Below are 66033 nucleotides of genomic sequence, written 5' to 3'. Positions count from 1 at the left end.
TTATTCCTACATAACTAAGGGAACCAAATCATCCTGGTTTTTTATGTTATAGAAAATTCACTGGCAAAAAATATAACTTCTCATTAAATTTGTGTATGTTGCCTTTTGTGTGCTTTCATGGTGCAATAATTAAGCACAGAAGGGTAGCAATGGACTAGCTGATGAAAGCCTACTCCTTATGAATATATGCTGTGTTCTTTTCTTGATAAACTCTCCTATGTGGACTCTGGATTATGTACAAGTAATCTGTGACCATTCCCTGTCCCCTTACAGTATAGTGGAAAAACAGGGCTTCTGATTCCTGCGGAGCCAGAATTGGATGGGCATTCAAAAACCTACACACCAACCAGATAGACCTCTTTCCTGGCAGTGCTTGAGGCAAGGACTGCTGTAGGGACAGAAGTAGTGGTAGTGACTTCTTACTGTGAGCTGCCCATCTCCCCAAATGAGCCATGAACATAGCACCTCTATTGTGAATATTCATTGGCAATAGACTAGACTAAACCATTACTTTGAGATAGCTGGAAACATCCAGGAACTGGAGTCCCCATAGCAGAATTTGCTGGTAGCCAAGTCCATTGAGGAGAGACTGGCAGGATCCAACCCAGTCATGAATTAGATTAGGAGCTTAGATGCCAGTTTCTGTAAATAGAGGAATAATTTTATCCATTAGCTCTGCAGTATTTGGAAGAGAACTCAATGGGGCAAATGCTTTGTAGCAACTACTTTAAATTTCAACTCACTTTCCATAGGAACTGAGGTTGTATAGAGGAGAGTATGTCTCTGGTGTGAGGGTAGGAGAAAATGTGTGTGTACTTCTCTTCTTGCTTTATTTTCTCAGGAAAATATCCATTTGTAAAACCTAATGCTAATTGGTTAAATAAAACTGGTACAATAATAACAGGCTTAATAAATGATATAGAGAAGATACCAACTATAATTGGTAATTGATATATTAGGAAAAACACATCAAAATGGAGGTTTTAGCCAATAAAATTAGAAAGACACCCCTACTATCCCATCAGAGGAACCCCTAGGATCCTAAAGAGGAGATGTAGCTAGCCAGCTTCGATCTGGGGGATCCAACTTGTCAGTTTGAGTTTGAATGACAAGAAATCCCAGATCTTATAAGAGTTACTTAAAATAGTCATACTCTCTTCTGTGAGTTCTAGACACTTCATTTTCTCAATCAACTAGTGAGTAAGATGAAACTATTTCTCTAAAAAAAACCCCGCAAAATGCCTTTCATGTCTGAGAGAATTTTCAATATATTTTAAATGGTAAGACTAGTACTATTAAGAAAAAAGTTGAAGCCCCAATGTTTCTTTCCTGAGATGACATTTCTTGTCATGAAGAATATTTTCCCTGATGAAGACATTTAATCATTCTTAGCTGTCAGAGAGACAATTTGCATAGTAGAGAGAAACAAATGTACTCTGAAATTAATGACATACAGGAAGACTTTAACATTAAGGTAGATGCCCACATGACTTTACTAAAGGGACTATTACTTATTTACATCTCAAAAGATAAAAAAAAAGAATATGGTCTTGCTTTAGAAACAATAGCAAAATATGATGGAGGAAACAGTCTGAAAGCAAATCTGCCAGTGATGGAATTAGAAAAGTTATAAGAAGGGAAAAATCCCCCAACATTTTATCAACTACAATTTACCTGGACAGAAGCTGACCATATTGATTGAAGAGAAATAACAGGAGTTTCAGATCACCAAGGGAAACAGCTAACATCCATAGAATTTGTTTTTAAACGTAGGTTTCTGTGTTTTGGGGGCAGCTAGGTGTTGCAATAGAGAGAAGACCAGGCCTAGAGTCAGGAAGACTCATCTTCCTGAGTTCAAATCTGCCCTCAGACACTTACTAGCTGTGTGATCCTGGTCAAGTCACCTCATCCTGCTTGCCTCAATTTCCTCATCTGTAAAATGAGCTGGAGAAGGAAATGGCAAACCACTCTAGTACCTTTGCCAAGAAAACCCCAAATGGGGTCATGAAGAATAGGACATGACTGAACAACAACAAAATCTGTGTTTTTGTAAAAGTTAGGGTCAAATTTGACTCCCTGAAGTGCCCAACTATTGGTATTCTTTCCTAAGGTAAGTAATTCCCATTCATTAACTCTAAACCAACTCCACTTTTCACAATGGCCTTTTATCCTTTAAAACTTCATGGAATACACTTTTTAGCCCATTTGCTCACTCCCTGCAATTCCTTTCTTTGTTCAACTTCTTTGTACTTCCCAGTCTGTCATCATGATTTTTCATGATTTCTTTCTGGACCATTCCAAAATGACAGACCCCTGACTGCCAAAGGGTCAAGTTTCAAAGGTGTTATTACTTAAGTGAAATAGATTTATTTTTGCTCATTTTGATCATATATTACTGCTTTATTTAAAATCTTTTCTTACTATGGGTTTAATCATTTGGCACCATATAAATTCAAAAGCTCCATGGTTATCCCATACACAATCATATTTCTCTGCTCACCTTCCACTCCCTTCTGATTTTTACTTCTATTTCACCTTCCTTGGATGTCACCATTGAGTTTGGCCAACAATGTTTGGGTATATTTTTATGTATCCAGTCCTGTCTTCTCAGTTCAGTAGTGCCCCTGCACAGCTCTCTTTCACTCAAATCCAAGTCAACTGCAAGTCATGTCATCGTTCCCTGATGTCATGGTCCTCTTCTACAGCAAAGGACAAATACAACCTGTAAGTAGTCTCCTCTCCCTCTCCCTTTCTTCATCTGAGGGTGCTCTTTCCAAAAGAAGGTACATATTGTTGGCTGAAAGCTCTCTCTTCACCTTGGGGGTTTACTGACTAGATTTCTTTCTCAAACACCAAGCCTTAAACCCAATTCACTCTGGAGCTCGCAGACTAGATAACAATAGGTTCCTGCCCTCCTAGCACAGAGTGAATATAAATATTAAGTAGTAACTGTTTCTCTTTTGGCCAGGAACCCTGAGGGTCTTCCCTCCCCAGTTCGATTTTTTTTTTTTTATTCAAGGGACCATCCCTAGACCCCCTTCTTAAAGAGGCCTATTCACTGAATGAGCATGACCTCACTCAAAGTGCGAACCTGAAGCAAGGACAAACATAGGCCTCTGCCACTAACTACTGCTGTGGTTGGGAGAAAAGTCTGGCTTTCCTGGTCTGATCTTTCTTTGTCCAACAGGTAGTCTATTCCTCAGTCATGTGCCCCTCCTTCCTTCTTTTCCCCTTCTCAGGAAGCCTCCTACATGTGGAAGCTTCTATATGTGGCACATTCCATGTTAGAAACTTCTACTTTCCTAGATGGTAGGTACCTTTCTACCAATGTCCTTGAGGAAGGAAAAAAAATAACCATCTCTGATCCTAAATCAGTCAGGACCCCTGGAGTTGTCTGGGCTGCAGTTTCCCTGAAGCATGGACCCAGGATTCTTAGACTATCATTTCATGGACTCCTTCCTGTTATGGCCTGAAAACTATTATGTACAAGGTTCACTGGTGGTACTCCAAACTGGTTTCTTCCCAGTCTTACTGTGGAGATATTAGTGCAGGGCCTAATATGAAGTGGTTTGATAGGCTACTAGGGGTCGTCTGGAAAGGTTAGTCACACTCCGGTCGTGAGGTGGTTTAGTCTGAAAAATGTTTATTTTGTTTGGAGGAGGGTTTAGGGAGCTTTGGATTCTGTCCAAGGGTAGCACTTGAGGACCTAGAGGGCCATAGGTTCCTCATACCTGTAACCTTTTCTTCTCCCTTTCCACCATCTTACCCCAGTTCAGTCTCTCATCATCTCATGTCTATCCAAATATAACAACTTTTTAGCTGCCCTTGATTTCAGTCTCTACCTCCTTCAATCCAAACTACACACCACTTCCAGACTAATATTCCTTAAATATTGTTTTCATCATATTATTATGCTGCTCAAAACTCTTCACACAGCTAGTATCTGAGGTTGGATTTGAACTCTTATCTTCCTGAGTTTTCTTTTGTACCTGTGTCAAGTTCCCCACCTGCATAAATAGCTTCATGTATTTTTTTTCCTTTGACCTAAAATACTTTCCTTTCACCCAACCAAAAATTCTGCCCATCTCGAGGCCCAGATCAAATTCCATCCCACCTGCCTTGACTACTCCAGTTGTAGAATTTGAAATTTAAGGATGTAAAGGAATTTTAGAGATCCTCTAGTTCAGGAATTTTTAATCTAGGGGTGAGGAAGAAGGGTTATGAATTTTTAATATTTTCATAACTATATTACAATGTAATTGATTTCCCTTATAATCTTAGGTATTTCATTTTTCTACATTTGAAAACATTATTCTGAGAAGGGCTTCCTGGGCATCACCAGAGTGCCAATGGGATCCATGACAAAAAAAAAAAAAAAGGTTAAGAACCCATGCTGAGGGAGGGGGAGAAAATCTAAGACTTATGGAAATGATTGTAGAAAACTGAAAACAAACAAATTAATAATAATAATAAAGAAATTTTTTTAAAAAAAGAACCCATGATGGAATCAAATTCCCTTATTTTGCAAGTATGGAAACAGAGGTCTGGAGAGAGAAAGTCACTTGCCCATGGTTACATAGCTGGTCAGTGCCAGCACCAGAAGTCAAAACTCTCCATTTTCAGTCTACTACTTTCTCTACTATACTAAATTCTTTCACTGATCTTTCTTGCCTCTAAAATCCCATAGTATTAATAGTTTTAATTCTCTGTGGTTTTTCCCAGTTTCTGCCCCAATTTGGACTGCTCTTCGCCTCCTCAAACTACCTTTTATTTTACATCTTGCTCTCAGTAAAATGAAAGCTCTTTTAAGGCAGGGATTGTATTGTTTCTGTTTTTATATCCTTAGTACCCACCACAGGTGGTGGGTGCTTAATATTTCCAATTGGGTTTAACTGAATATAGAGTCTTACCTTGTTCACTGCTGGTTCATGTGTTAAGGATTGGGCTGAATCTAATAAGAAGAAATACAATGGAGATAAATAAGAGTTCTAATAACTTGAAATATATTATATAACTATGCTTTTATAATATTTAGAATATGCTATATAGAATACACATATTTATTTACATATGAATATGTTGTATTTATTACATTTATAATATGTAAATTTATATTATTTATTGTTCATATTCTATAAAATTTATAATATTATGTTTATTATAATATATTATATATTCATATACCATATAAAATATATATTTCGCTTGAGCATAAAAAAATCCGTTTCACAAGTACAAGATGGGTGCGGCATCCTTAGCCATGTGGAAAATATCTGGGGGCTTGAGTGTGCTGAAAGCCCAGTCTGAGAGAACGTGTGATGTGGCAGTCTGTGGAGCTGCAGGGAGCCCGGCTGCACCGAGGGGCCCTTTTCGGGGGTGCTGGCAGGACAGGAGGATGGAACTCCCGGCCTGGAGTCAGCAGGAGCTGACTCCAGATACAGCCTCGGGCACCAGCTGTGAGGCTGCGCGAGTCATTTAGCCTCAGTTTCCCCAGCTACAGAAATGGGGATCATAACACTGCCTTCTCCTCCCAGGGTGGTTGGTGGTGACAATAGGAGCGAGCGTCTGCAAAGCTGGGACCTTAGAGCGGTACATAAACACCAGTCAGGATGAAGAACCTAGAGGATTAAATGCTGAAACTGGGAGAGCTTAGTCTGCAGGGAAAGGACGGCAGGGGAGGGGCAGGAATCACAATGGGGTCCCAGGGCAAATTTTAGCAGGAATGTCACCAGGAGCAGGGATTAGCGGGGCTGGGCTTTGCCAAGGCGCAGGCGGGGCTGCGGGGAAGGAGGAGGGAGGAGACCCTGCAGAAAAAGCAGAGCCAATCACATTCCTCACCCCGCCCCCAGACACGCCCCCTCGGTCTGGCGGAATTACGTGAGCTGGCTTCCGCTCTTTGTCTGGCTGCTCTGCAGTGCGGGTCCCGGCAGGTTGGGCGTTCCTCCCTCTGCAGGCTCCTGGCATCGGGCGCTTCTCGGGCTCCCATTGAACGTGCTGGGCACAGGCAGGGGTAGCTCGAGGTGGCGGCGGCGGTGGTGGCAGCAGCGGGCGGTGGTGTCTCCAGCAGCGGGTGGCAGTGTCGGAGCATTGGCCGGCGGCGGGGGTCTGTGGCGCGGCGGCGGTGGTGGGCGTGCTGTGTGGCGGACTGCAGCGGGCACTGAGACCGCGAGGGTTCCCGCCCCCTCCCTCTCCTCCTCCTCCTCCTCCTCCCCCCTTCCAACCCCGCCCCTCGGGCCTATTTCTACGCTCCAGCCTGAGCCGAACCAGGCCAGCCCCCCTGCAGCAAGCCTGCTGCTTCGGTGAAGGGGCGGAGGGAGCTGCTGCAGCGTGTGGGGCGCACCGACAGCGGCAACCACGGCAGCGGGCGGACCCCGGCGGTGGTGTGTGGCGGCGGCGTTGGCGGTCACGGAGGCGGCTGTGGCCTCCCGTGTCAGGTGGTCCGGCGGGGCGGCAGCGGCCGGTGGGCCGCAGGGGCGGCGGCGCTGTTGGCGGAGGCGGCGGCGGTCGCGGCGGCGGCAGCGCCTGGACGGCCCAGGCGGCGGCTTGTGGCCTTGGTGGTGGCGGTGGCAGCGGCGGCAGCTGCGGCCGTGGCTGGACCTCCCGGGAGGTGGCGGGGTGTGGCAGTGGCGGCGGCGGCGGCCGCGGCGGCAGTGGGCGGACGGCCCCGACGTGTGGCCGTGGAGGAGGCCCGGGCAGCGGCGGTCCCCAGCGGGAGGCGGACCGCAGCAGCGGCGGCAGCGGCAGCGGTCCCCAGCAGCAGGCGGACCCCAGCAGCAGCGGCGGCAGCGGCAGCGGTCCCCAGCGGCAGGCGGACCCCAGCAGCAGCAGCAGGTGAACGGCCAGGCCAGCGGCCCCCAGCGTGGTCGGCCCAGGCAGCGGACCCCTGCCGCACAGGCAGGTGGCGTTAGGCGGCCTGCGGCGGCGGCGAGTCCTCCAGCTAGGGCCAGCCCTCGGGCACCGGCCAGTCCGCGGGCATCCGTCAGTCCCCGGGCATCGGCCAGTCCCCAGGCATCCGCCAGTCCCCAGGCATCCGTCAGTCCCCGGGCATCGGCCAGTCCGCTGCCGGCAGCAGGTCCTCGGGCTGCAGGAAGTCCCCGGCCATCGGCCAGTCCTCGGGCTGCAGGAAGTCCTCGGCCATCGGCCAGTCCTCGGGCCGCAGCGAGTCCTCAACAGGTGGCGAGTCCACGGGCTGCAGCTAGTCCCCGGGCAGGGGCAGTTCCTCGGGGGGCTCCTCGAGCAGCCACAGTTCCTCGGCCGCTTCTTCGGCCAAGCCGGGGGGTTCCTCGGGCAGCTGAAATTCCTCTCCCAGTTCCTTCGCAGGTGGCCAGTTTGCCGGTGGTGAGCTCGAGAACTAGCATGGATAAGAAAGACGATCTTTTCTGGGCCCAGGCGCGCTGCCGTCGTCGGAAGAAGATGCGAGTCCAGGCTCCAACAGTGCAGACACCCCTGGCAAAGACACCTCCTGTGAAGACACCCCCGGGGCAGTCAGTACAGCCCCAGGTGCTACCAGGACCTGAAAGTTCAGCTACAAAGTTAATTAAACAGTCACCGGCTCAGGCCCAGCCAGCATCGTGGGCCCAGTCAGCACCAGGGCTCCAGACAACCTCCCGGCTCCAGCCAGCCTCCCGGCCCCAGCCAGCATCCAGACCTCATTCAGCATCTGGGACCCAGACAGCCTCCCGGGCCCTGGTGATATCCCAGCCCCAGACAGCCTCCCGGGCCCTGGTAATAACCCGGGCCCAGCCAGTGTCAAAGCCCCAGACAGCCCCCAGGGCCCAGTCAGAATCCAGGGCCCAGTCAGAATCCAGAGCCCAGTCAACCTCCCAGACACAGTCCAGGGACACCCAGCTAGAAGAGGCTAGGGGTGGCAGTGTCGTGCCCTGGCGCAGCAAGGCCGAGTGGGACCAGGTGATGGTCTACCTCTTCTGCTCTGACACTAAATTGCAGAAGTATGCGCTAGACAGAGTGACTGCCTGGAAGAGCCGGTGTGGCAATAACCTTCCCCTTGCAGTGGCCTGCACAGCTGATCTGGTGAGGTGCAAGGTTATGGATGAGAACAACACTGTGGGCACCCAAGAACTTGTCTTTCTTTATGGCATGGCATTGGTCAGGTTTGTGAATCTAATAACTGAGCCAAAACAAAAACTCATCAATATCCCTTTGAGACGCCTGGCACATGATTTGCATATCCCAGAGTGGATTGTAAACCTTCGCCATGATTTCACACACAGGAAACTTCCCAGGTTGAATACTTGTCGAAGAGGTTGTGACTTCGTCTTAGATTGGCTTCGCCGTACCTACTGGTGCCGCCAGTTAGGGAATGACCTATCTGAGCCCTGGGATTCAGAGATGGATTTCCAGGAGGCAGGAATGGAGGGGGAAGAGCCAGCAGTATTCCAACCTCAGCTGGAGGATCTGCTTTCTAAAGAGGCCAGGAAAGAAAAAGAACTATATGAGAAAATCCGGAAAGTGCTAGTCTCCTATGAAGAAGAGCAATTTAGGGTGCTTAGAGAACTAAGGCAGCTGCCTAAGGCCCTCAAGACTTGGGCAAACTCTTCCACTGAGGTGGAATGGATGGTGTCAAAAATGAAGAAGTTGACACAGGACAATGGGACCCTTGTGGTAAGCATCTTGCTAAGTGATGGTTTCCTCATTCCTACTGCAGAGCAGCTGGAAGCTTTGCAGATTCAACCAGCAAGAACCATGAATCTGAGCAACCTTGTGTTGCCCCGGTGCTTTTCCCACTTCTGGCAGCCGCTTTTGAAGGGCTTAGAATCCCAGCCATTCACCCAGGCTCTCCTGGAAAAGATGCTCTCAGTGCTTCCAGAATTTGGAGACACAGGGATCCGACCAGCCTACCTCATCAGTTGGATCAGTGAACTGCTAGTGGTCTATGGCCCCCATGGGGAACACTTCACTTCTAGCCAGCGTGCCATCCGGAAAACATGGAAGATTGTATGCCACAACTTCTCCTTGGATTGGTCCCAGCTGCTTGATGTCTGTCTGGATTGTGCCTGCTGGGCCACTCCCCCCATCCTCCAACTCTTGCTCAAGACCATGGAACCACCCTTCCCCCTAGACACCCAAGAGAAGCTTATGTGTCTCTGTACCATCTACACCCAGGGTGGGAACCCAAACTCCAGACCCAGGTCCAGGGAAGGGTCTGTGCCTTTGAGGAGGCCCATTTACACTCTGGAAGACCTGCAGTGGCAGGTGAAGCAGTCTATGTTGATGGATCGGCAGAGGAGTTACAAACCAGGGGATGAGGAGGACACAGAGACTGAGATGGAAGATCTTTCTTCCAAGACAGAGAAAGAGCTGGAGGTTAAGCGGAAGCAGGTACGGAAGGTCCCCATGAGGGAGAGACCTGAGGTTCTAGCCGAAAAGCAGGCTGCTTTGAAGGGCTCTGCATGGCAGCTTTGCACAGATGATATAGACTGGAGTAAATATCCTCTGGGCAGGGTTCCAGGCCAGACAGATGACCCCAATGAACTCATGCTGGACAACTACACTCTGATGTCTGTTGTGGACCAACCTACAATCCAGGAAAATGACAGTTTTCCCCCTGAAGCAACATATGGTTCCACAGGAACCCCCGACAGGGAAGGCTTACTGTGGACCCAGAGTGAACTACATCGCATTAAAAGCAACCTCAAGTTCTTCTAACTTTAGGTTGGGATGGGTGGTCCCTTCTCCATTATGCTGACACTACCCCTTCTTTTCCCATCAGTACTGGAAACCAAGGTCCATTTACCCCCTTTCTGCCCCCTCCAGTGGATTTTGGTATAGCGTCACAGATGCTATCAAGTATTCCTGAGCCTTTCCTACACTGTACCTAGCCTGAGGTCTCCCTTTAGACCTCAAGCAATAGCCAAACACCAACTAGTTTATTCTGGTGACCCCTCACCACCCCAGAGCTCTGCTTGCTGGCACTGTACTATGATTAGTGCCAATCACTTGGATAAAAAACTTAACTTCTGATCCAGAGGAAACACAAAGGAAACTCAGTCATACAAGTGGCAATGACTTTAAAAAAAAAAAAAGGAAGTATTTTAACTCATTTAAACCAAATTTGTCCCTCAAACAAAGAATATTCCAGCCCTCTGGAGCCACTGCTGTATTGTTGACAAGCCACCACCCCTAGCTCCCTTTTTCTCTCTTACTGCTTTTTTAGTAATCCTGGCTTCCTCCTGAAGATACCTCCACTGATGGTAGCTCCTTTTCTAATCTCATCTCCACCCCCCAATAGTCAGCATAGCCTTACTTTCTAATGCCACTTTGATAATCTCCATGTCTTATCACTAAGAATTGATCTCTTTAAAATTCAATCCATCTTTTTTCATATCATTCTGCCCAAATTCTGTTGCTGTCATCTGCTGACCTCCAGGCAGTTGTTGAGCAGCTTTCCAGTTTTTCTCCATTTTCTTTTTTTTTAATTGAATTTTTTTTTCACTTCTGAATTCTCTACCTCCTCCATTACCTGTCCCCAGTCATTGAGAAGGAAAGAAAAACAAAGCCCATTACAAATATGTATAGTCATACAAAATAAATTCCCATGTTAGCCATGTTTAAAAGAAAATATGCTTAAGTTTTCGCCCTGAGTCTATTAGCTCTCCATCTAGAAATGAATAGCATACTTTATCATGAATCCTTTGGAATTGTGGTTGGTTATTGCATTGATCAGAATGCTTGAGTATTTAAAAGTTGTTTGTCATTATAATATTGTTATTGTATCAATTGTTCTTACTATGCTCACTTCATTTTTCATCAGTTCATACAAGTCTTACCAGGTTTTTCTGAAACCATCCCTTTCATCATTTCTCACATCACAGAAGTGTTCCATCACATTTGTATATCATAACATGTTCAGCCATTCCCCAATTGATGAGCATCCCCTCAATTTCTAGTGCTTTTCCACAGAAAGAGCTGCTATACAAATTCTTATACGTATGGGTCCTTTTCCTCTTTCTTTGATATTTTTTCTAATAGAAGAATATCTGGATCAAAGGATATGCACAGTTTAATAGCTTTGAGGGCATAGTTCCAAATTGCTTTCTAGAGTATGTAATTGGACTAGTTCACAGCTCCACCAGCAATGCATTAATGTGCATGTTTTCCTATAGCCTCTCCAGCACATCATTTCCTTTTTTTTTGGTCATCTTAGGTAATCTCATGGGTGTAAAATGGTACCTCAGAGTTGTTTTACTTCACATTTCTCTAATTATTAGTGATTTAGAGTATTTTTTCATATAGCTATTGGTAGCTTAGATTTCTTCCTCTGAAAACTGCCTGTTCATATCTGACTGTCAATTGGGGAATGGCTCCTTGTAAATCTGATTCAGTTCTGTAAATATTTTAGAAATAAGACATTTAGCAGAGAAACTTGCTACAAAGATATTTTTCCTCAGTTTCCTGCTCTTCTAATTTAAATGCACTGGGTTTTTTTGGGCAAAAACCTTAATTTTATGTAATGAAAATTATCCACTTTGCCCCCCATGGGTCATGAACTCTTTCCCTTTCCATAGATCTGACAGGCATTTTTTTCCATGTCCCACTAAGTGCTTATGATATCACTCTTTATATCTAAATCTTAATATCCACTTTGAGTTTATCTTGATATATGATGTGAGATGTTGGTCTGTACCTAGTTTCTGCCATACTGATTTTCAGATTTCCTAACAGTTTCTGTTGAATAGTGAGCCCTTACCCCAATAGCTGTGATCTTTGGGTTTATCCAACACTAGGTTATGCTCATTGTTTCTGTATAAATCTGTTATACTGATCAACTTTCTATTTCTTAATCAGTACCAAATTGTTTTAATAATTACATCTTTGTAGTATAATTTGAGACCTGGTACTTCTAGGCCCCCATCTTTCCCATTTTCTTTGTTTCCCTTGATATTCTTGACTTTTTGCTCTTCAAGATAATAATTTTGTTTTTTTTTTCTAGCTCCATAAAGTAGTTCTTTGGTAGTTTGATTGGTATGGCACTAAATAATTTAGGTTAATTATTATAATTTTTATTATATTGGCTCAGCCTACTCACGAGCAATTAGCATTTCTCCAGTTATTTAGCTCTTGTTGTTATTTGTGTGAAGAACGTTTTGTAATTGTGTTCATATCTTTCTTGTGTGGGTCTTGGCAGATAGACTCTCAAGTATTTATATTGTCATTATTTTAAATAGCTTTTCCCTTTCCTGGATTTTATTGGTAATACATAGAAATGCTGATGAATTGTGTGGGTATATTTTATATCCTTCAACTTTACTCAAATTGTCAATTGTTTCAATTAGTTTTTTAGTTCTCTAGGTAAACCATCAGATCATGCAAAGAGTAATGAATTCTCTTTGTCCACGTGTATTCCATTTCTTTTTCTTGTCTTATTGTAATAGCTAGCATTTCTAGTACAATATTAAATAATAATGGTGAAAATAGACATCTTTATTTCACTCCTAGTCTGTTGGGAAGGTTTATAGCTTAACCCTGCTACAGATAATGCTAGCTCTTGATTTTAGATACTACTTATCATTTTAAGGAAGTATTCATTTATTCCTGTGCTTTTTAGTGTTTTCAGCAGGAATGGGTGTTTTTTGTCATTTTCTGTATCTATTGAAATAAATGTGATTTTTGTTGGTTTTGTTATTAATGTGGTCAGCTATGCCTATAGTTTTCCTAATATTGAACCAGCCTGCATTCCTGGTATAAATCTATACTGGTGATAGTGTATGATCTTTGTGATATATTGCTGTATTCTTGCTGGTATCTTATTTAAAGTTTATGTATCAGTATTCATTAGGTTTGTAAAATTAGTCTGTAGTTTTCTTTATCTGTTTTAACTGTTTGGTTTAAGTATCAAGACCATATTTGTGTCATAGAAGGAATTTTGTAGAACTCCTTCTTTACCTATTTGTTTCAAAAGTATACGTAGTATTGGAAATAATTGTTCTTTAAATGTTTGGTAGAATTTACTTGTAAATCTATCTGGTCCTGGGCTTTTTGTCTCATGGAGTTCATTTAAGGCTTATTTGATATCTTTTTCTAAGATAGGATTATTTTAGTATTATGTTTCCTGTTTTATTAATCTGGGCAATTTATAGTTTTCAGATATTCATCTGTTTCATTTACTTGGCTTCTGCTTGGGCAAAATAGCTCCTAGTAATTGCTTTTAAATTCACCTGTTTCATTTTTGATGCTGACAATTTGGTTTTCTTTTTAAAATCAAATTGGCCAATGGCTTATATATTTTATTATTGTTTTTCAAGAAAACAGGTCCTAGTTCCTTAGTTTCATTTTTAAAAAAATTTTACATTTTGTTAATCCCTCTTTTGATTTTCACAATTTCTGTTTTGTTGTTTAATTAGGAATTTTAAAATTTATGGTTTTCTGATTTGTTTTTAGTTGTATGTCCAAATTCACTGATCTGCTTTTTCTCTCCCTGATGTAAGCATTTGGAGATACAAATTTTCCCCTAAATTCTGCTTTGGCTAAATCCCACAGGTTATTGTACATTATTTCATTGTTGTCATTATCTTTAATGAAATTATTCTATGATTTGTTCTTTGAGCCACCCATTTTTTTTAGGATTTAAGTTACTTAGTTTTCAGTTAATTTTCATCTAACCTTCAAAGCCCTTTTATTAAATGTAATTTTTATTGCATCATGATCAGGAAAAGACACATTTATTATTTCTGTTTTTCTCTTTTTCTTTGTGATATTTTTATGTCCTAATACAGAGTTATCAAATTCCTGGCCTGCGAAACTCCTGAGTATATAGTCCTAGCCAGATTAAAATGTAATTGGAAAGTGTTTAACAAAATAAATAAAAATACAGTAAACACAGATAATGCTGGTTTGTGGTTTTCTATGTCAATATGCCAGTTGGGGTTCTGTTTCTATTTTAGTTTGACACCACTGACCTAATATAGGGTCAATTTTTGTGAAGGTGCTATGTACAACTAAGAAATAGTTATATTCCTTTCTCTAACTTGAAAATTGGGATTCTCCACTCTTATGGTTTTACTGTTTCCTTCTGTGATTCACTTAGCTTTTCCTTTAAGAATCTAGGTGCTGTGATATTTGGTGCATGTATATTCAGGTACAGATAATAATTCTTTGTCTATGATACCTTTTAGCAAAATATAGTTCCTTTCTTTCTCTTAATTTAGCTTATTTTTGTTTCTGTTTTGTCTGAGATCATGATTTCTACCCCTGCCATTTTTACCTCATGTGGAGCATGATAGATTTTGTGCTAGGCCCTTATTTTAACTATATCTATTTTGAATGTTTCTTAAACAACATATTGTTGGATTCTAGTTTCTAATTCATTTTGTTATATTCCTCCATTTTTGAGTTCACACCATTCACATTCACAATTATGTTTGCTAGCTGTTTATTTCCCTCTATTTTTCTTTTTTACTTTGTCCCCTTCTGACTATTACCTCCATTAATCTACCCTCTTATTCCCAACTCTACTCCCACTTTTATCTTAACTTTTTTCACATCTGCCTACCTGTTGGGTAAGGTTAATTTTTGTACCTAACCCTGTGCATGTTTATTCTTCCCTCCCTGAACCAGTTCAGATGAGAGTGAGGTTCAGTTGTCTCCCATTTCTCTGACTGCTCATTTCCCTTGTGTACCCCATTTAGATGAAATAATTTCCCCCATTATTCCTCTCCCTCTCCAGGGCATCCTTCTTTCCCCCAAACCTTCCATTATTTTCAGATCTTCCAGACACAATAGATTCACATCTAAGCCTTCGATGTAATTAGATTCCTTCCAAGACCTCTAGTAATGATAAAGTTTTGAGGGGTATCATTTCCCCATAGAAAAATGGAAACTTTATTTAGTCCCTTACGATTTCTCAGTTGTGATTTTATGCTTCTCTTGAGTCCTGTGTTTAAATGTCAAATTTTCCATTTGGCTCTGGTCTTTTCATCAGGAATACTTGAATGTCCTCTTTCATTAAACACCCATCTTCTCCCTTAAGTATTATACTCAGTTTTATTTGGTAAGTTATTTATAGTTGGCTCCTCGAAGCCTCCCATTCCTTTATATGACAGCTGCTAAGTCTTGTATGATTCTGATTGTGTCTCTGTGATATGTGAATTCTTTCCTTCTGGCAGCTTGCAATATTTTCTCAACTTGGGAACTCTCGATTTTGGCTGATATTCATGGGGGTTCATTTTGAGATTTGGGGACGTGACTGGTAGGTAGATTCTTTCCATTTCTACTTTGCCCTCAGGTTCTGAGACATCTGGGTCATTTTCTTTTACAACTTCCTGAAATAAGATATTTAGGGTTTTTTTGATCATAGCTTTCAGGTATCCCAGTGATACTTATTATTTCTCCTTGATCTGTTTTCCAGGTCAGTAGTTTTATGTTGTTTTTTTTTTCTGAGATATTTTACATTTTCTGTATTTAGTCTTTTGATTTCTTTTTAAATTTCTTGATGTATCAGTGGAGTCATTAGCATCTGTTTGGCCAATTCCAATTTTCAAAGAGTTATTTTTTTCACTGTCTTGCATAATTTGCATTTCCTATTTTTTCTTTTACCACTATTACTTGATTTAAAAAAAAGGTATTTTGTGCTCTTTTTAAAACTATAACTCTTGTAGGAATTTTTGTTGGGCTTGTGTCCAATCTATACTGAAGGCTTTACTTGTAGAGGTTTGAATCCAAATTTCACAGAACAAATCCTTTTATTAAGGGGATTTATTTTGTGAAGTTTGGATTCAGTCAAAGGACTAAACTTGAGGACTTCGAGGGCCACATGTGGCCTCAAGCCTGCAGTTTCCTCACCCCTGTTGCAGCCTGTTTCTTAAATTTGGACTTTATGTTAATGGTGGACTCTAATCACTTCTGGGTGGGACATTTGGCCTGAGCCCCGAGACTTTTCTTTCTGGAACTTTCACAATTCGGTTTGGAAGTTTGTAAGCTTTAGTGATCCCAAAGCCATATGATCTAGGGAAAAGTCTCTTCTCTACCCTCTTGGTCTGAACCTTGCAAGTTCCTGACCCAGGTTGGAGTTTACTAACTTAGGCGTGGTTGAGCTGCAGTGGGCTGATGTGCTTGGTCAGAGGCTAGAACTGAGCTGCCCCTGTATTCATGGTTTCAGAGCCACACAGTGTGCTCGGTGTTCAGCTAGGGTCTCCTTGTCCTGGATCTGTGACCTGGGATTGGGGAATGCGCAGCAGAGACGCCAGACAGCACCTGTTTTGACACCTGGCACTAGTTCAGGGATCCCCTGGGATTTTTTTTTTTTTTTACCCCGGTGCTTTGTCTCAGCTCCTCTTTTCTGGGTGCTCGAATTCCTGCTATTGGGAATTCTAGGGAGAATTTTCTGGGTTGTTGTGGAAGGTGCTGTGTAAACTAGGCAAAATGCTTCCTTTCCACTATTTTGACTTGACCTTCAACTGCCTGTTTTCAAAAAACCTCTTCTCCATCTCAACCCTTGAAGAAGACAAACTTCATGCGCATGTCCCTTTAATTTGGCCACTCGGTTCATCAACCTCCTCTCTAGCCAGCCCTGTTTTCTGATCACAGACCAATAAATGCCTTTCCGTCTCTGACTGCCTCATTCCTTCTAAACCTGCTGGTTCCTCAATTCTTTCCAGTTCTCCCCGCTTCCCAGTCCCTTTCCTTTCAGTTCATTTCAACAGACCAAGGGGTTATGAATTATCTTAGTGGACAGAGCAACTAAAATGATGCCTCTTTGAAATGCTGGATCACGTAATTAAGTTACAGAATAATACAAGTAAAATTTTAATTATGCCCTCAGTGAAGAGAAGGCATCTGAGGAATAGTCCGGTATGACGGAAGGCTTTGGGTCTCACCTAGGTGTCCTGTCAAATCTCCTAATTTTTCTGAGCCTGGTGTCTTCCTACCAGTCAAGAAGCATTGAGCAAGCTCCTGCTGTCACTCCAAGAAGCTAACCTTGTAGAGAGTGAGGAGTCCCGGTGTCCCGAGCCTTGGTGCAGGGCCCTACTTTACCAAGCCCACCCCCAAACCACCCCCCGGCGCGCGGTCAGCTCCCTGAGGCTGCAGGTGCTGAGCGCTTAAACCAGGCGGCCCCGGGCACCCTGCCGGCTCACCGCAGGGGGGCTTGCAGAGTCTTCACAAGTATGGGTGTCGGCATTTAAAATCACCTTTTAAGCTCTTTTACATTTGTAGCACCGATAACAAATAAAGCTTTACACCGCACTACGATTTGGGGAGAGTAAACGCAAAGCAGGCAAAAGCCCGGCGGGGGGAAGGGAGGCCAGAGGCTTCGAGCTGAAGAAGGTGCCCGAGAGCTCGGCCGAGCCCAGGACGGTCGTCATCCCCGGGACCGGCCAGCGGGCGCGCACCTACCGCCGATGGGCCAGAGCGCCAAAACTTCGCCCCCCGAGGCCTCTAAACTTGCCCGAACCCGAAGCTTGCCGGAGCCCTTCCCACACTGCCCCGCGGCGGAAAAAGGCCTGGCTCCCAGAGCCTCGCCTCGCCTGCGCCTGCGCCACCCCGATCTGCGCCTGCGCCACCCCGATCTGCGCCTGCGCTGTGAGAGCCGGGGCGCCGGCAGGGCTCGGGTGGGGAGAGGGCCTAGGCAGCGTCACGGGGGCCGCGGCCCGGCCGGGTGACCAGGCTCGGCCACGCTTCCACGCTCGGAGGTCGGGGCCTAGAATCTCCGCCGCCAGCATGGTGCGCTGCAGCTGCTTGCTCCTGAGGAAGGTACGTGTCTGGGCGGCGGGGCTCGCCTTCCCAACTCCGCCTGCCCCCTGCCCCGCCCCCCATTTCCCGACTCTATCCCCTCCCGGTCCTCATCTCCCTTTCTCTCTCCACTCCCCCCTCCACTCCTCTCTGAACCTTTTCCCTTTCCCCCCGATCTTGGGCGGTCCCCAGGAAGGGGAAGATGTCTTCTAGAGCCCCCTTAACTGTGGGCTTCGGGTTCTGGGGGGGGACCGCGGGCGCCTGCGTCTCTGTGCCCGTGAGCCCCCAGGGCGCCCCCGCAGCCCGGCGCCTGGCGCGGGACCCGATGACCTCGTGTGGATGGAAGGGCGCCGAGATGTTCCTGCCCCCGCCTCCCCCCGACTTTATTCCCGGGGTCCTCCGGGCAGCCCGCAGGCCCCGCGCCCCCGCGTGCCCCGTTCGCGGAGGGAGCCGAATCCCGGAGCGGACTGACCGTGCGGCCCTGCGAGCTCCCGGCCGCTGCGGTCGTGGCCCCGACCGTAGGGTCTGTCCCGAGATGGGGCTGTGGGTGAGGAGCGCCCCAAGTCCCCAACCCGCCCTGCCGCACCCCCGCCGGGGACTGAGCTTGGACTTGGAGCGGACCCCGTCCGTGACAGAGGGAAGGCACCGGAGACCCAGAACCCCGGCTTCTGGCACGGCAAAGCCTGTTCTGCCGTGGGTCCGCTCTCGGGGGGCGCTGCCCAGTTGTGTGGGCCCTCCTCCGTCAGTTCTCCCGGTGGCAGTGCGGACGTGGGGGTGCGCTTCCTCCCACGGACCACGTGCTCTGTCTCGGGGTGTCCCCGGCTCCTTCACGCTTGTCGCCGCCCTTCTGCGACTGTCAGCGGCACTTCTTCGGAGCCCGCCGGTCCGGTCCAGGTCCGGTCTGTGACTCAGGGCCGCGGCAGCACCGGAAGATTCGGGTGTTTAAAGGCTGAGCTGTTGCTTGAGCTGGAAGCTTGCTGTTGGAGAGAAATGGTTTTCCAAAGGGGGGGTGGCTCCGGGTGGACATGCTGTGTATTGGATCTTAAGATGAGGGCATGGAGGAAAGCCTCCGGGATGTTGGACGGACCCTCTCTGGAGGATTTAGGGAAGACATGGCAGCTTCACGGGGACAAAACGTGGGCGCCTTTGGAGAGAGCATCCGCATCAGTGAGATCCCAGATCCATAAAAGGAATAATGAAGAATTGGTGGGGACGTGTGACATCCAAGGAAAGACAGTGATCCAGGGGTTTCGTTGTTTTATCACTTGCTCTGTAAACTGTAAGAAATGTTTCTTTTAAATGTTAGCACAGCTGTTGTGATAGTCTGTTATTAAGCATGATAGTTAACTAGAATTTTTTGCTAACTGCTACCTTCTAATATAACACGTCAGATGACAAAAGATTTCATTGTGTTATAAACTCTGAAACGTTGTTAGGAAGAAACCTCCAACTCCCCTCCAGCCCCTGTACTTTGTTTTGGAATGGAACTGCACCGAGGAACTAGACCAATTTTTCAAATTATTGGGTAATAATTGGGAAGAAAAGAAATCTTAAAATGGAGAGTTTTATCTTTGAATATCCAGTTTAGTTCAGCAAACATTTATGGAGTACCTGGTGTATGCACTTTATTTCATGCAAAAGAGAAGAAATACTCACCTGGTTAGAGCTTACAGATGAGATAAGGAAAGATAACAGGGACTGTACAAACTGCCAGAGAATGGTTTAAAGTGGAGCCTGGAGCTAGGAGGCGTGTTGGAAATAATCTGATATAAAACATCTTGTTTTACAGATAAGAAAACCTAGGCACTGTGCAGATCTGTTCTGGCCCTGAGTCACGCTAGCTTTGTGATCAGCAGAGACCAGCCTTTTTTTCCCCAGTTCTTTTTTTTTTTTTTTACTACACTTATTTTTGTAAATGTATTTTATACGCGGGTTTAGTATCCTAATGAGCAAAGGCCTTTGTATCTGATGAACCCCATTTTTTTTTATAGTATGGAAACTTCATGGACAATCTAAGACTCTTTGTCAAAGGAGGAGCTGGTGGAATGGGTTATCCTCGATTAGGCGGAGAAGGAGGCAAAGGTGGTGATGTCTGGGTTGTAGCCAAAAAACGAATGAGCTTAAAAAAAATTAAAGATAGATATCCCCAGAAACGGTTTGTGGCAGGAGAAGGAGCAAACAGTCGGTAAGTACTTATTGCACGATTTAGACTCTTTTAACATTGGACAGCTGTATTTTTAACAAAAATGAACCTAGCTTTTCCCCCCTGCAAATTATTTGTACTGTATAACAAAAATTTTGTAATGTACGACTTCTGTTTATCTGACTCAGTAGGGCTTATCCCAGCAGAATTGTAGTGTTGGAAATCTGTACCCAACGGTATACCCCTTAACTTCTTTTTCCTTTCTGTGCCGTTTTCCCCTCCAGGGTAGACCCTTCCCTCTTTGGGGGCCTTACTTTCCTCTCTTCCCCATATCTCCTTTCCCCTGAGAATAAAGGGAAAATCCTAATATAACAGTCCTTCACACTCGATGATTTACTGAAAAGATTTTGACCAAAAACTCATTCATCTACAATATTACCGAAGCTAGGTGTTTTACTTTTTACTCCTATAATTGAGTAATGAAAAACTGTTTCCCCAAGTGAAGCTGGAGCCTCTCCTCAGACGCAGAGTCCACCCTGTTCCAGCACAGATCTGCTCCAAGGATGTCTATTTCCACACATCAATAGGAACCCAGAATTTGTAGAGCTGTAAAGGACATTAGGGATTATCTTGACTCTTTTTGTGTCATGGGCCCCTTTGGCAGTCTGGTGAAACCTAGGAGCCTCTTCTCAGAATAATTTTTTAAATACAGAAAATACAGCACTTAGGATAATAAGAAAACCAAAAGTTAGTGAAAATAAAGATAGTTTTTCCCATCCAAGTTCATAGATCCTCTGAAGTCTCTCCATGTATCCCGTGGGGATTTGTAGACCTTAGATTAAGAACCCCTGCTGATATAATAACTGTCTCATTATGAATGAAGCTAATGAACCTAAAGAGTTTAAATGATTAACCCTGGTCACACATGTAATGACCATCAGAGGTTCTCTAAGTTTGGGGTTCTTTTCCACTGTACCAAACTTCTCTTTCCTTTACTCCTTTCACAAGTTGGATTAATCCACTACATTGGATAAGATGATCTCTGAATTCTTTTAAAAAAAGTTTTTTGACATATTCATTAACAATATTAAACTAAAGATGCTTGAGAGCCTCTTCGGTGAAGATCTAGGCTATCTCCATTCAGATTTGAGGGAACGTGGTTTGACTTGCCTCCTGTTGCACTGATCCTGCTTCATAGAGGCTAGCTTGCCTAGACTGGTCAGACTTGAACTAAGGGCTTCTTGGCTCAAAAGTCTGGTGCTTTTTTCCTATTATATTACAGTGCTTTCTCTGAACATATGTTCTCTTTTCTCTTCCCCTTTTCTTTCAGTGCCTGGGGAAATTTTCTAGTCCTCCCTAAAATTTTAGATTAAAAAATGGCAATCATTGAGATTTTACTAGAAACTTTTACATTCCTGAAAGAAGCCACTATTATCAATTCCACAGTCCTTGAAAATATCGATGCCTTCAACTCCTTCATCTTCTCTAATTAAAATAAGTTTTTCTCAAGTGCCAGCATTCAAGCTAAATTAAGAAGCTATTTTATTCAGTTTTCCCATTTTGTTTAATTTCTTGAATTGCAAGAATAAGAGTGTGTATAAGTGTGTCTCATTGTGTACTATATTTCAACTGTATACTTTAGCATGATAATCAAATCACTATCACTTTTTTTTTAATCAGTTCGACAACTTGAGCATTTATTGGCTGCAAATAACTGCTCTGAGAGTTAAGGGGCATACAAAGATGAGTAAGGCTTGTGTTGCTTTCGTGGGGCTTACGACTGGCACAGTGTCTATAGCTCAAGTGTAAAAACTCTTGTTTTTGTCTTTTTATCTGTTACTGTCACAAAATAGGTGGTTTAGATGAACGACTGTATATACTGAAGTTAACTAAGACACCAAATAGAATCAATGTCTAAGAGAGAAACAAATTCTGTGAGCTCAGAAAAGAGAACTTTTAGCTTAGGGGAACAGAAATCCAGAAAAAAGCTGTTTTCTGTGAGGAAATATATTCAGTTCAAACAATAGACTTAAAGACACAGCCCTAGGTAAGTGATTATTATCCTAGCAAATGCAAACAACACTTTCAAAATGTCTTATATTAAAAATTAGCCTGAACAGATATGCCCTGTCCAGCCTTGTTTGTAAACCAGAACACCACTTGAAGTATAGACAGTTTAGTTTACTTGATCTGCTTTCATTTTTTTAAAATTTTGGGCATTAAAAACTTTGTTTTTGCCTTTCAGAATCAGTGCATTAAAGGGAGAGAAAGGCCTGGATTATGAAATATCTGTGCCTGTGGGCATTACAGTAACTGATGAGAGAGGCCAAATTATAGGTGAATAAATTGGTTTAATTTTTTGTAAATATTTAATTTTTTTTTGTATTGAGAAATGTGAACATTTTGAAAAATGATTTTTTATTGTTTTTTTTTCTCACTTGTAATCTCTGCTTTATCCCTGGGGGAAAAGAATCTAAAACCTTAGATTAAATTCACCTTTATTCCCACTAAAAGTCACCCAAACTAACAGACACAAATATTCTTACTAAGGCTTTTTCCATTTCTAACAGTACCCACATAGTCTCAATTTCCTTGCCTTTTAAAACTAATTTTAAACTTAAATACTAAAGTTAAATATAAATAATAAAAGAAAAAGAAACATTATAAACTTAAATACAGAATAAAAAAAGAAAAACCATTGCCATGTGCACAGAAGGATGTAAAGGAAGATTCAAAGTATACAGCAGTAAATTTCCATTTCAAGAAAGTCAGTGTCATAAATGTTGCACTTTGCATTCAGACCTTCCCATCTGTTCTTTGCTTCCTTGTAAGTTTTGTTCCCTGCTGTGTCCTTTTACTCTGTTCTTTTCTCCCCCTTCTTACCACTCCCCCCATCCCCCCAGGAAGGACACAGCTAAGTGCAGGTACACACACGCGCACACACACGCATAGATATCTATAATCATATTCATATATAAACATATGCTTTTATATGCATGTTTGTAAAGACCGTACTACACTTGTTTGTCCTCTGTTTTTCTGAGGGTGGATAACAGCTTCATAAGTCCAAGTTTTTCCATGTTTTTCTAACTCATCATTTCCTATACCACAACAATATTCCAACTTCATGCTGTCTAGTTATTTAAATAGTCTAAAACAGTATCAATATGGTTGACATAATAGTGCATGATTACTACCCCTCCTTTTTCCTAATAAATTCTACTACTCTTCTTTTATGTTTGTATGTATCTCTTATTTCCTATCCCTCGTGACTCCTCTACTTTACTTCTACCCGCTACCTTATCCTATTACATAACCTACCCCCTGAATATCCCTCCTTCATCCTCACCCCTGCCCTTTCCCAGTACTCTTGTTTCTGAGACTTTTATAGCCTTCAAAATGTTTGTTATTCACTCTTTATCCCATTCCCATTCATCTAGACACTCTTATATACTCCTTCCCTTATGCTATTCCCTCACCCTCTTATTTCTTTATAAATTTAGATTTTTATTCCCTTCCAGATGTATATATTGTTTTTTCTTTTCTTTCTCTTGTCCCTCATTTGTATAAGATAGCTATTCATTCTAAGGGTATCATTGGCCTTCTAGTTAACACACCCAGTAGCCTTTACCCAGTCTTCATTCTTGACCTCTCTGCTGTTTTGGAGATTATTAATTGTGCCCACCTTTAAATTCTACTTTTAGTATCCATGCCACTACCATCTCTTGGTTCTCCTACCTCTATCTTTTCCCCCCTATATTTTTATTCCTGCACAGTTCTCAACTCTCATTATAATCCCTTAATGGTCTGTACTTTGCATGTGTCATTCATTTCTGGCTTTGACTTTCACCTTTGTGGCAGATAGTTTGCAAATCTGCAGCCAAGGCCCTACTCTGCTCATTTCAACCACCTGATGGATTGCTATAACTTAAAAATCTACCTAGGAGCCATTCTTCTAGTATTATGTCTCTACATTTGCCTGTACACTCAGTCTGTCACAGTATTCGTGCTAGAAGACTGTCTAACCTTGTTTTCCACTGGTATAGCCTTCAGTAACCCGGGTTCACTTCAACAAACTATTTGGCATTGGAGTAGAATTTTACAGAGATTTTGTTGAATAAATGCTTAAAATTATGTGTATTCAATTTAGGTTACTTAATTCTTTTAATTACAGCAGTTTCAGGTGTCATGTGTTCCAGATACCAGAAGAATTTCTTATGAATTTAATCAAAGACTTATTGAACTTTACTTCTGATGATGATGATTTCACTTAATTTTCTTAGTCTAGGCATATAACTAATATGTTAATATGTGGTCATGGTGTACATCAACTTTTTTTTTTGGTTTCCAAACTCTTTCTAGGAAACATTTTTTTCTTGTTCTTGTTCAGTCATTTCAGTCATGTCTGACTCTCTCTGATTTCATTTGGGGTTTTCTTGGCAAAGATGTTGGAGTGATTTGCCATTTCCTTTTCCTGCTCATTTTACAGATGAGGAAACAGCCAAATGGGGTTAAGTGACTTGCCAAGGGTTACACAGCTAGTAAATGTCTGAGATTGGATTTGACCTCAAAAAAATATGAGTCTTTCTGACTGTGGGTCCAGCACCCTATCCACTCTGCCACCTAGCTGCCAAGGAAACATATGCTGATAATAATTCCTTTAGTTCTGGGGATTGAGATTTATAGTTGTAGATTTATGGTAAATGAAAATGTGTCATATCATTAGCAAAGCCTACATACTGATACTAACTGTAATTTTTTTTTTTTTTAGGAGAACTCAATAAAGAGGATGATAGAATTTTAATAGCAAAAGGTGGACTAGGGGGTAATTTGCTTTCAAATTTCTTGCCATCCAAGGGCCAAAAAAGAATAATTCACCTTGATCTAAAGCTTATAGCTGACATAGGCCTTGTAGGGTGAGTAATGCTTCTATATTAAAATATGAATCTCAGGGAAAATTGTGGGAATGAAAAATAAATGGGTATTTTTAGATAAAATTGATGCATTTAGGAGTTACTTATGGCACAGATTAGAATCTTACAAGGCATGTTCTTTTATTGGAGAAGATAACATCTGGAATTGGAAGGTCCTCAGTAGTGCAATCCTAGTTCAGGTGAACAGGGGCAAATCCTACTTTAGAACATAGACTAATCTACTACAAATTGTGGATTAGTTTTGATAAGTAAATCCAGAATTTAAGAGTCAAGAGGCAAGAAGCATAATCAGACCAGACCGCCATAGTCAGCCATAACAGTGAAGGAAGGGAAAAGAGGAGGGAGGGAAACAGGTGCTTATTAAGTGTAGGTCCTGTACTGAACGCTGAGCATTGTACATGTATTATCTTATCATACCCATTTTGTTGTTGAGTCCTTTCAGTCATGTCTAACTCTATTGACCGCATTTGGGGTTTTCTTGGCAAAGATACTAGAGTGGTTTGCCATTTCCTTCTCCGATTCATTTTGCAGATAAGTAATAGTGGCAAACAGGGTTATGTGATTTGCCCAGGGTAACATAGCTAGTAAGTATCTGAGACCAGGTCTTCCTGACTCCAAGACCAGTGCTCTGTCCACTGTGCCACCTGGGGATACTGTACAGATTTACAGTTTACTTGAGGGAAATGTGTGATGCAGATGCAGTGTGAAAGATAGAAAGATGTTTAGGAACATTTGCATTTTGGGAGGGATACAGCTTTCATTTGGGGGAATTGAGGAAGGTAACAGAGCTCCTGGAGTGAACCCTTAAAGTCAGAGGTAAAGGAAAAGTCTATTTCAGATGTGAGGGATAGTACTGAAGGGGGAAGAGTATTGGATAAGATCAGGGGATAGCTAATAATTCAGTTTGTAGAGAACATAAATTGCTTGAAAAGGAATAAATAATAAATAAAGTTACAAAGGTAGATCAGACCAGATTGTCGAGTGTTTTAAATATCTAGCTAAGGAGTTTGTATTTTATTCTACAAGAATTATTAAAGGGATGAGTAGTGAATATTGAGGAAAGGAAATGGAATCCCACCCCCCAAAAAAAGGCATTTTAACAAGACCATGTCTTATTAGATTAATTTCATTGACTTTTTAGACAGGATTACTAAATTAATAAATCGAGGAAATGTCTTGGATGCAGATTACTTCAGTTTTTGACAAAGTCCCTTGTACTTTTGGAGAAATGTGAACTAAGCACTAGTGTCCCATTCAACTGACTGCACCCCAAGAGGAGTCAGAGGTATCCAGAGAAGTGTCTTGGGTCTATGGCTAAAGGTGCAGAAGACCCATACATCAGATTTTCAGATGACACAAAGTCAGAAGATTTTGACATACTAGAATATTAGACTAAGTTGAATAAATTGGAATTTAACAGATATAAACATAGAATCTTACACTTGGGTTCCAAAAGTCGTAAGTACTGATACAGGATGGGGGAAATGTGAAAAAGTTGAAAAAGATCCAAGATCTTGAGATTTTAGTGTACTGTAAATTCAGTATGACATAACATATAACAGGAGTGTTACGAGATAGATGGCCAAGAAAGGTCATGCAACTTGGGGCTGCATTATGAGAAAGAGGCTTAGGAAGGTCATAGCCCTTCTGTCCTCTGCCCTGGGCAGACCCCAAGCAGTGAATTTTAGAAAGGACATGGATAAGCTGGAGGGTCTTGGGAGGGGAATGAAAATATGAAAGGCTTCTGTTGCCTGCCATTTGAAGATTGGTTGAAGGGAGTGGATGTGTTTAGCCCACAGAAAAGAAGTCTGGAGTTAGGGGAGATGTGATAGTTAAATTCAAATATTTGATTGTGTATCATAGAAAAGAGAGATTAGACCTCTTCTTGGGCCCAAAGGGCGTAACTAGCAGCAGTGGGTGAGTTTCCAAGGCACATTTAAGTTTAACATGATAATAGTCATGAATAGATGACGGTTGTTTAAAGTTGGTAAGGTACTTTATATGTATTATTTGAGCCCCAAGGTCGTTCCAAAATGACATCACCATGAGAAAGTCAAGTTTCTATGTGTCCGACTGTGGCTGATCAGACCAATACGAACTCAGAATGCTCTATCACAGATTGGGCACAGATAGTCCATGTGCACATTTGGGGTGGTTACTCCAAATTTGCGCATCCTGCGTTTACTTTGTGCTATCTCAGTTGTGCTTTGCCCAGAGAACAGCACTCTTTCTGATGTGGGTACGCCATGCTGAGCAGCTCTGTGTCAGTGTCTCCCATGTTACACAGTCAGATCCAGAGTTCTTGAGACAGACCTTGAGAGTGTCCTTGTATCGCTTCTTCTGACCACCATGTGATCGCCTGCCCCATGTGAGTTCTCCACAAAATAGTCTTTTTGGCAGTTGTACATTTTTCATCCAAACAACATGGCTAGCCCATCGGAGTTGCGCTCTCAGAAGCATAGTCTGAATGCTTGGCAGTTCAACTCAAGCAAGAACTTCAGTGTCTGGTACCTTATCCTGTCAGGTGATATTCATCTTGAGCCTCATAACAGCTCTATGAAAGGAAGTGCTGCAGATATTAATATCCCCATTTTACCGATAAGGAAAACCTTCCAGAGCAAGTAAAGCTAACCCAAAACAGAATGGACATTCTGGGGCTATAGGGACCCCCTCACCAGTACTCTTCTGGCAGTGGTCACAAGTCAGTTTGGTTTGGTTGAAAGGACCTGCAAGGGCCCTTCCTGTTCCGATTCTGCTTTGATGATAGTAGGGCGTCACTGAAGAGGTTTGAGCTTAGAGGTAACATGGTCAGACTTGTGCCTTAGGAAGAGTACTTTGCCAGCTGTTTGATAGGGAGACAGTCAAGAGGTAATGAGTCTGAATTAAAGCTATGTGAGTAAAGATGAAGAACAGGATGATGTGAGGGGGGACAAAGAAGAGCATGGTGCCCTCACTAGAGATAGGGAAGGGCCTGAGAGTAGAGATGACTTTTTGGGGGATGTATGGAGTGTGTTGTGCCAGCATGACTTTTGGGGAAGGTGGCTGCAGGGGTGGAAAGGAAAGAAAAACTCAGGGTAGTCGGTTGTTTCTGGGACTTGTCTGCACCACAGCAGCTGGTGGTACAGGGAACAGAGTGGCCCCTGAGCCTGGAGTCAGGAGGACTTGAGTTCAAATCCCACCTCTGACACTGCCTGGCTGCATGACCGTGAGCAGGTCACTTAAACCTCTGCCTCAGTTTCCTCATCTGTAAAATGAGAATAATAGGAATAATGCACCACAGGGCTGTGTTGTGGCGTTTGTGAGTTAACATTTGTAAAGCTACATAAATGTTAGCTGCTGTTGTTACTTGTTATGTGGGAACACAAGGCAGATTACAGCGGGTTGGGGGAGCTGGAATGGTGCCAGAAAATGTAGACTATTGTACCTACTGTTGTATCTAAGTTTAATAACGAAAGGGAGAAGAAATAGTAATAGAATGCAAACATATGTCACGGGGTCTATGGAGGTTTTTTTTTTTTTTCCCAAAAGGAGGGGAGACCTAGCTGTCCTAAAAATGGACTATACCCTGGGATAAGGGAGACCCACTGTATTGAGAGCAGTATAGGAAGGAGTCTGTTATCAGAGGAGAAATTGAAGATTAAAAGAGATAGTACAGGGGTGGGATCAAGGGCACAGTTGGATCAGGAAAGTGGGGCTGTGTTGTTCTTTGATATTGGAGGGGAGGGAGGCATCAGACGTGAGAGGTGAAGCAACCTAGATGGACTCCACGATTTCTAAGGTTTCAAAAAACAGAGACTAGGTAAATTACAAGGATAGGTTTCAGAGAGATGAGTGAATAAAGCATTTTTTAAGTACTTACTATTTGCATAGCCTTGTGTTAAGTGCTGGGGAGCATCCCTGCTCTCAAGGAGCTTATGTTCTACTTGGGGAGACAACTCGTGGAAGGTTTCAGCTGCCAGTCAGATGGAAAAGTCCCCTGGCCCCTAGGAGGCAGTAGCAATGCAGATATTAATACTGCTGCTTTAATGCCATTATTTAGTATCACCATTCCCACCATTCTTTCGGTTCAAGGCTCTTCTTGTGTGTCTTAGGGAAGATAGTAGTCAGTGATGGTGATAGTTTAACTCCTGTGGGTACCTGCTGCGTTAGCCAGACTGGCTGACTTGCCTTGTGATTGGCAGTTGGTTTGCAGATGGTAGTGATGGTTGACCACTTCTGTGAGGACAGATGCTGGGGGAGTGCTCCCACTTCCAGAATTATTGGGCCGTCTATCTGTTGGTGGCAGTTGATCAGCAGTTGTTGGTGATGCTGATGAAGAGGATCCTCCTTCTCCAGAGTAGTTTCTGTATTCAATGATGGCTGGGGGAACTGGGCAGAAAGCAGGTTGGGTGGTTTGTGAGGAATTCCTTTTCTTCTGGCTCTGGGCTGCCTCCAAAGACATGTTAAATTTGAGGTGCCATTAGAATTTTAGGTGATGATTTAGAAGGTGGTTGGAAATGTGGACCTTGGTGAGAGAAGTTGTTATTTAATTCCAATATGTGTAACTCTCCATTTGGTGCTGAGTATAGAAAGACACCAAACAGTCCCTGCTGTCTGGAAGCTTTCCTTCCATTGGGAGGATACAAGATGGATACAAATAAGTGCAGTATGGTAGACAGTGCTAACAACTAGGGAGACCCAGGAATGCTTTATGAAAGAGGCAGCCCCGGAACGGAGTCTTAAAAGAAAACTGGAATTGTGAGAAACCGGAGGAAAGCATGTGTCCCAGCTGTGGGTGAACGTTTGTAGTGATACACAAAGACCAGAACATCTTGTCCTGAATATAACACATTGGCCAGTTTGTCTGTAACAGTAAATGCATTAAGAGAAATGGTCTGAAAGAAGGCTGGGACAGCAGGTGGGAGCTTGTAAGAGGCCTCAAATGATGAGCTGTGACCTTTACTTTGGAAAAAGCAGTCTAGCAGGTGTATGAAAGCCAGGGGACCTATTAGGAGGTGATTAAAGCAGTCTAGGCAAGAGGCAATGGGAGAAACAGCTGCATGAGGAGAAAGAGCAGGACAGAAGAGAGATGCATCCTGCAGACAGGGGCATATGTGGGCTTCCCGGGGCTCAGCAATGCCCATCTTAGTGACAGGGACGTGCACTTTCACGTCCTTACCTTAGCCTCCTTTTCCAGGCTCATTGGGCTTCCCTCCCCTTCATGCTCTCTGTGGTCTGGCCAACCAGCCTATGGCTGGTCTTCACTTCACTTCTTAGAATCCCTCATTTCCTTTAAAGCTCATCTTAAAGTTTACCTCTTGTTTAAGATCTTCACTGATTCTTCCTCCCCACCAACTGCTTCCCCTACAGAATCACCTCATATTTATTTTGGGCACAGGCAGCAAAATGTAGTGGAGAGCAACCTTGAAATGAGGATCTGTGACCAGTATATGTGACTAACGTGCATTGGTAGAATTCCCTGTACCAATAAAACCCCATGTTTAGCCCTAATTCTTACTTATTTTCACCTATTTATGTGTATCCAGGTTCCTTGAAGGCAAGGATTGTTAGCACTTTGTTGCATCCCCTACACCAAAGTGTTGAATCAGCCTTTGATTTGACCCAGCAGAGGTACAGATTTGCTGCTGATCTGGATATTTGAAATGTGGAAATGAAATAGTCTTTGGAGGAGGACAGTAAGAGAGAAGAAAGGGAAGGAAAGACATGAGCCTTGAGATTAATTTTAGGAGACAAAGTGACAGGAGAGTAAGGCAAGATAGGAGTATGTCAAAAAGGAGGTGGTGCTGTAGTATTGTTTGCTACTGAGAGGTTTAGGAGGGGAGGACTGGGAGAAAGACACATTATATTTGCAATTTGGAGATAATTAAATTCTGAGAGAGCTGTGTCAGTGGAAATAGTGGAAACAAGTCAAGTTTCAAAGGACTGAAAAATTGACTAACCAGTAAGTAAGGTAAAATAAAAACTCTTTCTCAGTCAATGAGCATTTATTATATGCCTGTTTGTCTATCACTGTACTAAGCACTGGGGTACAAACAAAAATGAAATCATCTCTGCCTTGTAAGACTTAATGTTCCATTTGTGGAGACCAAAACCCCAAAGTCTATTCAGGGTAAACACAAGCTAATTTAAATGGAATCAGGAAGGGCCTGGAGAGAGAACACATCTGTGGTGGGGTAGAACTACCATCATGAATACTAACAAAACTGCCCATCCTTATAGGAGGATAGAAGTATTAGAGAGTTAACAGAGTCTTGTAATTCTTTATGAAAGCTGATCTGCTCTTAGGTTATATGTCAGCTTCTAGTGCTTTAAACTGGCTAGCTTTCCAATAATTTCTTTCAGTTGTCTACTTCTAAAAAAAATTTCTGAATTCTTCCCTCTGGTTAGTTAATCGACAAATTAATCTATATTTTGGTCTTTATGGAGACTATTAGTTTTGCTTTCCCCTGTGTATGACTCGATTATTATACAAGAAAAATGTAATGTTTTTAAAGCCAAAAAATTTTAGTAAGAACTAAATAAGCAAAAGTTGTTTCGTGATTTAAGTTTTATATGTGTGTATGTAAAATAAAAAGTCATTTATTGTATGTGTAAGAAAAGTTGTGATTTGATATTCAAAGATCATTGAGAGCCTATATATGACAATGGAACAAAATAATACGTTTACTGGAGGGGGAAAAGGTGACTTTGAGAACTGTTTTGAATGCCTTATTATGCTTTCAACAGAAAAAATTTCTTCAGGATTGCAAAAAAGCTGTGAGATAGCTAAACATTTCCTAAAACCCATAATTTGATATTTACTACATACAGTGAAATTTTGTTGTTTTTCTACATTTGAAACAAGTGCCTTTTAGTAAAAGAGGCAACATATAGCTCTAAAGTTTGAGGTCCTGGGTTTAAATCCTTCCTCTTGATTTTTTTTTTTTAAACTGTGTTACCTTAGGCAAGTCACTTAACTTTTCTGGACCTTCATTTAATTATCTCTAAAATGAAGGCATTGAACTCCATGGTCACTCAGGTCCCTTCCATTCTAGATCTGTGATCCTCGAAGTAATTTTGAAGGCCCGAACATTGTAACTAAATGATCAGACACAGGATAGGGAAATAATAAAGCATCAGGTTGTTTATTTTGTGAGTTCCTAAAATTGCTACAATTTCAACATCGTTTGGGGTGCTTTTCAAAATTTTTTGTCTGTTTCATAATTTGTAATTTTTATTACATACTGTTGTCTAGTCCAGGGGTGGGGAACCTTAGGCCTTGAGGCCAGATGTGGCCCTCTAAGTCCTCAAGTGTGACCCTTTGACTGAATCCAATCTTCACAGAACAAATCCAGATTCCCCACTCCTAGAGTCCATGAATAATGTCCCAGAAGAAAAATTTTACTTCTTAAATCACTTGAAATTCAGAATAAAGGTGGTATTAATGGTGTTAATATTCACTAAATTTGTAAGTTTACTTTCTCACTTCAGATTTCCAAATGCTGGAAAATCTTCTTTACTAAGTAGAGTTTCCCATGCCAAACCTGAGATTGCAGATTATGCGTGTAAGTATTTTTTGTATTATGTTTGAGTTTATATTTAAGATGAATAAAAGGTCTGTGGGCCCAGTGAATAAGATGCTGTCTTTGTTGCTAGGATGCTATCATTTCTCTGAGGTAGTTTTCCTGTGTTTAATTGACAAAATGTCAGTAACTGATTTTGACCATCTAGCCTCAGAGAAAATAAACTAACTCAGCCCTGGCTTTAAGGGCAGAAGAAGGGAACCAGACAAGAGTATTCATTTCTCTCCAAGTTGTCTGTCTCAAATCTCCTCATAACTTGGTCAGGGCAGTAATGCACAGAGAAAAATAAGAAGATGGTAGAATGCAAGAATAGTCCCAGAAAAAGAGTTAATGGGAAAGAAGCTATTGGAGGGGATGGTAGAACACAAGAAAATACAAAGAAAAAAATGTGGAAGGAATGATTGGAGGGGGGATGTAGCGATCTCCCAGAGAAGGTGTCACGTAGAAGGCACAGACAGTCAGTCTAGCCTTATTTTTTTTTATAGTTATTAGACATTGTATGTTAGCTTAAGGGTCAGGGTTTCTTCTAATAGCCAGCTATTTTGATGCAGATTACAGCTGTCATTTGGGGACTGTTTCCAATGAGAATATGTTGGAAACATTCATATTTTTTTTTTCAATATCAAGTAAAAAATTAGGGCACTGAATTATAGTTAGGAGATAGGAGTGAATTGTAGGACAGTACGGAAGAATTGGTTTTTCCATTTGCAATGTATCGCTGTGAGAGTTGGATTGTAAGGAAAGTTGACCACCACAAATCCAGCACTTTCCAATTGTGCTGAAGGAGACTTTGGAGAGTCCCTTGGACAGCAAAGAGAAGAAATCAGTCAGTAGTTAAAGAAATTAATTCAGACTCTTCACTGGACGGTCAGATATTAAAGCTAAAGCTTAAACATTCTGGCCACATAATGAGAAGATGGGAAGAGACCCTGATGTTGGGAAAGATTGAAGGCAAAAGGAGAAGGGGACAGCAGAGGATGAGATGGATAGTGTCATGTAAACAACAAACATGAAGTTGGACAGATTTCAAAAGATAGTGGACAGTAGAAGGGTCAGGTGTTCTGTGAACCTTGGAGGTCATGAAGAGTCAGGTACAGCTGAGTGACTGAACACAGAGGAGAAGAGAACTAAAACATAGTAAAGTTGAGTCATATCTTGAGTCTAATAGAAGATTCCAAAGAATTGTCTGGATTCTTTGGTTGAGCTCTAAATTTATTGTATCAAATATTGCTTGATAGATATGCTTTGGAGCTTGGAGATCTGTTATACTCTACGTGAATTTGTGTTTTTAGTAGAACTTAACATGTTCAGTGATAGCAAGATAAGAGAATGGAGATGATCATTTACAAGAAGGAATCAAAATTCAAGCCACCAAACAGTTGAACTGTTATATAAAAGGAAAAAGACCAAAGTGAAACTTTAGGAATGCAGAAGAACACCTGAAAATAGGAAAAATAGACATTAGGTTTTGCTATTCTTAATCTATATTTTTTAGTTTTTGAATGAAATTGAGAGTGGTGACTATTTGTGCTGTTAAACATGCTGCGGAACATTCTTAGCTAGTCTTTATAGAAAAGGAATCGCAAAGGAGACTAACGTTATGAGCCTATAGAACTTACATCTTAGATTCAGTTCTCCTGTAAGAAAATTGCAGATGCCCAATTTAGATTTTACTTATTGGACTCCTTCAACCTACTTTTCCTATTGTTACTATTTGCTAATAGTTCATTTGTCTTTGTGCCAGATGTTCACCAGATAGTAAATAATGTTTGCCTTTGGTCAGATTACAAAGCTCTTTGCTTATAGATTCATTGTGTTCATTCTTCATTTTCAAAGACGACCACACCATCAGAGAAATGATGACATGACTTGCTTTGACTTTGTTTTGAGTGAGGGAGGGCCGTGCAGGTCACCAGCCTCACTTCTCCTCCAGAACCATCTGAATCCAGTGATCAGATATTCATCAGGATGACTGGAGACAGATGGTCCACGATGCAATGGGAGAGTTTGGCCTTTTAGGCTAAGGCCTTTTCAAGTATTCACTTAAAGTGAGGTAATGCCCATTCAGTGAATAGGCCTCTTTAAAGAATAATAAAGGTAGTGGTATAGGAATGTAATGGAATACTATTGTGCTATAAGAAATGCTCCATGATGGATAGTGTAAATAAAACCTTGTGAAGTTAAAAACAAGTAAGATTTAAGCTGTTCATAGGAAATATGCTTTATTTGTAGTCAAGCAAAAGGAGAATTTTCAGAATATAGCCAAAAATTCTTGTTATTAATTTCAGTTTACTTTTTTTAATTTAGTTACAACGTTAAAACCTCAGTTGGGAAAAATTATGTATAGAGATTTCAAACAGGTGAGTATATACAGAAAGATAATTTAGCTTAAGTTTTCTAAGTACTATGTTTAGTTACAGATAGTTTCTTTACTTAGGCATTTCCTCTGCAAGCACAGATCTACAATTTAGTAAGTGGTGTTTGAGAGTTGCTATGACTGAAAAAAAACAAAACCCCCTAGAGGTAACCTGCCCTAAACTTTGGCTAGGCTGGTCCTTCACACATGTAGTCTGAACCTATAGTAGAAGCCTTTGCAGTTTAGTGGCAATTGCCAGAACTTAAAAAATATATATGTTTTGAGAATCCAGTGTTACTTCCATGCAGTAGTAAGACATCAGAGTATGATTTAGTCAAATGTCTTCCCATATAATAAAATAACTTTATGAAGGTCTCTATCAAAACAAAAAATCATTTTTAAAGGGAGAGAACAAATAAGTAACTTTTATGTAAACAGTAGAACTAATGTGCCACTTAAAGGATGGTGAATTCAGAAGTGATTTGTACCTTTGTAAAAGAATTCATGACGAAGTAATATTTATTGTATAACTATGAATCTCATTTTCTTAACTGTAACATTGTAACTTACTAATATATGTATGTTTGTCTGTGCACATGTAAGCATTTAGTTACTGGCCAGAGCCCGACTTCTTTCCTAACTGGTTCCTCTACTTAATCTGCCTCCTTGATCCTTTCCCTTTTCCCAGCCTCTCCCCTCCCCCTAAAAAAAAGCCCACCAAGGAATTACTTTATAGAACTTAACAAAAAAATTAATTTAGTAGAATGAAAAGTCAGAATTCTCAAGGGACGTAATAAAAAAGGTAGGATTAAAGGATATCATTTTATATTATAAACAGTAATTATAAAAACTATGTAGTATTAGTTTTAAAAAAATAAGTTAGCCAACAGAGTAAAGCAAGGCATCCAGAAGCAATCAGACATAGTGGTCAGATGTTCTGTAACCCAAGAATACAAACTTCTTCAACAGGATCTGCTAGGAAAACCAGAAAATTGTTTGGGCAGTAATTAGGTTTAGACTAGCCATACACCATATAATGTAATAAGCTCCCAATGGATTAAGACCTGGTTAAAAATGTCACATCATAAAAATAACTAAAGGAGAAGGAAAGAGGTACTTTAGGGGGAGAATTTGTAATCAAATGAGATAGAGAAATTCATAAGAGAAGAACGGGCAATTTTGATGACATTAAATTAAAATGCTTTCCGGGATAGGAACCAGACCTTTGATTTCATTGTTACAGGGAACTCCCAGATGAGGATACTATCAGCGTGAGTCAAAGCAGAGACTTAGAGAGTTACCTGCATCACTGAGAGGTGACATCTCTTGTTCTATATCCTGCAGCCAATATGTATGGAAGGCAGGCCTGCCACCTGATTCCAGCACGGGCTTTCACCCGGAGCCATGTTGTCTAATGAAGTCAGTGTAGGTAGGGGAAGAAAAGAACTTTTTAATGGGACAAGGGCAGGGACCATAGCGATTGTCTTTGTTAATGGTTCGATATCCAAGGATATATTTTTGTGTGTGCACATACATACATCTATATACAACCAGTTCTCCAGTAGATGTAGCCAAAGGATATAAACAGGAGGATCTCTAAAAGAGACAGTGCAGATTATCAACAGCTGTATGAAAGAATGCTCTAAAATCTCTAAATAATAATGAGAAATGCACATTAAAACAGTTTTCTGGATTATTTCATCGTATCCATTAGACTGGCAAATATGTGAATGAAAATAAAAAATATTGACCCAAACTCTTCATTTCTATACATTAACACAGTTGTTTTGCACCATTTTAACAATACCAGAGTAAAGAGAATCTTCAAGAATACATCTGATCCAGCTACTCGTCTTTATTTCTGCCTAACTATAAGAAGCTAGGAAGGAATGTGGCAGCCAGCATGGTGTAGTGCAGAAAACACTGAATTAGTCATGTCCCTGCCACTGACTAACTTACCTCTTTAGGATTCCATTTTCTCATTTATAAAATGAGAGGATTTAGACTAGATGGTCTCTTGAGATCCCATCCAACTGAAAATGTGCTATTCTTTGTGAGTGTCCCCTGGGTGTGTGCTCTTGGAAGTCATGGTTATCATCCCCAGACACTTAAAAAATATAAGCATATTGATTACAGGCCCTTCTTCTTTTGTAGTATGGGCAGTATGTGAAAAGTAGGGCCCACTAAGTAATAACAAATCAAGTGATAATTTAGCTCAATAAATAGAATGTTCCTGCTATAGAATTCTGTCTAGTAGTTAAGTCTGTTAAATGAATATATTTTTACCCCTATCAAATACAGATTTCCATGGTTTAAAGTTAGGTAATACAACAGAATTTATGACAGTTTGAAATCAAAATTTTAGAATTATATGTGAAGTTCATACATTTTTGAACTATATGCCTTAAATTTTTAGATTAATAAATCCTGGCAAATGGAATTTGAGGTCCATTTTCAGATTGTAGCAAAAGATTGTGATATTTTATGAACTCAAATTGCTCTAAAATTAGCTTGACTTTCTTGAAGCATGTATGTAAAAATCACAATTGGTGATCCATAAAAGTAGCAACTACAAATTCAAGATTGTTGACTTTTCCTCTTATGTATTTTTCATGCTCTTTAAAATTTGTGATTCTAAATATCTTTAAATGTATTTCCCTTTTTTCTTAAATTATCTAAATTTTCATTAGATATCTGTAGCTGATCTTCCAGGCTTAATAGAAGGAGCACATATGAACAAAGGAATGGGACATAAATTCCTCAAGCATGTAGAAAGAACCAAACAGCTTCTTTTTGTTGTAAGTAGATAATTGTTGTTCAACTTTTCATGACTCCATGGACCCTACCCTCCTTGGGATTTTCTTGGCAAGTGCTTTGCCATTTTTTTCTGCAGTGGATTAAGGCAAACAGAGGTTAAGTGACTTGCCCAGGGTCACACAACTAGTAAGTATCTGAGACTGTATTTGAACTCATGTCTTTCCAACTCCTGACGCAACGCTAAACCACCTAATTGCCCTTGTAAGTGAATGCCTAAATTTAACTGGTCAAACCAACTTAGTGGTCAGGTAATGTCTAATCACAAATATTAAATATCATGAGACTAGTCTTCATAGAAGTTGCATCATGAGATTTAGAAAGCACTAGATTTGAGGTTGACAGTCACTCTCCTCTTTGTCTTCTTATTTTCATTTTGCTAAACTATTGAAGCTTTAAAGGGGCAGTGTTGAAGTTTAATAATAATAAATTAAGACATTACTTTGAGGTTTGCTTAGATATAATTCATTAAGATCTTCAACGTATTCCATTACTTTGAGTATTTAGTCTTTACTTCACCACAAAGGAACTTTTTCAAAATACCAGAGTTCTTCAGACAGTACATCTACAATTTTTAATGTTGTTCCATTCCTTTTTTTTAGGTTGATGTCTCTGGGTTTCAGCTTTCTTCAAAAACTAAATTCAGATCTGCCTTTGAAACTGTCATATTGCTTACAAAGGTAAGCTTGCCACCCTCTCTATAAATTCTGACAAGAAGTATGATTGGAATTTTTTAAAAACAAAATTTACTGTGTTTGGAATAGTTAGGGTTTAAGTATTTAGGCTTGGAAGACTGAAATCAGGCTGTAGAGTGTGTGTACACCACTAACAGAATTCCTACTTATGTAGTAATTGTATGTAATTGGGGCCTCAAAAGTAATTATAGGGAAATATAAAATATAAATAACTTATGAGAGGAGACTTGGGTGTCAGTTAAATGCCCCAGGGCAGTTATGGGCCTGTTGGAAATACCTTTTTGAAACTGAAAATTTAGTTAATTAAGATAAATAAGATGATGAGAGGCATCATGCATAGTGACTGAATAGCATGATGGACTTGGAGTCAGGAAAACTGGGTACTCCATTAGTTTTGTTCCTCAACTTCTCTGAACCTCCATATCTTCATCACTAAAATGAGGGTAATAGGAAATAACATGGGGAAAGTGTGTGCATGTGGGGAAACGGCTGTAGTTGAAGTACTCAGGCACGGTCACCCAGGGACCAGAGTGGTGGTCTTCTCAGTGCCAGCCACTGGTGTTATTCATGCTGATTTCAGTTTATCATACAGTTCAATGGCCATTTAACCATGTCAGTAAGAAGATAGTAATACAAAAAAACAAGTGGATGTTTTAGATGGAGTCACTCGCTCTCACTTTGTTGTTGTAAAGGAGCTGGAGCTGTACAAAAAAGACCTTGTGATGAAACCTTCAGTACTAGCAGTTAACAAAATGGATTTACCAGATGCTAAAGATAAATTCAGTGAACTTGTGAATCAGCTACATAATCCTAAAGGTAAGCTAAGTCAGTCTTTTCCTCATCCTGCATTTATGAGTGCCAGCTACATGCTTTAGGAGACAGAATAGAGATAAATATGACACACCCTCCTCAAATAACTTACTTAGGAGTTAAGATTTATCCACATGAAACATTTAAATTACAGGATAAGGCAGTATGTAACTAAATAGCAAAGTGAATGTTAGGGAAAAGTGTTAACTTTGGGCTGCAAAGTTGACCTCTAGAGATAGCTGAGATTTATCCAGGTGTAGGAGAGCACCCTGAGAGCATCCAAGAGTTAAGATATAGCACAGTGGATTGTTGTTTTTCCTTTGTTTTCAAGAGAACCATGATATCAGGGAGGTGATGCCATGCCATGTAGGTGAATTGGATTGAAGTGAAGGAGGGCTATGCATTGTTAACAGCCATACTTTCTCCTCTGGAGCCATCTGGGTCCAGTGGCAAGATATAGATGAGGATGACTGGACATGGCCCTGGATGCAGTAGGAGACCTTGGCGTTTTTAAGCTAAGGTCTTTAACAGGTCTCAGTTTGACTGAGGCAATGTCTCATCAGTGATTAAGGTTAGGTAAGAAATGAGGCAAAAAATGACCTCTTTTTACCTAGTCAAAAAAAAAAAAATCAATCTGGGAGGGGAAGACTCTCAGGGTTTGTGACCATAATAGAAACTCCAAGGCAATTGGGCTGAACAATGACCAAGTGGGGCTTGACCTGGGACCAGTTGTTGACCAGTCTATCAGAGCCCAAGTGCTTTGGGGTTAAGGCTTAGTCTTTAAGAAAGAAGTCTAGCCAGTAAACTGTAAGAAATATTTCGAGGTTTCAATGATCAAAATTTACATTCCCTTGGGCAGAGCACGCACAGGCAACTGTATGATACCCTACATGGACAGAGGGAAGGGAAAGGAGGGAAATGGAGAGAGGAGCAGAGAGAAATAGAGAGAGTAGGAAGTGTTGAGGTTTGGGGTGCTGGGGACACACCAGGTCCTGCTCGAATGAATTCGACACAAGCCTTCTTAAAGCCAAAGAAAAACAAAGTTTGTTAAAGATTCGCCATTACTGAGTTGACTCTTAAGGAGTCTAACCATTTGTACTGCTTACGGGCCAGATAGAATCTCAGCTAGAGAGAGTCTGAGCTGTATTGAATTGGAGCACCTCCATGAAGGCAAGATGGAATTTAAATACAGAAAAAGACTTAGGGAGGCATCCAGGTATCACCAAGGTATCACCAAGTAGCCCAGGTCTGATCTTGATAGGGGAAGTCAGCCTGGAGTGCAGATCTACTGATGGGGAGGATCCTTACAGGAGTGGCCTGTAGTCCAGATGAAAGGACCCTGATAAGATCAAGGATCAAAGGTGGGCATCGGGCTGCACGACCTGGACCTCAAGAGAATGCTAAATCAAATAAGGGGAATCCAAGGAGCCCCCAAGGCCAGGCTTTCCGGGGTGCTTCAGACAAATGGGACCAAAACCCTCCCAGTCCAAGGGACAAAGGTCTCTGCTTGGGCCCATACCCCATCATTAAGGAAGGTTAGTTGGTTGGTAGGTAGCTCCTACTTAAAGATTTAAGACATGCCAGACAGCTTCTACATGTTCTTCTTAAGTAAGTTAGGAAAGATTGAATGCCTCTCTCAGATCAGGCCAGGTGGTAAGTAGCAGACTGACTCCAAATCCTTCCCTCTTTTCATAATACCAGACTTTCTTTCTCTAGAAAATCTCCCTATATCTTCTTTGTTGCAGCAGGAACCTTTAGAATATTGTCCATGACTTCAGTGGATCAGAGGTTATCACTTGACCAATATAGTTAAAGCCTACTTTCTTTTGCTGTGCAGATCTCTGTGTTGTCCCACAAATTTTCTGTAGGAGGATATGCTTAGTGTTTGGAAGCCCTTCATCTAGATCTTTTTACATTTCCTGTTAACCTGTACTAGAGCTGCACTGAGGCTGTGGAGTGTAGTTGTTCTCCCTCATTAAAATGACCATCCCAGATATTTTTCTGATTCTGATTGTCTGCCTATTGTTGTTTGTAAATCTGCAGTAAAAGTACACTATACCTTATTTGCCGCACCTGGTGTTCTTCCATTATATTTGGGGTCCCCTGGGATTGTGATTCGTTAGAGATTGTGGATTGTGATAGTCTGGAATTCACAACCACACAGTATTGTGTTTAAAGAGATGTTTTTTTGTTTGAGAAAGCAAGGAAAATTTACCAACACATATAATAAGCCAGAACGTCTCAGATTATAAATTAATTGCTTCTCTTAAAAAGAAATTATGTATCGAAAACTGCATTTAATTAAAATGGTGTCAGTGAAATATTTCCATTATTGTTAGGAAAGTAGAAACTAGCTACTTAGAGGTCTTTTATGTGTATTGAGAGGATTTAAAGTGTTTAGTTTTTTCATTGAATATTCATAAATATCAGTTAGGGTAATGCTGGTATAATTTATGTAAGACAGTGAAAACAGTTAAACTCTGTGTTCATTTCAGATTTTTCACATCTCTTTGAAAAAGATGAAATTCCAGGGAAAACTGTGGAGTTCCAGCATGTCATCCCAGTATCTGCACAGACAGGAGAAGGAATTGAAGAGCTGAAGAACTGCCTAAGACAGTCTGTAGATGAACAGTCCCAAGAGGACAGTGAAAAGTTCTCCAGAACACAGTTGTTTAATTTGCAGAATTCAGAATTATCACATGTCAATCCGTCATCAAAATGTGCTAGAGTGGAAATAACTAAGTGTCATTAAAATGTGATTTGTGCTGTTAATTAAATTAGGTGGTCTCAAAGATTCCCTCCCTCTCAGTATGTGATCCATGATATTGATTGTTTTTATGGATGTGCATGATAGTATCTTTCCAGTTCTTTTGTTCTTTTCATTTATCATCTTTAAGAACCTTGCCTTTTGTAGGGAAGTGGAGAGAAGTCCGCAGTTTGGAGTGACAAGAAATAAATTAAGCATTTACTTTCTAAGGTGTTCAAGAAATGAGACATGTAATGAAATACACAGTCAGTCAGGAACTATTCAAGTGCCTGTTACTTGCCACTACCATTATCTTTCCAGATTGTAAAAACATATTTAAAATATTTTTAATGAAGAGTATTCTTACTGTTTTTAATATGTTATTAGGGTCATCAGAGCAGTTCCTAGCCTGGGGTCAGTGAATTTAGTTTTTAAATATTTCATTAACTGTATTTCAATATAATTTGTTTCCTTTGTTGTGTATGACATGCATTTAAGCACACTGTTCTGAGAAGGGCCCTGTAGGCTTTGCCAGATTGCCAAGGGGCTTTCATGACACAAATGTCACATTCTGTTCTGGAGTGTTTGGCAGTCCACATGCACTCCGTAACTGGGTGTTGATATTCTTTATTTTTGACAACTATTACAAATCTGAAATTGGACATTTAAAGTCATTATTGCCAAATTTTTATAGCAGCAGAAAATGCCAGATGAAGTAGATGAGAATTTTCCTAAAACCTTTTTTCTGGATTAAATAGAATAGGGATAGAGATTATGCCTGGGATTTCTGTACTGGAGAGAACTCAGCTGTTGAGAAAGCTCCCTATCTTAATGCAACTCACTGCCTGATCTACTACTCTTAATCATTGAGAGGTATCTGACTCTTAGCCAGAGGCGTGGAGCCTAGCCAAGTTACCTTGTAATTAGGAAGTGTTGAACAAAATAAATAGAAATAAAAATGCAACTTAGGTCATGTTAATTGATCATGTTAATTTTCTGAATTGGTGGCCAGCGGGAAAAGATCTCTTTTCTTGAGTTTGATAGCACTAGCCTAAGGCTTGAGAGGTTAAGTGACCTCTCACCTGTTTGTTCCTAGCTCACACTGTCAGCTTTAGGAATATATTTTTGTTTAATGGCAGTATTACTTTTTGTTGCAAAGGAAGTTTATGTATATTTTCGTGATGTTGAGTTGGTGATGTTCAGTTGTGTCTGACTGTGATCCAGTTTGGAGTTTTCTTGGAGTGGTTTGTATAGTTAGACCTTGCTGATTTCTTGGGTGAAGCTTAGCCTGCATCACCATATGTTAACTAATACTATAAAATACTGGTTTATTCAGAACACTGACATACTATTAAGTGTCACGTTTTCCGTATTTCTACTTAAATGTTTTGAAATCATTTTTTAAGGCTACTTTATGAATGAATGAATGAATGAAAATTTATTAGCACTTACTTTGTACAAGGCATTGTGCTAAATGTTGGGGATACAAATGAGAAAAGCAAGAGAGTTCCCGATCACAAATCCAAACATGAAGTTATATGCTAGTAGAAGTAAAATATTCTAGAAGTCATTTGTAAATGTACTAGTAAAAGTAAATTATTCTAGAATTCTAATAATTCTAAGGGCTCTGAAGGAGCAGAAAATCTTTCTAAGGTGGTCATGTCTTGTGAAATTTAAACCAAAAGAATGCTGTATACTGTAACAGCTTCTCAGAGATCAAGTAATTTGTCCAGGGTCATACTAGTCTGAGGCAGGATTTGAACCTAGAGTTTTCTGCCTCCCAGGTCTTGCCCTATCCAATATTAAAGCAATAGTGTCAAACTTAAATAGAAATGGAAGCCACTAATTCATACAGCAGCTAGGTGGTGCCATAGTGCACAGAGCTCCAGGTCTGGACTCAGGAAGACTTCTCTTCTTAAGTTCAAATCTGTCCTCAGACACTTACTAGCTGTGTGACCCTAGGCAAGTCACTTCACCGTGTGTCCCTCAGTTTCCATGTCTGCAAAATGAGCTGGAGAAGGAAAGAGCAAACCACTCCAGTATCTTTGCCGAGAAAACCCCCAATAGGGTCACAGAGTCAGACATGACTGAAAAATGACTCAACTGAATCCATATACATGGATTCTTGTGGTCACATATTGACTTAGTTTTAAAATGAAATGCTACCTGTTGTATTTTTTTTATTTTGTTATATATTTCCCAATTGCATTTTAATCTTGTTCAAGCCCCAGCCCCTGGAGCCTAGTGTTTGACATTTCTGCCTGCAACCATACTGCACTGCTGAGCTTACACATGCCTGATACACTTCTCCTGCCCTGCTACTGTTTCTTAGGCCATTTTTTGCTCCACTCCCCCAGCATCCATTTAAGCCCTTTTAACATTAACAGGATCACAAAGTGTTAGTATGATTCTGAGGGATAGTCCCTGTCCAACCCCATCTGCAGTGTGAGGAAGATGAGGGCAGGTGATGGGAAGTAAAGAATGGGGCTAGCTTTGCCCACTGTACCTTGACCTGGTTTTGCATATAAGCAGGAGGGAATGAGCTGTATCTCTATAACCCCCAGGGTCATCAGGATTATGTGTGGAGGCATCGAGGTGGATTGGATGGGAGGTGGATTGGAAGAGACAGGGATTCAGAATCTAAACTCTGCCATTCGCTGTGTGAATGAACTGGGGCAAAGTCCCCTAACCTCTGAACCTCAGTTTCCTCATCTATAAAAGGAAAGGGTTGAACTAGATGTTCTAAGACTATAACCTTTTAAAAAATTAAATAGTATGAGGAAAACAGAAAAGATTGAAAGTATATAGGATATGGAGTGGTAGGGGTCACCATCATCTTTAAAGTAGGACGGCAGAAAATGTCACACACAGAAAAAGGACAAAAGTCTTTAATAGGTAGAGAACTTTAAAATGAGTGGGGCAAGGATTTTGTCCTTAATCGACCACATACTGCTGGGAACCTTCATTATTAGGTTTTCCTTGGTATTCAAACCTTTAGCAATGCCTAATATTTGTTACACGTACAGAACCCTTCAGATGAAGTTCTAAGCATTAATGCTGCCATTGTAGACAAATGGGTGAGTATGTGATGGAAACAGCCCTTTGAGACACAGAGGCACTAGACTACACCACTATTACTTGTGTCATGTTATTTGTATTCAGAATTTAATTGTAAAGCAGAATAAGGGTGACCAAGTAGACATTGTTTAATTCGTACATGGTAATAGCATTTTACAACTCTCATTTGATCCTATCAAGAAAGTAGTGCTATTACTATGCCCATGAGACAATTGAGGGAACTGAGAGAAAAGTTAAGTGGTTTGCCCAGGTCGCGCATCTCTTAAGTGTCTGAGGTCAAGTTTGAACTCTGGTCTTTCTGACCTCAGATCCAATTTTCTCCATCCACTGTACCTCCTAGATGATAACGATTGCTTTGTGTTATTCACCAGCCCAAGGCTTTGGGGTACCCAGCGAGTTTTTAAAAGGAAGAGTTTCTATTTATATAGGCTACTTTCTTCTGAAATTCCCCTTTCCCCCCATCAATTACTCATGATTTTTGCCTTAGTGTTTTGTTACTGGAATATTATATAATTACCAAAGCTTTTATACCAAAACTTGAAAAAAAAATTGGCCTAGTTTTTCAGTGACTAAAAAAAAGATCAGTAACATAGAGCTCAAGACCTCCCTTCCATGTGTACAACCTGCACCCAAGCAGAAGACATTTATTTAAGTGTATGTGTTACATACACTTAAGGACAGAAATTGACCTGAAAAGCTTATGAGAATGAGTAGATTTGAGGCAGAATGACAGTGCATACCAAACCTCCGACAACTAAAATTTAGTGGGATGATAAATCAAAGGACAATGCAATAATTCAGCCTTCTGGTCTCTGAAAACAAATCCCTTTCCATGAACTGAGACCACTTGAGATCAGGAAAGGATATAAGGAGCTATATCTTGGGCACACATGGCTTGTTCTGTAATAAAGACAGAAAAGCTCATCTGCTGCAAAGTCCCATTGATATCTAGAAAGTCTCATTTTTGCTCTATCAAAAGTCTAACCTTATAGATTTCTCTTTAAAAAGTGGAAATGGTGAGTGTCTTTCCATGAAATGGGACCACTCAGACTCAGGAGACAATTGTGAAATTGAGTGACTAGAAGGACAGGTACAACCTCAGCAGAAATAGGAAAATGAGGAACGGGGCAGAGGAATGAACAGTAATCTTTGATTTTTCTAGTCAGCTATTTACCGATGCAACGTGGGGTAAAAAGTACTTGATTTGAAGTCAGGAGGAATCCAATTCAAATCCTGCCTTAAGACACTTACCAAATGTGTTGCCATGGGCCAGTTACCATCTCTCTACCTCAGTTTTCTCATCTGCAAGATGAAGAGATTGGACTCAATCGTCACAGTATTCAATATCAGGAAATGATTGACTTTTATTGAAAATTACATTAACAGCAGGGGCAGCTAGGTGGTACAGTGGGTACAGCACCAGTGCAGGAGTCAGGAGGACCTGAGTTTAAATCTCACCTCAGACACTTGACACTCACTAGGTGTGTGACCTTGGGCAAGTCATTTAACCTCAATTGCCTCATCCTGGGTCATCTCCAGTCATCCTGATGAATATTTGGTCACTGGATTCAGATGGCTGTGGAGGAGAAGTGAGGCTGGTGACCTGCACAACCCTCCCTCACTCAAAACAAAGCCATGTGCAAGTCATGTAGTTATTTCACTGATGGCATGGTCTTCTTTGGCAGTGAACACACACATTAACAGCAATGCAGCATGTACTTTTCCACTTCATCATGACCATGGGAACTTCTATCTGGTTTACAGCTGTTTGAAACCTAATATAGGTTATCCTCTCATTAGAATGTGTCTTCCTGGAGAGCAAGACTTAAATACTATTCATTTTGTATGCCTCAAACTTAAAATAGTGCTTTGCACAAAATAAGCACTTGACAAATTTTTTTCCTTCTTTCCTTCCTTCCTTCTGAAAAGTCTATTTTATGTGTGTATATGTGCACATACACATAGCCACACTTGTGTACATACAACCATGTGTGTACATAAATATAGCCATGTCTGTATGCACACACACAAACATGCATGTGTGTGTCTATAGACATGTGTGCGCACGTGTGTTCCTGTTTTTGATCCTCACATCAGTCATCTCTGTAATTTAATTTTTTTAAAAAAGGTCTCAAAATTAGAATGCTTTCAATGTCATTTCCACAAGTCTAAAGAGTGTGGTTTTTCACTTTATTAATTTTTATTAGGTTCACTGCTTCTCCTATTTTTATCTGACTTGTAGGAGGTAGGGAGGTCTGCATCATCCGTGGGTTTTCCAGCAGGAAAGGGCTTGGAGGCCACTGAACCAAAACCCACGCACACATGCATGCATGCATACCACACACATACAAAATAGATGTGGACACAGTTTAATGGAGCCATTCATGCTACTTAACCGGTCACCCCGAATTGGGACGGACGTGAAGTGTCATGGGAAAGGAGGTCAGGCTCTTGCCAGCGGCTGCGAGCCCAGTGGATCCTGGGAATTGTAGTCCTCAGAGCGCCAGGAATGCCACAGCCTGGGAAGAGCCTGCCTACCCTCCCCGGAAGCCTCCAGGCCCTCCAGCTGGTGGGAGCCGCACTTCCTGAAAGGGCTCAGGCACAGCCGCGACAGCTACAGAGGCAGCAGCAGCAGAGGCAGAGCCTGGGCCGGGCCAGGCCCAGACCGTGTAGGGTAGGGGTAGAGACCTTCTGACCCCCTGGATCCTTTGGAGTAAGTTCTTTTAACCCTTTCTCTTAACTCAGCAACATAAGCCAGGGTTGGGGGCCAGGGGGGACGGGTACACTGGGGAGGGCTGGCAGGCTCTGTGGATGCAGCCTCAGTTTCTCCCCCTGGCTTCTGTGCATGCCCTCTGCATACAGTAGGACGCAGGGGGGTGGTCGCCCCAATTCGGCTCCCTGGGAGGGAGGAGGAGGGCATCATCAGCCCCTGGGTGTGGGAGTGATGCTGGGTTGGTCAGGATGGCCCATCCCCCTGCTCTCTCTGACTGGGAGGGGGCTAGCTGGAGAGCCCCAGCACAGCAGCTGCATCTCCCCTCCCTGATCTGCAGAGGAGGGTGCCGACTGCTGCTGGCTTGGGAGGAGGGGGGTGGTTTGCCAGGCAAGGACTGGCTTAAGCTCTGGGTAGCCCCCTTGGCAACTGGCAAAAATGGTGCCCATTATGTTAATAGTTGTAGGATTATCTCTTTGCATTGTTGGAAGGGAAGCCCAGTGTCTGATAACCATCTTTTTAAAATGCCATCTTCCTTGCTAGAATACCCAGCAATATCTGGCATCCTAACAATAATACCTCTAATGATAGTCATTTCGTCTTACACATCCTTAATCTAGGGATCTCAGGGTGTTTTACAAGCTTTCAATCTCACAGAACCTGTTTAAGGTAAGTATTATTTACTAAAGTACTAAAAAGAACCCTGGTTTCAGTCGTCATTGACATGGGTACTCCCTTCACAAAGCAGCATAGATCACCTCAACTTAGTTATGTAGCTATAAATTTCAGCACTCTGCTGAATTCTGGTGATGAGTGACTCCAAGAACCAGAGTTCAAATCCCATGCTGCTGAAACTTCCTTTATGACCTTTGGCAAATCACCCAACCATTCCTTGTCTGTGTTCTTCATCTATAAAAAAAGGGTGTTGAACTGAATGGTTTCTGAGATATCTTTGAGGCTATCAATTGACTGACTACCTGTGTAACCTTTGCCAGCCATTGCCCATCTGCAGGCCTCAATTTCCTCATTTGTGACATGGGGAGGTTGGACTAGCTGACTTCTGAGAGTCTTTCCAGGTCTAGACCTAAGATCCTATGAACTTTGGTTGTCAGACCAAGGTTGTCAGATCCCTGGCTTCTACTAGAAACTTTTCCAGCTTCACCAAAGTGGAAACTTGGTTTTTCCAGACCCTGACATTACTTAGCCCTCTGCTGATGCAGCCAGGGTCACCACAATAAGCATTACAGGAAGTGGTATTTGTAGTGAACAGAAGGTACCTGACTCTGATGGTGCCCCATGAGCCTTGGGTGGCTCTGTTCATGAATGGCATGTTGGCCAATGAAGAGTCCCTAGTGAAGGCAGAGAAGGATTTGCCCAAATCAGCAAAAAAAAATCCATGCCTCAGGAAGATGCAGATCCTTTGCAGTTCTGAATGAGCCACCCACCAGAAAAGTGGCTCAATTCACAAATCTATTAATAATATAAAATGGAGCAATCATTTTTGCCCATTAAACAAAAAAAAAATAACAATTTTCAATTGTTGTTTAGTCATGTCCAACTCCTCGTGACTCCTTTTGGGGTTTTCTTGATAGAGATATTGGAGTGATTTGCCATTTCTTTCTCCAACTCATGTTACAGATTAGGGAAACTGAGGCAAACAGGGTGAAGTGACTTGCTCAGGGTGACACAACTGCTAAGTGTCTGAAGCCAGATTTCCAGGCCTTGTACTACAGTGCCACCCAGCTGCCCAGTTTTCAGTTGTAAACCCCTTTAAACAATGAGCCAAAGCATGGTTTGTATCAAGGGAAAGGGAGGAAACAATTAACAGTCATTTATTAAACACCTACTATGTGCCAGGCACTGAGGATGCAAAGATAAAAATTAAACAGTCTCCTTTCTCAAGGAAGTAGGGAGACCTACCTACTCACTGCCTTCCTTCTGTCCATGATCTCCAATTCATCCACTAGATAATTTGTTGGTATTCAGTTGTTTTTAGGTTGTCTCTTCCATTAGACTGTAGACTTGAGAGCTGGGATTGTCTTTTGCCTTTCTGTCCCCAATACTTCCTACAATACCTAGCACGTAGTAGGTATTTCATACCTGAATATTGACTGACTAGCTGTGTGATCCAGGATAAGTAATTTAACTTATTAGTGCTCTAGGCCAGTGGGGTCAAACTCAGATAGAAAGTGAGAGGAAGGGCACTCTTCTCTGTGTAAGAATCCCATAGACAAGCCGCACAACGACTAATTTTAAAATGTAATTTTATCTGTGTTTTATTGTATTTTTATTTATTTTGTTAAATCCTTCCCAGTTACATTTTAATGTATTGGGGCTGCACTCAGTGGTATTTTAATCTGGCCCTGGGCTGCATGTCTGACACCTGCTCTAGGTTGCTTCCCAAGAGGCAGAGGAGGGGCTGACTGCATTAGTGGTACCAATGAAATTATGGGTCTAGTTCCAATACCCTTTTAATTGGGTAACAATCGTTGCTACAACAATTAATTCATTGTAGATGCCTAATAAATGCTTGGTGATTGAACGATTATGGTCTGTGAGCCTGCACCAGGCACTTTACTTTCTGAACCTCAGTTTCTCTATCTATTAAGTGAGGGAGGCATATCCTTTTATTCTGATATCCTGAGTTCAAATGTGACCTCAGACTCTCACTAGCTGTGTGACCCTGGGCAAGTCACTTAACCCTGTTTGCCTCAGTTTCCCTAATCTGTACAATGAGCAGGAGAAGGAAATGGCAAACCACTCCAGTATCTTTGCCAAGAAAACCCCAAATGAAGTCATGAAGAGTTAGATGTGACTGAAAACCCACTGAATTAAACCCTTACTTTTAGTATATGTTCTCACTTTTTACTTCAGTGAGAAAATTGAGACCATCCGTCATGGAATCTCCCCATCCCTGCCTAAGATCCTTCTATTTCTCAAAGAGACTGAGCATGTGAGGTGGCTGGTGAAAATGTCCTTATCCCCATTTTGTTCTTCAGTCATTTCAGTAATATCTTGCTCATGGTGACCTTATTTTAGGTTTTCTTGGCAAAGATCCTGGAGTGGTTGGCCATTTCTTCTCCAGCTCATCTTAACAATGAGGAAACTGAGGCAAATAGGGTGAAGTGACTTGCCCAGCTAGTAAGTGTTTGAGGTTGGATTTGAACTCAGGGAAATGAGCCTTCCTGACTCCTGGCCTCTCTTCTGCCCTATCCCCATTTTACTGTTAAAGAAATCTAACCTCCGAGAGTAATTTGGACAAGGTTATAATGGAAAAGCTTAGACTCCTTCTAGTCCTCTAATTCTGAATACATTTGCAGGGGTGGGGCTCCATTCATTGTCCTACCCAACTTAAAAATAATTACCTTTGTTAGTAAGGACACTGCTTTATGGAATCAGTAAGGATTGCCAGTGTACTGTATATGCCTGCTTCCTTGAATCAGTCAAAATCTTTGATTACTCTGTGACTTGGGCTAACCCTGGAGAAATTGTATAAAAAAAACCAGATAGAGATTCCATCGAGCTAAAGAGGAAGGAGTGAGGCCATACAGAACTGAGTCCAAAAGAAATAGCGGCCCCAGGGCCACCCCAGAAAAGTGAAAGAGGTGGGGCTGAGCTATTTTGAAGAAGGGAGATAATGAGGTCAACCACTGGCCCTAAAGGCATCTCCAAGCCCAAGGCTCCTGCTTGTACAACCACCTGGGACTCTAGGACTAAGGGAAGTTCTAAGGGAAAGGTCTGTTTTTGTCCCATCTTCCTCTCCCAGTGCCTGCCTATCCATAGGCTCTAATATAATCTGCTGCTTTGCTATTTTCAGGAACCCAAATCATGCCTCAACCTCAAAGAAGCTAGATATAGAGATAGATGTCAGTGTAAGTTATACACTTGTCACAGTTATGGGTAGGAGATGGATTCTTAAGTAAACAGGACATAGAGACAATGATAAAAGATAAAAACAGATAACTGATTACATGAAACTGAAAAGTTCTCCAGGAACAAAATTAATGCATCTAGGATAAGACAGAAAGCAGTCAAATGGGGAAAAAAATCTTTTTGTCAAACTTCTCTGACAAGAGTTTGGTATACAAGATATATAAACAGTTATTACATACATATACATCCATATATTTGTCTGCATGAATCTGTGTATATAATTATATATGCATATAGATGTACAAATGTTTGTACATCTATATGCATATATAAAACTAATAGTCATTCCCCAATAGAAAAGTGGTCAAAGGATGGGAACAGTTCTCTAAAAAATTGTAAAGTATTTACAATCACATGAAAGACTGCTCCAAGTTACTAATAATAAGAGAAATGTCAGTAAAAACACTGAGGTTTCATCTCATACTCTGCAAATTGGCAAAGATGACAAAAATGGCAACTATGTTGGAGAGGCTGTAAAATTATAGAACTGTGAAATGGTGCCTCCATTTGGAATTGTGCAAATAAAGGGCCTAAAATGGCTGTACCTTTGAACCAGAGACTCCATTACTGGAGCAACGATGGAGTTGTTTGTGCCCCAAAAAGCCATCAAAAACAGGAAAGTTCCAACATACTGTACACCAAAATATTTATAACAGCACATTTTGTGATAGCAAAGAATTGGAAACAAAATAGATGCCCTTTGATTGAGGAAATAAGCTGTGGTACATGGATGTAATGGGAATATTATTGTGCTGTAAGAAATTACATATGTGATGAATACAGAGAAGCATAGAAAGATCTATATGTACTGATGCAGGTGAAATGAGCAGAGCCAAGAAAACAATATACACAAGGATGGCAACAATGTAAACGGAAACAGCAACCACACATGAAAATCAAAACTGGATAACAAGAAAGATCAAGCCTGATTAGAATGAAAAGATACAATATGCCTCCCCAACTCCACCCCTTCGAGAGGTCTACAGGTGTTGGATATTGCATGTGTTTGGGATTTTTTTTAATGTATTGATTAGTCAACTCATCTCTCTCTCTCTCTCTCTCTCTCGTCTTTAAAAAAATCATTTGTTCTATGGCATGGCTCTCTGAGAGAGTGAGGGAAAGGGATCCTGGGGAAAATTGATTATATTAAAAAAAAAAAACCCAGAAGGCACTAATTAAAAACTTAGTTTTTTTTTTAAATTATATATATATATATATATATATATATATGCATGTATATAAATGTAAGTTAAGGCAAAGAACCCAACCTCTCCCTAAATGTTGGAAATATTCCTAACTGAGGGCTGAGAGCAATTGTGATCATATTCATAACTTTTTGTCAAAAATAAACTCCATCAATCCATAGAGAAGGGAACCGCATGGACCTTAGGGGCTATCCTCTTGCTCTAGGCTTAAATTGAACTAATTTCTATAACAGTGTTACATACTATTCTTTTCATTGTAAAGAAAATGCTTTGTAACCTGTCCAGCACCCTATAAATGTGAGCTGCTGTTATTACAACCTAACTTTTTGATATGAAACTTGATTGGTATATACAAAAATATTAAGTTTTGCTTGAGCAAAACCAAATATGCTAATTTTTTTTTCAGGTCCAGTTCATCTCATCTATTCTTGCAGCTTTGCTAGGATTTCTTCCAAGATAACAAAGGTACTTTAAAACCTTCCAGGCAAACCTCAGAGGGTGAGTACCAGGCTTCTTGGGTTAGCTTATTTGGTTCTCACAACAACTCTGTGAGGTAGGTGCTATTATTATCCCCGTTTTACAATTGAGGAAACTGAGGTGAATAGAGGTTAAGTAACTTGCCCAGAATTACAAGCTAGTAAATGTCTGGGGCCAGTTTTGAACTCTGGTCTTCCTGGCTCCAAGCCCAGTGCTCACTTTGCTACCAATCTGCCTCAAAGATTGTGGTAAAATTTTTAAACATTACTTTCTATTCAAATAAAGATGTTTTATCTCTCTTTTATTATTACTGTTCTTTGTCTTATCACTTTCATTGATCTCTTACTAAGAATGCAAATATAGACTGTACTCAGGGTTTATAATAAACCAGATTTGACCTGACGAGGGGTAGGGGTGGGAATTATAGCCTGTAGCTGGATCCATACAACCTATCTCTTCTCTCCCCCCTCAATCTGAAACCTCACGTGCCCCTCCCTAGAGTGGATTTTACCACCTACTGATTTGCTGCCTCATAAATACGAGGAAGCCGCTGTTAAGAATAGGTTGTAGGGGGTGATGTCATTTGGAAGCACTAGGATACAGTTACCCTCCTGGGCTTGGAATGTGCCTAGAGAGCTGAGAGGCGGTTAACATTTCCTTCCTGGAAGAATGCTCTGGTATCTTGACTCATGGAAGATCTTGCAGTCATTTGCACTCCGAGGGTCTTTTAATCCCTAGCACCTGAAAGAAAAGCCTTTCCAGATAGGTCAGCCACAGAAGGGTAAGCAGTAAGGGAATAAAGTTGGAGACCTTTGAATATTTCCACTGATGATCGTAAAATCTGATAGCCACAGATCTCAGAACAAAAATCTCAAATCACCCAGCTCCCTACCTTTAGGCAGATGAATCATTATTAATTCTGGTTTCATGAATGAGCGAAGGTAGGGGGTGACTTATCTACAATTACACTGCTAGCCATGGGGAGAGTGGGTCTTACCCCTGACTGCACTCCTTTCTAACTTTAAGCCATGCTAGGAGATTATGTAAAGATATCATGTTTTGAGCTGTAGTAAATTAGCCCAAATTGATTTTTTCAGCCTGTTCATTCCTGAAGGTTCACATAAACTGTACAAAAAGTTAGGTTTGGTTAAACCAATCTCGATGCATTTTTATTGAATTACAGAACAGAAGTTTCTATGTGAATATTTTATGAAATGCCATGAGAAGTAGGGGGTAGGGGTGGAGGATGTCTGACTTGTATCACTTGACTGCTTTAATTCAGATTTCTTCTTCTATAAAAAGGAGGGAATTGGAGCAGATCAGTGTTTTGGTCTCAGGACCCCTTTATACTCTTAAAAATTATTGAGAACTCCTCCAAAGAGTTTCTGCTTATATTGGTTATAGCTATCAGTATTTAGTAGAAATTAAAACACCATAGCATTACTATGAAAATAGTTTTGACCTCACAGACCCCCTGAAAGCATCGTGGGGAACCCAGGATGTCCCTCAACCACACTGGTAATTGTTGGATGAGATAATGGAGGAGTCATTCCTAGTTCTAAATACAGTAACCTTATATTTTGGCATGATCAGTACCTGGGAAAAGTAGCCATTCTTAAGACTGTGTGGTGTAGAGAAAAGGCCCTGGACTTAAGAGTCTGGAAAACCTGGGTTCAAAAACCATACTTCCTAGCTCTGTGACTGTGAGCAGGTCATTTAATTTCTCTGTGCCTTGCCTTAAGTATTAATTGAGGGGATTAGAATCAGCTGTCTCCAAGGTCCCTTGCTGCACTGTCTAAATTCCTATCAAATTATGTAACAGGAAAGGTTAAAATACATGTGATGCCAAATATTCAGCCATGTGTATTCAAAATTATTTGGTAATCTAAGGGCCAAATATTCTGAATAAGATGTGCACCTACCTTTTTAAGCATCTCACCCCTCTGTTAGTCATAGAGACATTAATTTATTCTATTTTCATTTCTCAGATATTTTGAATCCCAGAAATTCTCTGTACAGTAGAATTTGTACAGAAGGTATAAGTGCAGTTCACAATGCAGGCTTCTCTTTGAAAACAGGGATGAATTCTGGGTAGTTAGGATCTCTCAAAGTGGTTTACGTAAAGGAGGTCCTTGAAACCCATAAAGGAGACTACATCTAGCTTTCATCTTTGTACTCTAAGGAAGAGGCCAAGCAATGTACACCAATAGAATTTGAAAGGAGTTGTAAACTCCCTATGAATGAAAGCTGTCTTGTGATTTTGTTGGAGGCCTGATGATAGTAATGCTGTCCTTTATTTACAGAGAAGGTGCCACTTGACAGCCCTTCCCCTAACTCCCATCAGTAGAGCATATCCTGAGTGTTTTGTTTTGTTTTTAATTATGATGATGGATTTGACCTCTCCACATTCCTGTCCAGTGCCCCTTGGAACTGGTAGCATGTTTGTGAGTATCCTGGAACATCCATGGCCTTGGACCAGAACTCACTTGGGAACTGAGCCCATAATTGTGGCCTCATTAGCGCCTTCTAACCAATTGAGATAATCAGCCACAGGCTCTAGAATCATTTGGGAGAGAATTTAGAGGTCATCTCTTCCAACTTCTTTGTTTTACATAAAAGGAAACTGAGGTTTAGAGGAGTTAAGTGGCTTGGCCAATACAGTGAAAGAGCTGGGATCTTTTTGCCACACTGTCATACATGACTATGTAGCTAATTCTTTTTGCCAGAGGACATTCCTGATGCATTGGAAATAACTCTGGCCTAGCAATCAAAGGGCTTGCTTTCAAGTCCCAGTTCTGAAACTTAGTAATTCTGGGGATAAATCACTTTACCTCTCAGCTTCACTTTCCTCTTCACCTACATAACTTGCACCATCAATGTAAATTTTTATTGCTATTCTCTCTCTTGCCTTTTTTTTTTTTTTTTAGCAGAACTAGCTCGATAAATATTGCTTGATACTAGAAGGGAAAACAAGCCAACAGAGCCACATTGTACTCTACTCAGAAATCAATATATTTCTCCCTCCATCCTCAACATCATGTTCTTGTTGGAAAAAAAAAAAACAAACCCAGTAAATATACTGGTTGACCATTCCTGATATGCTTTTCTCTTTTTCTGCCAATTGGTTATCCAAGGTCAATCAATCATGTATTAACTAAGTGCTGACTATGTACCCAGTGTTATTTTAACTTATGATGACAAAGTGCTGTGATCTGCTCAGCAATTAGATTCCCAGGGAGTGGGGCAGAGAAAAAGACTCTTTATATTTTGTTCTACTTGGAAATTACAAATGCATTTGGATAAATCTGAGTTGTATGGGGTTCTGGTTCTTTGTTGATTTGTTTTCTAGCACAGAAAATTTATTTGATTTAGGAGGGAGAGTGGTCTGGAAATTTCTTTTTATCATCAATGTAGTAATAGAGACTAAAGTGATTGTTTATTGCAAAAATATGGTTCATTTGTATGACAGGATTTTGTTAATTTCTCCTCATACTTCCATTGGAATGTCTTGAATCATCTAAGGAGTTATTGGTTGTCCATCTTCTGCCTATCTATTCTTTTTTCTAATGAATTTAGGAGGGGTCTACTTTTGATTGGCTCTCAGTTTGTAAAGTCCTTTGTTAACCTTGCATTGTGTTTTCCCTCTACCAGGGGCAACTTCACCAGGAAATTCCAGTGGTTTAGCTCTCCTGATTGATTAGGGCTCCTTTGTCACTTCCCCTATATTTCTAATCACATGATCATTCATATATAGATAAAAATCGAGTATTTGAAGCTCCATATGATAATTTTTTACTTCCCATCATAAAAAGACAATTCGTCAATGCATTGTTGCATGTTTTCATTGCATAGTGGTGGTAGAAATAAAAAAGTAAAAACTTAATCCTTAAGATCACTTGCGGTCAAAATAATTTTAGCTCTCTCCCTCTACTCAGGTGTGAGGAAGATGCTATGAGATCACATCTGACTAGAAGCTCTGATTGTCATAATAAATCTATGATGTCTAAGCTTGTGAATCTTCATTTATACTGCATACATACTTAAGTGTGATACTTTCAGAAAGAGCCCTAGGTTTGGAGTCAGAGGACCTGAATTCATGTCCCAGCTCTGGTCCTTACTACCTAGGTGACCTTAGCAAAGTCACCTCTCTGACCTCAGTTTCCCTACTTGCAGAACGAGAGATTTGGGCCACCAAGAATCCTAAATAGAAGAGCTATAAATCTAAGAAATTTACACTGTATTTGTATTGTCATCAAATTTTTATTCTGGAATTCATGATAATGATTTCTAACAGGTTCACCTTTTCTATTCTGTCATTAAATTATTTCCTGAAGTTTTGTTCTCTTGTATTTTCTGTTCCTAGTATTTTTTTTTTTGACCCAAAGCGATTGCGCAGCCTCCCTGTCTGTCATGGGTTGTCGAGATGTCCACGCAGCCACAGTGCTCTCCTTCCTGTGTGGTATTGCCTCTGTGGCAGGCCTCTTTGCTGGGACTATGCTTCCTAACTGGAGAAAATTGAGATTAATCACATTTAACAAGAATGAGAAGAACCTGACAGTTTACACGGGGCTCTGGGTGAAATGCGCCCGCTACGACCGCAGCAGCGACTGCCTGATGTATGATACAAAATGGTATTCCTCCGTTGATCAGCTGGATCTGCGGGTTCTTCAGTTTGCCCTCCCCCTCAGCATCGTCATCGCCATGTCTGCACTCTTACTTTGTCTGATTGGGATGTGTAACACAGCCTTCCGGTCAACCGTACCCAACGTCAAACTGGCCAAATGTTTGGTCAACAGCGCAGGCTGCCACTTGGTGTCAGGGCTCCTGTTTTTCTTTGCAGGTGTGGTGAGTCTCACCCCATCCATTTGGGTCATCTTCTACAACAATCACCTGAATAGGAAGTTTGAACCCGTCTTTTCCTTTGACTATGCAGTGTATGTCACCATTGCTAGCTCAGGGGGCCTATTTATGACCTCACTCTTGCTGTTTCTTTGGTACTGTGCATGCAAAACTCTGCCTTCTCCTTTCTGGCAGCCCCTGTACTCCCACACTCCCAGCATGCATAGCTATTCTCAGCCCTATTCAGCCAGATCTCGCCTCTCTGCCATTGAAATCGACATCCCAGTGGTTACACATAGCACTTAATGGGAGAAGAGTTTGTTTTTAAGGAAAACTTTTAAATCATTTACAAAGCAGTGTCTGCAGTCTTCACGCAATTTGTCTTCTCTCTGACTAGACAAGGTTGCCATGTTTTTACAGTCTGATCCAATGAAGTAACTTAACTATTGCTAACTAATTTTCATAAAATGTTATTTTTTAACCAAAGTCTTTCCTTTTCACTTGCTGAATTCCTTTGATAGACATCCTGGGAAGTTTTCCCATTTCTAATTCCATGTTGATACTGGAACTTATATGTGTGGGCATGTATGCTTACACATGTATGTACACACATGTATGTGTATATACATGTGAATATCACTAATTCCATGGTATATTAATGCTCGTGTTAAATTGTCCTTTTTAATTGGACTTTATACAAAACACACTTGTACATGTATGTGTACACAAACAGAAGCAATTTTTAGTGTACTTTTCTTTCAGTCACATGATCCATTCTAGAATTATCTGATCTCCCTACTTGAAAATATGAAACCTTTTATGACTCTCTCCACTCTATAGTACTTGTGTTCTCCTAGGATTAGATGTTTTAAAGATGACTTTACAGTTCAAGAATTCTTTTTATTTATATTTCATCTCATTACCATGGTTTGTTTAAAGCTAAAACTCATTTTAAGAATGATATCAGGTAGAATAGTCATAAAATTTTTTTTGAAAGAATTGTCAGCCATAATAGGAATCTATTTCAGGTTCCTGATTTTATTGAAAATTGCTTCATTTGAGTTAAATATGTACAACATAAAATATGATGGTCCTACACGCCCCTGCTGGTAGCAACGTTTTTTTCTCACCTGTGACCATCTGCCCTACAGTATTGCTGACCATGTAGGATATCTCCAGTGTGCACCTATACATATATTGGGATGGCAGGTCTGAGTAGTTTGTCTTCTTTTAACCATAATGGTTGCTGGAGAAAGGAATAACTTTTCTTTACTGAGCTTGTTGTCAACAATAAAATATAGTCATTGTGGTCAAATTCTTTGAATGAGAAAATGGTCAGGGGGTTAAAGTTTGGGCAGCATTCTATCATGCTTTTACTTGTCCTGGATTGCAACTTACCTTTGACACCAAGCAATTAAGGAATAAGTGGTCATTAAGCATCTGCCCACCATCCAGTGAAACACCATGGGGATTACAAGGAAAGACGTCACTTTAGCAGCTATAAAAAGGAGTTAGATTAGATCATCTCTAACAGGATTTCTTAGTTTGGGGTTCATATACCCCCTAAAGGAGTCCATGGATAGATTTCAGTAGGTCTGTGAACTTAGATGAGAAAAAAATTCCATCTTTATTTTTCACTAACCTTTAACTGAAATTTAGCAGTCCTTTACTTGTTTAAAAAACGAGATTCTGAGAAGGGGTCCGTAAGTTTCACCAGACTACCAAAGAGGATCCAGGACCCAAGAATGGCTAAGAACCCGTAATCTATAAGGTCTGTTTGAGATCTGTGATACCACCTCTGCCCTCAAAAAAGTTTTAGCTGAGTTGAACTGAAAAATAATGTGGCTTCATTAACACTGTGGCCACTGGGTCTTACTTATCAGATAATGGTGATAAAATCACATTTGAAGAGTGCCTTAAAGCACCTTCACAAACATCTAATTTGATGAAAAGTGATGGAGCAGTAGACTTGGGAATGTGATATAAAGAGTATTCAAAGGATGTAGAATCAGAGAACCTGGGTTGAAATCCTGATTCTGCTCCTTTTACTTAGGCATGTACCACACCTCTCTGGACCTCTTTCTAATCTGTAAAATGAGGGAGTTGGACCTAGCAGTCTCTTAAGTCCCTTTCAAATCTCTGATCATGTGCTGAGGGACACTGCACTAGATGCCCTAGTCCATCCAATTTTAGATAGGCTTAAAATTCTAGTCCCTATCAGTAAGATAGAGACTGGATATTGAAGTCCTACTAAGTGAAGACCATCAGGCCAGATGTGTGGGGAGAGGATTAAAGTTAGTAGAGAAGTCAAAATCCTGCCTTGAAAAAAAAAATCATGAGTCACTTAGGAGAGTGAAAAGTTTAAAATCCAAGAGACTCTTAATAGGATACTTTTCTTATGAAAGTAGATCACCCATGTGATCAAAGTAGAAAAATTCAGGGATGTTGGTTCTTTAGGATGCTTGCATTCAGGCTACTGAATCAATTGTACAGTTGGATAATTTGTCATACAGACAAATTGCTACTGTGTTTATAAGGAGTTTGTGGTACTACCTGAGACTGAATTTACAGAGAATTAAGTACATTGTATACAAACAATTATATCTTTGTGAAAATTTGAGTATAATTTTATCAGGGTTTGTTTTTTTTAAGAGCCCAGCTGTATTTTGTATAAATATATATAGTATATAGTAGAGAAGTGCAAACATGTAGCTTCTTAAAGTACTGTCATTTAAAGAAAAAAAGCATGTTAAGCTGTTGTTCTCAGGTGATGGTGTCTATCTTTCAGCTCCCCCCCTTGTCGGCTGTTTTCGAATATGGCCAGCTCTTCACCATCCATACCATTGACGCTGCATTCAGGAAGAGGAATGATAACTGAAATTTTGAGCTAATTCTAAACCCTTGTATTGAATACCTTCTTTGTGTCCAACACCAAGACAGGTTTTTGGAAAAAGGGGGAAGAGTAGGTAGCCTTGGGGTAGCTGGGGGACCCAAATAAATTGGTTTAAGGCAACAGTAGGCACTCCTGCTCGTTGGGCATAGATTTAAATTGTTTCATGTTTCAGTCTGTGACACCTTAAATATATTCTAAAAGTCTCTTCTGATCTCTTTCTGCATTTTCTGCTGCTTCCTTTCGTCCCTGTTTACTCGAGAGCCACAAAGCAGAGACAGCAGCTGTTTCTCTTGTTCCCTCCTTTTTTTCTAATTATTTCAAATTTGCCAGTGAATGTTTCCCAAGATGTGATCATCAACGTCTCTTCTTCCTTGGAGCCGTCTTGAGAAAGTAAGCCTTTGGGCAGTTTCTTTCTTCTTTTTTTAGCCATATCTTCTTTTTGAAAATTCTCATCAGATTATCATTGTTTGGAAGAGGAAGAGAGTGTCTCTTTCTGTGCTAAAGGCCTATTGATGTGCTACTGTTGCACTGCCTATCACAAAAGGCAGCTTAGAAAACTACCTTAAATGTTTCCCACTGTGCCATATTTGGTTTGTTTCACTATGGAAATTTTTCTTGCTAATATTTGCAAATGTAAGATAAAAGTGCAGTACATTTTCTGTAAACTGTGAGGTGACTTCTAGACACACCTAATTCTGAGCCCTATTTCTGTATGTTTATTAAAAGATGTATTTTTACAAACTTTCGTACCAACTCTAGTTCTTCTTTAATGTTTAGATGTGAATGTTTGGGAACACTTGAATAAATATGGTCTCCCCAGTATGCTTGGCTTAATGCTAAAGAGACAAGTCAGGAAGAGTATGTTCATCAGTATCAATGGATCTCAATCAACTGATGGGGATCATATTGTAAGTGGGAGAAAAGTTTTCATAATTCAGTGATCTGGAGGACTAGGTTACTAGATGTTTATTGCAAAGCTGATAAGGATCCAAGCCAAAGGTGATCTACCTTTTAATCCACATCTGCCAAGAACCTTGTCCCATTGACCGCAAACACTGTCTTTACTGGACATAGTAGCATCAGATTGGCCAATCATCTGCAGTTATGTAGCATGGTTCTCCCTTTTAGAACAGCCTTCCTCTGTGATTAATATCTAGGATGTATTTGTATTTTCAATACTTAGTGCGCAATGCCTGTCTGACACCTATAAGTAGTTAACAAATGTTCGTTCATTGATAGTGAGTTGGGGAAAATTCTCCAGGTTCTACCATAGCCTATGTAAAATATTCTGTAAGATCAAGTCCATTCTGATTTCAGGCTTATCAAACAAGCCTAATATTCTGTCTCTCAGGTACTTTAATAAGCAAACAGGAGTATTCCTGAAAAGTATGATTGCTATATTTTCCTTCACATATGATTCACTGAAGCCATTAAAAAAAAGTTTTGTAGGTGACCTTTGTTTTTACATTGAGATGGAGGTGTGGTTCCATGCAATATAAAATGAAAGTTGACCCATCAAAGGCAGAGTTCTAGGAGCCAATATGAGGAAGGTGACAAGTTCAGGTGTGGCATGGTTTGAAAGTGGCTGAGGACTAAAGACCTTCCTAGTATCTGGAATACTTGTGTTCAGCTTGCCCCCTTTCAACTGTGAATGCCTCAGATGGGCAGAGAGTGTGTTCCTTTTGCATTTGTATCTCCTGTGCTTAGCACCTAGCAGAGGAACCATCTGGTAGACTTTTGCCACTGGACTTGATTGACAAGGAGAGAATGAGGCTGAGACTTCTCAAAGCTCCACCTCACTTAAATCCAATTCACACGCAAGTCAAGACTTGTAGAGTCATTGGTCCACTCTGAGAACAGAGGGGGAACAGCAACAAGGCAGGGAACACTTAGCAAATGCTTTATTCATTCATTCAACATCAACATATTCTGGACATAAGCAACCCTATGCCCCAATTGAATCCTCCCTTTCAACAAAGAAAAACAGTGAAGCAAAAGCAACCAATACAGTGACATCTGATGGTAGGTTCTCTCCAAACGGGGAAGTGTGTCTTATTTGTTCTTCAGGACTATTTCCTTTCTCAGTTACTCAGAGTTTGACACACTTTTAGTGATCTTTTTGATTTACGTTGTTGAATTCATCGTATTCTTTTTCTATCTGCTCATTTCACCTTGTTTATGCAAACTTTCCCATCTTCTGAATTTCTTAAATTCTGCATCCACTCTTTTGGAAGATATATTGAATGGCAGAGTTCTCTCTGAGGGAAATAAAGGCTAGGCATGGTATTTCAGGCTGGGTGTGGTGGGATGGTTGTCTTTTGGGGTCATCACACTCAATATTCTGTTCCATGCATTAGAACTTTCACATGGGGCAAACAGGCTCTGAAAAATCATTACTTAACGTCAAAATTTTAAAAAGAGAAATAGAACTTTTCAGCGATCTGAATGATCTTGTTTAATTATCAAGATATCCTAGAGACTGAATTAGTAATATTAGGGTTGTCTGATAAGAAGTCAGAATGGAGTTGATCTTACAGAATATTTTACATAAATGATAGAACCTGGAGAATTATCCTTAGCTCACTATGAATGAATGAACATTTTATTAAGCATTTGCTATGTGTCAGGCATTGTACTGAGCACTGGTAATACAAATACAAGCAAAAAAAAACCCTCTCCTTAAGGATTTACATTCTAAAGAAGATCCGGGAGTGGGGGTGGGGAATAGGTTACATGTATGATTTCATGATCTGAAATAGAGGACAGGCAGTTATTTCATAGGAAAAGTGTTATATAATTTTAAGAAATGTATGGTTTGCATCTGTATAATTCCACAGTTATTTCCTTCAGATAAACAAAGGAGGGCCTCCTCAATGTTCAGATCTCTAGATGAAGGCTTCTTAAACCAGTCTGAGGAAAGATTTCCCAAGATCTGTAACTGTGCATGGGAAAAGCAGGATTCTAGACAACATAAAATGAAAGTTCGCTTATCAGAGACAAGAATCCCAGAGGCAAAGTCCAAGATCCAACATGAGGTACATGACCCAAGCGTAAGCAGAATGGTTTAAAAGTAGACAAGAAAAGCAATCTGTCTAGTAAATGGCATGTTTGTGTCTGGTAGGTATTGTTAGAGTTCTTCCTGCCTCCCTATTATTCTGTCACACACATGCACACACATACACACACACGCATGCACTGTATGAGATAGTTTTTACCACGTTTTCCATTCTTGATATTCCATCATCCACCAATTACTACTGTATTATTTCAAGTTATAATTTCAAAGTTTATGTTCTGTTTTCTGCTAGTTACAATTTACATTGGCTTTTTGAGATTTCAGAGAGTCAGTGTTATCAAGAACACAAATTATATTTTGAACCTGTTTGTGGAAAGATTTCTGCATATTGCTAATATTATCCATTACTTGTTGATCTTGGTACTCTATGCCTATATTGGGGGTATGACTTCTGCATCCCTATTGTCTTTGCCATTTATGAAATGTAAGTCAACACTAGCCACACTTACATATCTATATCTATGTGGATATATGTACATATATAGGTATATATACCTATATATATATATATATACACTTATATATACCAAGAAACTCCTCAACAACAGTATAACTATCCATTGTAAATTACTGATATTAAGGTTAGGAGTTACGTACTTTCATCATGTTAAGCATTTGTGGGAATATTTTCATCTTACTAACCATTGGCAAATTACTGGTAATTAATTCGATCTTCCCCCAAATATTTGCTAGCACATTTTCAGGCATTTTGTAATCTTTCAATGTCCATCTAAATTCTCTACGGAAAATGGAAACTCAAGTTCTTCAGGGCTTTGCTGTATAAAGAGAGATTACAACTTAATTAAGGAAATAGTTCTTGGCATTTCCTCCATCCAGGGTTTTATCTAGCTATTGCCTGAGGCTTTCTGCCAGCAGTTTCTTAGAGTTCTTATAGAAAAGATTAATATGAAAATAGAGAAAAATACAAGAAACATAATTACATTCCTTAATGATACCATGATGAAGCTGTCCTAGGCAATTGAATACATGCCCCCATTTCACATGAATTGAATACATAATTCCTACATAACATGAATTGGTTCCTAAAAATGCCATTAGGATGAAATAGTATTGTAGAGGACAGGCAGCTATTTCATAGGAAAAGTGTTATATAATTTTAAGAAATGTGTGGTTTGCATCTGTCTAATTCCACAGTTACTTCCTTCAGATAAACAAAGGAGGGCCTCCTTAATGTTCAGATCTCTAGAGGAAGGCTTCTTAAATCAGTCTGAGGATAGATTTCCCAAGGTCTGTAATTGTGCATGGGAAAAATATGACATCTTTATTTTTCATTAACCTCTAAATAAAATTTAACACTTCCTTCAATTATGAATGTAAATTTAGGAGAGGTGGTACTTTCCCCAGGCTCAGAGGGTATCTGGTTACTGTCAAGGACCTTTGATTGTTTCTGTCTTAGAGGAATGCAGGTCATAAAAGAGCAGGGTGAATGACTCAGCCTCCAGGCCTGGCAGGAAGCACCGGCACCATCTTCAGGGTTCTGTCATCCATGGCTTCTTATCTCTGAGTTTATCACACCTCTGTTACAGCTGTACCAGATTGCTTCCTCTCCCATTAACCCAGTCCAAATCCCTTCCCTTTAGAACGGAGAGAGAAAGCTACAGTGAGGGATATTACAATACAACATCAATCCCCCACAAAATAAAATCACCAACAATGATCTTTATTATATTCATAATTGTTCACCTCATATACCACAAGTATAGACAGCCAATACTGATAGTTCAGAGGAAAGGTTTTTATTTCAAATATCCATTTTGACTGCTCAGGTTCTCTTCAGGTTTGAGATAACCTCCTGATCCTCTGCTTTTATTCTGTTGTATAGACCAACGATCTAGTCAGCTTCAGAGTCAGAGATATAGTGTTTGGCTGTAGATAAAATGGCAGCACCAAAAATGATCCCTACCTCCAAGGACTGGATTAACATCTCATTCAACTCTAGAGTGCTGAAATACTAGGGCTGGCCTGAGGCAGAATTCTAAAGTCCTCTGTTTTGTCTTTGGTAGCCTTCTCTCCGTTTCTCCATGTCCGCTAAACACCACCCACAACATCCTTAGAT

General features: G+C 40.7%; 2 protein-coding genes and 1 pseudogene across 6 annotated transcripts; all 3 read left to right on the top strand.

Annotated features, from left to right (window-relative positions):
- Positions 1 to 6954: 6954 nt before the first annotated feature.
- LOC140532731 (ribosomal biogenesis protein LAS1L pseudogene) lies at positions 6955 to 13844 on the top strand (annotated as a pseudogene).
- GTPBP10 (GTP binding protein 10) lies at positions 10181 to 41776 on the top strand. 3 transcript variants are annotated; one of them, XM_072651533.1, is made up of 10 exons: positions 10181 to 17706; positions 19677 to 19870; positions 22074 to 22165; positions 24600 to 24744; positions 32233 to 32306; positions 34632 to 34684; positions 37371 to 37478; positions 38097 to 38174; positions 38882 to 39005; positions 41495 to 41776. In XM_072651533.1, exons 1-10 carry the CDS (start codon positions 17674 to 17676, stop codon positions 41749 to 41751), a joined length of 1158 nt encoding a protein of 385 aa, XP_072507634.1. In that variant the 5' UTR covers positions 10181 to 17673; the 3' UTR covers positions 41752 to 41776. The 3 variants fall into 3 exon arrangements, with proteins under 3 accessions (XP_072507634.1, XP_072507636.1, XP_072507635.1); XM_072651534.1 differs by lacking the exon at positions 10181 to 17706 and adding an exon at positions 17742 to 18964; XM_072651535.1 differs by lacking the exons at positions 22074 to 22165; positions 24600 to 24744.
- Positions 41777 to 47355: 5579 nt separating this feature from the next.
- Positions 47356 to 61621, top strand: CLDN12 (claudin 12). 3 transcript variants are annotated; one of them, XM_072651538.1, is made up of 4 exons: positions 47356 to 47536; positions 53078 to 53169; positions 57512 to 57988; positions 60776 to 61621. In XM_072651538.1, the coding sequence occupies exons 3-4, from the start codon at positions 57559 to 57561 to the stop codon at positions 60832 to 60834; spliced, it is 489 nt and encodes a 162-aa protein (XP_072507639.1). In that variant the 5' UTR covers positions 47356 to 47536; positions 53078 to 53169; positions 57512 to 57558; the 3' UTR covers positions 60835 to 61621. The 3 variants fall into 3 exon arrangements, with proteins under 3 accessions (XP_072507639.1, XP_072507638.1, XP_072507637.1); XM_072651537.1 differs by having other exon boundaries at positions 47357 to 47536; positions 57512 to 57993; XM_072651536.1 differs by having other exon boundaries at positions 47359 to 47536; positions 57512 to 61621.
- The last annotated feature ends 4412 nt before the right edge of the window (positions 61622 to 66033 follow it).

This window comes from Notamacropus eugenii, chromosome 3, assembly GCF_028372415.1.
Source record: "Notamacropus eugenii isolate mMacEug1 chromosome 3, mMacEug1.pri_v2, whole genome shotgun sequence".
NCBI classification, from domain to species: Eukaryota; Metazoa; Chordata; class Mammalia; order Diprotodontia; family Macropodidae; genus Notamacropus; species Notamacropus eugenii.
The sequence above is the reverse complement of the archived record's forward strand: the minus strand, read 5'-3'. Positions and strand labels throughout refer to the sequence as shown.

Excerpts from the sequence above, each read along its gene's own strand:
- GTPBP10 (XM_072651533.1), top strand. The coding sequence starts at position 17,674 with ATGGTGCGCTGCAGCTGCTTGCTCCTGAGGAAG. Across the intron at positions 24,745-32,232 it reads GCTGACATAGGCCTTGTAGG|ATTTCCAAATGCTGGAAAAT; the intron begins GTGAGTAATGCT and ends TTCTCACTTCAG. Across the intron at positions 34,685-37,370 it reads TGTATAGAGATTTCAAACAG|ATATCTGTAGCTGATCTTCC; the intron begins GTGAGTATATAC and ends AATTTTCATTAG.
- CLDN12 (XM_072651536.1), top strand. The coding sequence starts at position 57,559 with ATGGGTTGTCGAGATGTCCACGCAGCCACAGTGCTCTCCTTCCTGTGT.